Source organism: Meles meles, chromosome X (assembly GCF_922984935.1).
Source record: "Meles meles chromosome X, mMelMel3.1 paternal haplotype, whole genome shotgun sequence".
NCBI classification, from domain to species: Eukaryota; Metazoa; Chordata; class Mammalia; order Carnivora; family Mustelidae; genus Meles; species Meles meles.
Genome location: NC_060087.1, coordinates 101,728,736 through 101,799,263, shown reverse-complemented (window position 1 = coordinate 101,799,263; position 70,528 = coordinate 101,728,736). Strand labels below are relative to the sequence as shown.

Genomic DNA, 70,528 nt, shown 5'->3' with positions numbered 1-70,528 from the left:
GAAGCGTGCGGCCGCAGCGTGCAGAGGGGGCTTCTTCGGAGAGGTGGACTGGCGCAATATGGGCGGGGAACAGCCTGCGCGGAGGGCACCGCCCTCAGAGCCAGCCAGCGGCGGCGCGGCGGCGCGGGGGCGCGGGGGCGCGGGGGCGCGGGAGCGCAGGGGCGCAGGGGCGCGCCCTCTACAGGCAGCCGCGAGGAGGCGCCCGGAGCCCGGCGGCTCAGCTCGCAGTTGGTGTCGGGGGCTGCGCCGGGGGCTTCCTCGGCCCGCTTCTCTCATCCAGCCTGGCACTGCCAGGGGTTTTCAGTCGCCGCGAGGCCCACGACAGCCGTGTTGTCTCCCCAGAGCGCGCTCAGCCTTCCCCTCGGCCAGGTACTCGCCCTCAGTTCCTCCCGTGGCAGGCGGGGACGTTTCCCTCTGCCATTCCCCCATCGACAGCGGACACCACCGCGCAGCCAACACGCCGAGAGCGCCCCCTGCAAAGCTTCCCTGGAAAGAGCCGGCCTCCCCACGGAGGAGGCTGGCCTGTGTGCTGCGAGAGCCGGCAGGCCATCCCCGCTGGGGCGCGCATCCTGGGCCGTGCTCTGGCCCGCGCACCTCGCAGATACTGATTCACTTATTCCGTCCGCACTACGGCGCTGTTCTTGCCCCCCTTCCACAGCTGAGCAAGCCGAGGCGCCGAGAGCTTAGGGGCTTGCCCACGGTCTCGCCGCTGAAAAGAGGCAGAGTCATGCTCTTGATAAAGCGCTATACCGAGTGCCTCTCCTCGCGGCCGACGTTGGGTCAGTCCCCAAACAGGCCGATGGCTCCCAGACTGAAGCGGTCCCCTCCCTCAGCTCTCCCTGCTCCCCGGCCCTCTCTGACTGGCGGGGCCCCTGCTTTCAGCTGCAGGGGCTTTACGTGGCTTGCCATCTGCCTCAGTTTTCTCATCTGAGAAATGGTTATCCTAGCACTCACATCATAAAGCTGCCGAAAGCACTGAATGAGAGAATCCATACACAACTAGAACAGAGCGCCTGGCCCATCATACAACGCTCAAGACATGACAATGGGGGAGCAGCAATAGACCAAGGCCCTGGTCACCCTAAAGGGCTTCCCATCCGCCTGGGAGAGAGAGAGAGAAAGAGAGAGAGAGGGAGACAGAGACACAGAGACAGAGATGGAGGGAAAGAACAAACTCACTTGCTTGCAGAGCAGGTCAGAGAGGGTCACATTCAGTCTAGGGTTCTAACCGCTTTCAATGACCGCGCTGTCTTAGAAGCTGGGAACATCAGGCCCAGGCGCAGAAGTATGTCTGGTCTAATCAGCCCTAATAGGCCACGTGGGTGTGCAGTTGGTACAGCTCTAATGGCAGCGTCCTCAGGTGCCCCAATAACATGCCTGTTCTTCTCCCCTGGAGTGGCCTGAGTCATCTTGTGTGACAATCAGTGTTCAGCATTGTCACCATCGCAATCAGATACCCATCGAGTATTTTCCATACGAAGGGCTCTGTGTCAGGGGCTTGTGATCGAATGGGCAGCATGTGCTCACTGGATAGTAGGAGCAACTGCTTTGGACTAAGTCTCTAGCATGGACAATGTAAGAGTAGGACAGGATTTCCAAACCCCTGCTGTATCCAGATCCTCCCTGTAAGCCCAGGGGCTAGGCGATCAACAGATCCAAGTCTGGAAGGCCCTGGGTGATTAAGTACAGAATTGTCCCCAGGTAGCAAGAGGCTGGATCCAAATTCAATCAAGCCGATGGATAAGCAAAGGAACAAATTCCACGTGTCATTCCTTCCTTCCCTCATTTCTCTCTCCAGTGGACATTCACTTTGACTTAGGTTCTGTGCTCAGTGTTAGGAACATAAAGAGGAGCAAGACAGAACCCCAAATGGAAACAGACAAGGAAGCACAGGGCTACCAAAGCATGAAATAAACATTGTAATTCAATCACTCAGTGCTTATTTCTTGAATACCTACTATGTGCCAGGCACTGTTCTAGGCACAGGGGATACAGCCATGAATGAAACAGACAAAAATCACCGTGCTCATGGAGCTGATAGAAAAAGACCACTTTAGCAGTTCAAAGAAGGTGGCCACGAGCCTGGGCGGTGGAATCTGGGGAAGGAAGCCCCAAGGAGGACGACATGTGATTTCAGCTGAGTCTTGAAGGACTGTGTCCTGGCCAAGAGGCAGGCGGGGCGGGGTAATAAGAATATAACAAAGCCTGGAAACCTGAAAATGGATGGGCAGAGTGACTAGGAAATAACAAGTGGTTTGGTTTGGGGCTGCAGAGCATGCGCCGAAAAGAGTAGTAGCAATATCTCTCCAGGTAGGTGCAATCAGGTAAAACAGACCAAGGCCCAGTCAGGTCTCTGCATTTTTCTGAGACCCAACCCTGGTGAGAGGCGAAAGGGAGCCCGACACTATCTGGCCATGTGCTTGTGGTATTCGGTTTGGGCTAAGCCTACCCTAGGGCCCCATATGCCCAGCCTCTAGGCGTGCACCCTTACAGGGGCTCCGCATTCTCTGCCAAGAGCCTTCATTTAGAAGGAAGGTCTGTCCTGGAAAAGTTAAGGAAACTTGAATAAAATAAAATTTAACTCGAGAGCTTTAGGTTCTTGTGATTTTTTACAGCAATAATTCTTAAATTGGCTAAAAAGAAAAATAGGGGTGCCTGGGTGGCTCAGTTGGTTAAACATCTGCCTTCCGCTCAGGTCAGGATCTCAGGGTCCTGGGATCAAGCCCCATATCAGGCTCCCTGCTTAGTGGGGAGCCTGCTTCTCCTTCTCCCTCTGCTCCTCCTCCCGCACTCATGCACTCTCTCTCTCAAAAAAATAAATAAAATCTTAAAAAAAATAATAAAAATAACGAGAGAAAATAACCTGTCCTCTAAAAATGGATTCTGTAAACCATGCTTTGTTTATTACAATTTCTCTTCAATATTTGTCATGTGGATTCTGTCTTTTGCTATTGAAACTAGCAGGCTTTCATATTTTAATATGTTTCATGACCTGCAGTAAAAAGTTGGACAGGTTCACCTTGCCGTGCTCTTCGAAACCCCCGGCAAGTGAGACGGCTCAGAGTACATGCATTATCTTGCCTCTGCAAGCCTCAGTTTTGTCAGCTGTGAAATGGAATTAATTAGAATTCCTATCTCTCAGGCCTGTTGAAAGGATTGGGAGAGTTAATCTATGTCCTGTGAAGTGCTTCGCATGACATCAGGCACAGAAGAGGTCAACATAGCCGTGATCCTACCGTGATTCTGTGGTTTCTGAAAAGTCCCCAGTACCTGGTTGTATCACCTAATTTATTGCAAGAAACAGGCTTCACTTCATCCAATCTGTCTGGATCTAGAGATTCTGACAAGGGCCACAACAAGGAAAGTTGATTTCCAATCTTCCTGGTGGACAGACCAAGGCACTAACCCATGATGACCCAAGACACAGAGAAGCATGGGGCTACGTGGAAAGATGATGTCGGTTGGCCAAGTTTCAGCTTTCTCTCCTAACTGGCAAACGACATGCTTTTGTTTAGTGGCTCACACACCTGCCTTTACCCCGTGACCTTCCCTTCTAGAATAAATCCATCTCGTCTCAAGTTTTATAATAAAAGCACTCCTGAGCCGCGAGCTTAATGGCAAAAGTGAAAAGAGACCTCTTGCTTTCAAAGACCTTGGTATGTTTCCTCTTTTCTACGTCTTTTTTCCTGGGGAGTGAAGTCATAGGGTTGGGAAATCAGGCTGGGACCCCATGGATTCCCCAAAATTCTATACAAGCAAAGGCAGCTCTCATGGTCACACCGTGCCCAATGGGCCAGCAGTGAGTGGGGTCTGGGTGTGAGGCAGGAGGGAATTTTTCTTTTACCTTTGTTCTGTTTTATAATCATTATTGCGAAACGAGTGCTCTGAGTTAGAGCTCAGAATTTTCCTGTAAGCAATGTTCCTATTCGGTCCAGTTCAGCAGCGTCCTTTTCTTTCTTTATGATTTTCTCTGCGTGTGTGCGTGTGCCATTCCCTTTCTATAGCACGTGTGGCATTTTCTTGAGACTATTTTAGAAAATCTGGAGGGCAGGGATGGATCCCAGGAATAAAATGAAAAGAATGTAAAGTATTGTTCCAAGAGCTTTACACATATTAACCCTTTTAATCTATTCCTATGAGGTAGGGACTAGGGGTACCCACTATGCCAGCTGGGGAAACTGAGGTGCAAAGTAGTTGAGTTAGAGAGTTGTCACGTGAGAAAGTTGGATGTTTGAAAACGAGACCTCTAGCTCAAGAGACCCACAAGTGAGTCCCGAGTGGGAAAATGGGGAACAGCAGGGAGATCGGGTGATCTCCACCAGCAGGAGTCAGTACTTGTTTTGTGGGGACATCAGCTTATATAATTTTGGAACCTTCTTTAAAAAAAAAATACAAGCATATCTTACTTTTGAACATTCCACGAGACCATACAACCAAATCAAAACGTTGCCCTGGTGCCTTCTGGGGCTGGGAAGGGGTCCTGGGGGAGGGTGGCTCTGAAGCCTGGAAGTCATTAGCTTGGCCAGGCACCTGTCCCCTGGCCAGGAGATGGCTCCGCTCCCGGCCGAGCAGGGCACTGGAATATCCTTTTGATGGTAGGCTTTCCCTTTTCGCTCCCCGACACGAGGCCCTGCGGAATCCATCTGTCAACAGCAAAATACAGACTTTGCTCTCTGGTTATGGCTTTCCAGTCACGACCATCTTCAATTTGGGAGTGAAAGCGTTAGAGTCGGTGAAAGGGGTCCTGTGATCGCATTTGACACGTTCTCTTAAATCTCGAAGAGTGCTCCATTTCCTGCCTGCCTTGCAGAAGTTGCCAGGAAATGAAATCCCAGAATGAATGTTCACCATCAAAAACAGACCTCTCTCCCCCTGTCCCCCTCATTGACAGTCGTGAAAAAGGCATGGATTCATAGACTCTTTTAATTTAACTCAGTTTTTGTCTCTGAAGAGGGTCCAGTAAAAACAACCATTCAATCTGTCACTTGAACATTGTTTATATTTGTTGCCAGGATACCAAAGGCTCTGTTAAGCCTTTGGCTAAGAAGAGCACCATGCATCTGAACTTGTTCACCTGCACATGAAGCAAATAATGGCTGAAATGATGGAAAAGCTCCTCCAAACATTTTAAGTGGAACACAAGGCATTTTTTTGTGACCAGAAATCACCACATCCCAGTATTTGTTGTTCAAATAAATCTCCACCCGCATACCAAAGTGCACATTATACATAATAAGATCGGGCTTTGAAAAGACAGATATTAATTATTTGGAGGTAAATCAGCTCACCTTTGATCCAAACTCTGAGCTGTAATTTTGCTGCTCAGCTTCTTGGTCCCGAAATTAATGTGAATCTTTACGTTTGTAATTTCACTTGCCAACGCCAACCCACCCACACAGTCTGAGTCAGACACTATTCACTTACAACTGTGTTCGATATTTTAAAATGTTCTCTGGAAGGATTAAATCACCTAATCATAGTCTTTTCACTGATTTGGCTTTATGTGAAAATGATGGAGCCCGAGGACATCTAAAACTGGGTGGGGGGGACTTTACAGGACAAACCAAAGCTCTGATGTGAGACACGTCCTGTCCCCAGGTTGCTCAGCAACCACAGATAAAAAAGTAAAACCCAAAAGGAAAGTACTGGTTTGGGGTTTTTAATAATAAAGGGTCACCCTTAGAAATCAATCCTTGCTCCGAGTCCAGAAGCTACCCCTTCCCCAACGCTCCTGGCTCCGACAGCATCTGGGAGTCCTGGTAGACCCCACTGTCTGACGCTAGTCTGAAAGAATCATGCCATTTTGAAGCCAAGCAGTCAGAATATGATTCCGATAAAAGCAAATCAGCCGCTATTAACCATATGCGTCAGTTTTGGTGGGGAGAGATTTACCAGAAGCTGTTCATAATGGTTACTTTTGAGGAGGGGCACGGGGGGGGGGGGGCGGGAGAGGGAAGACAGATTTGCTTTTCGTCTTGTAGCTCTCCTTCACTATACGATTTTGATTACCGCGTACAGATACTAATGGTGTTAAAAATCTAAAAAAAAAAAAACACAAACAAACCCGCAAACGAGAACTACTATGCTCGCGAACTTCGCAGGAGAAATAAAATTCATTCCAGTAATACTGACACTTGAAAATCTGTTACCCGGTACAACAATACTTTTAAAAAAATTTCTACTAAAGGCTCTATAATGACAGAGGTGGATGAATAGGTTCCCCCGAGGGTCTGGGGACACTGCCAGCCCCGGGTCCTTGGTACGCAAGAACTCTCGTCACAGCGTATGTTTTTAAAACGCATTCAATTTGTGCAAGAGACTCGCTAACATATCTGCATCTCTTTTAATACAAAAATAATGGCTTAAATGACTTACCATCCACGAAAACTGGCCCTGTGGGGAGACACCCTTGGTTTCTTTCTCCCGCGGTCCAGCGCGCCCGCTGCACACCGCCTCCGGTGACTGAGTGAAGAGGCCCCAGGAATGGAAAGCGCGGCTGTGCGCAAGCTGACCTGTGTTCTCACCTGTAATCAAGCTTCACGGATTCTGTTATGCACTGGATAGTGACAAAACAACGGCATAAATTAGGGTGTTGCTAAGATTGTGTACCATCCATGTTTGCATGAACATAATGGACATAATGAATTCTATAGCACTATCCTGCACAGCTTGGAGAGATTAAAACCACTTTGTCTTTAAATTAAATTTCAAAAATCATTGAATAACAAGACTAGAAAGAACAACAACAAAAACCCCTCATCCATGTCAGCCACCCAATTGTACAACACACCACTTCTTGCTTTCTGGTCATTAATGCCTGGTCCCAGGTTTATTTTAATAGCTACCGGATCAGTGAGTACATATCTATCGTAATAGCCATAAAGGGGGTTGGGGTTCCCTTGTGTTGTCATTTGCGACCCTAAGCAGAGAGCCCCTTATCCCCTTCCAGGATCTAATCCATAGCTGAAAAAGACCTAAGCTGAAGTTTATTTGATATGAATTCTGCACGCTATAATGGGTCCAGTCTGTCACCAGACTGGATATTATATTATAATATTATGATATTATTAACTTTATTCCCTATGTGTTTCATCCTTGTGACTTACTTATTTTATAACCGGAAGTTAGTCTCTCTTAATTCTTTTCACCCATTTTGCCCATCCCCACACCTGACTCCCCTCTGGCAACCACCAGTTCTCTGTATTTGAGACTCTGTGTGTGTGTGTGTGTCCTTTGGCCTGTTTGGTTTTGTTTTTTACATTCTACATACAAATGAAATCATACGGTATTTGGCTTTCTTTGACTTCTCTCATTTTAGCATAGTACCTTCCGGGTCCATCCGTGTTGTCGCAAACAGCAAGATCTCATTCTTTTTTATGGCTGAGTACTATTCCATTACATGTACACACTACGTCTTTATCCATTCATCTATCAGCGGGCCCTTAGGTTACTTCCATATCTTGACTATTGTACCTAATGCTGCAATGAGCAGGAGGGCATATATGTTTTTGAATTGCTGTTTTCCCGTTCTTTATGTAAATGGCCAGCAGCGGAATTACTGGATCCTATTGGTATTTCTGTTTTGAAGTGTTTGAGAAACTTCCATTAGGGCTGCACCAATTTACATTCCTACCAACAGCACACGAGGCTTCCCTTTTCTCCACGTCCTCACCAATGCTTGTTTTCTCTTGTCTTTTTTTTTTTAAAGATTCCATTCATTTATTTGACCCAGAGAGAGAGATCACAAGTAGGCAGAGAGGTAGGCAGAGAGAGAAGGGGGGAAGCAGTCTCCCCGCCGAGCGGAAAGCCCGACGCGGGGCTCAATCCCAGGACCCCAAGACCATGACCTGAGCCCAAGGCAGAGGCTTAACCCTCTGAGCCACCCAGGCACCCCATTCTCTTGTCTTTTTGATGATAGCCATTCTAACAAGTGTGAGGTGATAGCTCATTGTGGTTTTAATTTGCATATCCCTGATGATGAGTGATGTTGAGCATCTTTTCATGTGTCTGTTGGCTGAATTCATTTTTTAAAAAGATTTTATCTTATTTATTTGATAGACAGAGATCACAAGTAGGCAGAGAGGCAGGCAGAGAGAGAGGAGGGGAAGCAGGCTCCCCACTGAGCAGAGAGTCTGATGTGGGGCTCGATCCCAGGACCCTGAGATCATGACCTGAGCCGAAGGCAGAGGCTTTACCCACTGAGCCACCCAGGCGCCCTGGCTGATTTCATTCTTAAGTAATGCTCTGCTTAGGCAAATCTTCATTGAACAAAATGGAGTGTAATTATGAAAAATCCACATTGGAGTGCTTATGCCAGATGTCATGCTCGTTCCAATGCTTTATGTTACTTGATCCTCACTCACAACACCCCTAGGAAATAGGGTTATCGCTGTTATATGCCCATTTTATGAATGAGGAAACTGAGACTCGGGAGACTAAGGGACTTGTTCAGGGTCATACAGCTAACTAAACAAGAGCCAGGATCCAAATTGAAGTACTTCTCTCTCTTTAGTTTTTTATTTTAATGTGTGTATGTATGTATGCACTTCTGTAAGCTCTGCACCCAAGGTTGGGCTTGAACTCAGAGCTCCGAGATCTAGAGTCACATGCTCGATCAACTGAGCCAGCCAGGTGCCCCCTCAAATCCGAGTACTTCTGATTCTGGGGCCCTGAAATCTTCACTGCCTCCTAACAGTGATCACAGTTACCACTTAGAGAGTGGTTATTATGTATGTTCTACAGGAGAGGCTTTGCATAAATTATTATTTTTTAAAGATTTTATTTATTTATTTGACAGAGATCACAAGTAGGCAGAGAGGCAGGCAGAGAGAGAGAGAGAGAGAGAGAGAGAGAGAGAGAGGAGGAAGCAGGCTCCCCGCGGAGCAGAGAGCCTGATGTGGGGCTCGATCCCAGGACCCTGGGACCATGACCTGAGCCGAAGGCAGAGGCCTTAACCCACTGAGCCACCCAGGCACCCCTGCATAAATTATTTAATCCCTGCAACAACCTTCTGAGGCAGGCATTATTATCCTCATTTTATAGGTGAAGAAAACCAAGGCTTAGGGCAATCAAGTAACTTGCCTAACAGCACAACCAAACAGCACGAGCCAGGCTTCTCTGAATATATGAATATATGAAATATATGAATTTTTCATATGGATATATGAAAACAGAGTTTTCAACTCTCCAAAAACTTTGAGATATTGGGGCACCTGGGCGGCTCAGTCATTTAAGTGTCTGCCTTCAGCTCAGGTCATGATCTCGGGGTCCCGGGATGGAGTCCCGCATTGGGCTCCCTGCTTGGCAGCGAAGTGTGCTTCTGCCTCTCCCTCTGTGCTGTCCCCCTGCTTGTGTGCTCTAATAAACTCACTCTTTTACAAAAAACAAAACCCAAAAGAACATTGAGGTATCTTTAGCATATAAAAATGGTGTAGATTTCAGATGTACGACTTGAGGCTTTGAGAGAGGTATACATTGTGGAGTATTCTGAACCAAGTCATGCTGAGATCCTGGTGCTTGGCGAGGGGGCATGTCACAAGCACCTCTAAGGTCCACTAGGCACTACTCCCCACCGTGCAGACCCTGACCTTGAGTTGCACTTCACCTTGCCAGGGCGTGTGCTGTTGCTCAGGAATAGGTTTTGCCCGTGTGCATGGGTCACCCATCACTTTCTACTTTCAGGGTTGCCATTTGACAGCCATGGCGCTTTATTCTTTTTTTTTTTTAATATTTTATTTATTTGACAGAGAGAAATCACAACTAGGCAGAGAGGCAGGCAGAGAGAGAGGAGGAAGCAGGCTCCCTGCGGAGCAGAGAGCCCGATGCGGGGCTCGATCCCAGGACCCTGAGATCATGACCTGAGCCAAAGGCAGAGGCTTTAACCCACTGAGCCACCCAGGCGCCCCGGCGCTTTATTCTTTATACAAATCTTGGGTTGCAGTCAAAATCCACTGAATTTCTGAGGCCTGGCCAGGAGCTACAGAAACTAAACAATTTTTTTAAAAAGATTTTATTTGAGAGAGAGTGCATGAGTGAGCATGAGCAGGGGTGCAGGGGGAGGGGCAGAGGGAGCAGCAGACTCCCCGTTGGGCAGGGAGCTGGATGCGGGCCTTTATCCCGACTCCAGGATCATGACATGACCCAAGCTGAAGGCAGACGCTTAAATGACTGAGACACCCAGGCACCCCTTAACCATTTCTCATGTGGATCCTGCTTAAGGGCTTATCCAAAAGAAACACGTGTCCTCCAAGGACCTGGCTTATTATTAGCATGTTTGACAGAAGGCAGCAGATGCCACATTTCCTTTCTTTTGAAATCAGTGTTGTGGCGGCAGTTCTTCTGCTCCCTCCGGTAATTGTGACCTGCACTGCCATCTCAGCCGCTAGTATCCCGGCCAGCCCTAATCCTGCTTTGAATGGGATTAGATAAAACGGCTTGGGCTGGGTCAAGATGGAGGACAGAAGGCAACTGGATGAACATTCACTTACTGCCTTGCATTTTAAGGGTTTCTCCTGTTTAAATTAGATGAGATTCATACAATTACCATTTTATTTTTTTTTAAAGATTTTATTTATTTGACAGAGATTACAAGTAGGCAGAGAGAAAGAGAGAGAGGAGGAAGCAGGCTCCCTGCTGCGCAGAGAGCCCCATGCGGGGCTCGATCCCAAGACCCTGAGATCATGACCTGAGCGGAAGGCAGAGGCTTAACCCACTGAGCCATCCAGGCGCCCCACAATTACCATTTTAAAGTGGACAACTCTTTCTATTTCTTGATTAGTAAGCACAGGACCAGGAAAGGTGGGTACATGGTCCTTTTAGGAGGAAGCTCATTCAGTTAGGACGATCCCCATTCAACAGACCTGTGGTTCTGGATATACCGGGCCTGAATACTGCTGTTATATTGGGAATATCGTTGGGTCACAGGACCAAGGTATTGTCTGATAAGTGAAGGGCTGGAGACTGGTTTGGAAGGAAAGCTCTCCCTCTCAGGAGCTACTGCAGCGCTTAAAGGACATGGAACAAACATCTACTCAAGTGTTGCCCTCACCACGTATGCAAATCAAGTCAAGGACAAAAACATATTTCAGATATTTTTTATTTCTTCAAATTTATCAGGAGTGACTGAAATAAAAAATATAATTGAGTCCCATCATCATGGAAATGGCTTTAAGAGAAAACTGCTCAGGTATTATTGCTTCCCGTTTAACCAGTGAAAGTTGCCATCGATAAACAGACAGCCAACAGTCTGTCAAGAATGCTCAGGATATGTTCTATCATACAACATGCCTGTTCCCGGGAGGGAGGGGAGAAGGCTCGGAAATAACTTATGTGAACTTCTTGATTTCATCATACAAGACCAGCACGAAAGCACCACCCATGCCGCGGAGAACATTGGACCACGCCCCCTTGAAAAACGCTTTGGCGCCTTCATCGCGTGCGATCTTCCTCCAGCAATCCACTGTGCCTGTGTACATGATGTCAGCTGCAAAGAATAAAGACACGGAGTCGGTGACCAAAGGCTGATGAGAGTCCTTCCCAGACTTACTGGACCAAACTGGAGCCCCGCCTCCAAGAGTGCGGACGGCAGTTCCAGGAAACTTGACATTGACACATTCGCCTGGGTGATACTGAACTACTGATGCTGTGAGCAGAGAACAGGGCTATGTAGACGACCCCTTGGCCTTAAGCTCTAACACCATTTAAGCACCCTCATTCACAGGCATCCAAAGGGCCTGCTCAAAGGCAGACACCATCAACCCCATCCCGCCATCAGGAACAGACCTCATTTTTAAAGCCAGGCACCGCTAGCTTGTGGCCCCAGCTTGTCCCCGGCCTGCGCGTCTTTTTATCATTTGCTCCAGCGAAACTTACTCCCTTTGCGCCCAGACTGCATCATCATTCGGCGGCGAACAGTGTCAAACGGATAGGAAGTCAACCCAGCAACCGCTGTGACAGACTGTGCGATCATCCAGCTGATGAAGATGTGAGTATTCTTGGGATCTGGAAGCATTCCTGGGAAGAGGGAAGAGACGCTTTTACTAGAAAGCAGAGTTTTAGGGGCCTGTTGTTTCCTACACCCCCGCCTCCCCCCCACCAACATCTCATCCCTGTGCAGAGTTTGCCCTGGATGACCACGGCTTCCTCTAGCAATTACAGCAGATCTCTGGCTCTGGAAAATCCGGCCGGCATTAACCACCTTTCTGATGAAAGGAACACAGCTTCAAAGTAGAGAGAGCAAACTTACCCTTAGCGGTGTCATAGATACCGAAGTAGGCAGCTCTGTAGATGATAATACCCTGCACAGACACATTGAAGCCTTGGTACAGGCCCCTAATGCCATCAGATTTGTAGATCTTAACCAGGCAGTCACCGAGGCCTCTGAATTCCCTTTCAGCTCCGGCTTTGCCCACATCAGCTGCTAGGCGGGTACGGGCAAAATCAAGAGGATACACAAAGCACAAGGACGTTGCCCCAGCTGCACCACCCGATGCCAGATTCCCGGCAAAGTAGCGCCAAAACTGGGTTCTCTTGTCCACGCCACCCAGGAAGATCTGCTTGTATTTATCTTTGAAGGCGAAGTTGAGAGCCTGGGTGGGGAAATACCTGATGACATTGGCCAGGTTACCGCGCCAGAAGGACAGGACTCCCTGCTCCTTGGGGATACGAACCACGCAGTCTATAATGCCCTTGTATTGCTTATCCGCAGTGATTTGCTTGCTCGCATGCTGCACCTGACAGACAAGAGGAGGGCCGACAGGGAGAGTTACAACCACGGAGAAGGAAGAGAGGAAGAGAATGTTATCCTCTGTATCACTGGCTGGGCTTTCAGGTTAGCTACTCCCCACAGCCAGTCTTCTAGATCATACAGGATGGACCCTCCCGACCCTCGGAGGCCAGTCCCCGTGGAAGGGGTGCTCTGCAACCTTAGAAGGCATGAAGCCTCCACCCCTTTGGGTGGGGGGCACCCTGGGTCGGACCCGTGACCTTTAGACCTGGGAGAAAGGTCATTACCTCAGACCCAGGTTCAGAGGCACCTGGGACTGTCCCGCCTAGGGCGCGGTCACCTTGGTGACCGTGGCCTCCGCCTCGGGGTTCCGTTCCGCCCCTGTTCCTCTCCCAGAGGTGACCCACAGGCCCCCAGCCCTGCGCCCATCCGGGGGCGCCCTCTAGGGCCGGAGCGGGGGAGCGCGGCGCTAGGCTGCCGGGACACGGCGGCGGCTGCGCGGGGGCGGACGCAGCCGGCACACGCGCTTCCCGGCGCCGGCTTCCGGCCCAGCGAGGTGAGAGCGCGTCCGCCGGCGGCGCGGCCCCCCGACCTGCCGCATGGCCTGCGCCGGGCTGTTATGTTATCTCCTTGCCGCGACCTTGAGGCCTTCGGCACGGCCAGGTGTCCCTCCCTCCAGCGCCGGCTTCCAGGCTTCGCCCTTGACCTCCAGGCCCCCGGGAGGCGGCCGCTGCCGGGCTGCCCACTCCGAGCTCGCCGCTGCCCCCCCACCCCCCGGGATGCCAAGGCCCGGGCCCGCCTCGCCTCCCTCCGCCCCGACCCGACCCCTTCCTGGCTCCAGAACTTCAGGTCACCAAAGCACCTCCCTCGAGCTGGCCCTTTGGTCCGCCTCTGCGGCCACCCCTGCCCACATCGGGCCGCTTCCCCCAACGGAACTGAAGAATTAACCCCCTCTTCTCCGGCCCCGGGGCCAGGCTTTCTGCGCGCCCCCTCCCCCACTTCCTGGTTCGACCCTCCCCCCCCTCATCCCCGGAGGTACCTGCAGCAGCAGCTTGACCCGCTCGATGGGCGCTACCGCCGTCTTGGAGATGGCCGCGGCCACTCCACCCGCCAGGAAGTCCTTGGCGAAGGACACAGCGGCATCTGTCATGTTGAAAGGAATGAGACGGACGACTGCGGGACTGCGGTAGGAACCGGCTGGGACTCCGGGACTCTGGGGCGGAGCGAAACAAATGGCCGATTTATATAGGGCGAGCCGGCGCCCCGGCGGCCGGCGGCCGGCGTCGGGGGCGGGCCTGGGCGGGCACCGAGCCCCAGCGCGCGGGCCCACGGGGTGGCTGAGTGGCTCAGCACGCGGGGGGCGGAGCCGCGGAGTCGGGCCCCGGGGCCGGCCTCCCGCACGGCGCGGCTCGCCCGGGACACCTGCCCCGGCCTGAGGACCCTGCGGCCCCGGGCTATACCTGGGCTACGGCCGCTGGACTCTGGGAGAGGCCTTCGAGTGGGGAGGCCGGGTGAGGTCACGGGTGTGCCTGCATAGAAACCTCTGCAGTATTGAAGGGGACGCAAAAAACAACAACAACAAACAAACAAACAAACAAAAAAAAAAAAACCAAAAACCAAAATCTCGGTAACTAAGATAAATAATAGTTAATGCAATGTTAAAAAAAAGAAAAAAATACTATGGGCAAATGACGGCCGGTCGCCGGTTTCTGTAAATAAAATTGAAATGGAGCCCCAGGGTTGGGATTAGGGTGAGCCATGTGAGGCAGTGTCCTGCAAGTGCGGGGTGCGATTCTGTCTTTATTTTAAATGGTGATAATTTATTCTTCATGGATTTTGGCCTTACTTTTGACTTTTCAAAAATGGTGCACTAAAAATCATTTGTTGTGACTACTGAGTTGTTTGGTGCCCCTTAAGTTTTGTGCTAGGGCGGGAGCCTCATTCTTTTCACCCCAAACCTGGCACTGTTCTGGAGCTTCCCCAGTGAAAGCAGGGGAAACTGGGGGGAATAGCAGGGTTGGGACACTATCAGCGTGCCTCAGACTCTTGGTTTGCAAAAAACGATTTAACAAAGATCTTCCCCAGAATTGGCAGAGGAGAGTCCCAAGGACTTGGCTGGGGGCGGGGACATTATTTTAGCCAGAAGTCAAATAAAGAGGTTGTAACAGGAAGGTTAAGAGGCTATGTGAACTAGGTTGGCATTTAGCTCCTTGGACGCAAAGTAAAGTGCTTGGATTGAGTAGATTCCTGAACTCCAGAGCTTTTAGAGGAATTAATAGAATTTGATTGACAGGCTTTGTGTCAATGGACAAGTGCTTACTGAGCCCCTTAATCCCTGCAGTGGGTAAGCATTTGCCAGACAAGTCCTTAAAAACCTACTTGCTAGCTCGAGTGCACTCTCTTAGGTTTGGAACAGAAGCAGAGAGTGTAATCACATATCATATGTCTAAGTAGTAACAACAGTGTTTGTAAAAATGGTGATACTGGTGCAAATTGCAACTGCCACCCAACCCGAGGTTGCCCAGCACAGTGAAGACACACACAGAAGGGTTTCCTTCACCTTCCTTTCCTGCCCTCTCCCACCTTCTCCAGATCTGCCCATTGAAGGGCCCAATTCTAGGGTTCCTCCAGGATGGTGAGGCCCTTCATTTAGTTATACTTTGCAATTTGGAAGTCTTCCCAGGAACTCCAGCAGTCTGAAGTGATGAGCACACACAGAGAGGGTTCAGAGAAGAGCAGTTTGGAATCCAGCTTTGTTGGTCCTGGGTAAAACCCTTGCCTGATGTTCATGGGAAGCTGCTCCATTTCCCATTAGTTGATTATAACGGTGATGCAGCTGGATACAAAAGTGATCTTGCCGGAGAGTTTCAGTGATGAAGTATATTCTCCGAAAGTGATAGTCCCTCCCCTTGCCTTTACTGGTGAGGGAATTAACAACTAAAACAAAAATCTGCAGAGCATTTTATTTAGATGGAGGTGGTTTGTAGAATGCATTTCAAAGTAGAATTGAAAACCTTTGCAGTTTGAACTCTTGACATTCTGGTTAATACACTTTTATTGAAGTGTTAATTACTCTATGATACCCCTTGCCTGTCACTTAGGTACCCCTTTATCTGTCTTTCACTGGCCACATCTGCTACTCCCTTTGAGCATGATGTCCCTACTGCTTTCTATTCCAAAACTCTTTTGCTGTCTCAAGCACTTTCATGTATTCTGTTGTGTCAGATTTCTATCTCACTGCAAAAAGATGATCAAATAATTACATAGAATTTGTCCCTTCTCGGTCTTTGGGTGCCTAAGTGTAGTTTTATTAAAGAGGAAATACAAGATGGGTCATTTCAAAGCAACTTCATGCCATGCTTTGCTATTTTGCTAAATCCACCATGGCGGGAGCTTTCTTAGTTGTTTATGATCAGGTATGTTTCAAGGAGTCAGATAGATGTTTTCAAAAGTGTCAAGGTCATAAAAGACAAAGAAGGACTGAGGAACTGTCACAAATTAAAGGAGACTAAGGAGAATGACATCTTAATGCAACATATGATCCTGGATTGGATCCTGGACCAGAAAAAGGGCATTGATGGTACTATTGCTGAAATTTGAGTATCTGTAGATTAGTTACTGGTAGTCCACCAATACTGGTCTTAGTTACAATGGTTGTGTAAGATGGTAACATTTGGAGAAGCTGAGTGAAGAAAATATAGAAATTCCTTTTTAAAAAAAAAAAAAGATTTTATTTGACAGAGAGAGAGGGAGCAGCAGAAGCAGAGGCAGAGGGAGAAGCAGACTCCCCACTGAGCAGAGAGTCTGCTGTGGGGCTCGATCCCAGGACTCCAGGATCATGACTAAAGGCAGCCTCTTAACTGACTGAACCACCCAGGCACCCCTAGGAATTCTTTATACTTTGTGTGTGTACGCAAAATTTTTATATCTGAAAGTTAAAAAAAAAATTTAAAAAGAAAAAAAAAAAAAAGAAGAAGAAACCAGGAGCAAGAGCCCAGGAAATATAGAGATTGACATTAATGATAATAATGATGATGTTGGTGGTGATATATGGCTGGTCAATTCATTAAAAACGAATTCCTCCAGTGAAGCATTAGTGGGGGATCTGTGTTAGTAACTATTATGTTTCTGGAAGCTTTTTAGACTGTAGGTATAATTAAGAAAGAGGAACTAAAGCTAAGGTAGGGCCTAGTAATTCTCAAGAAAAAACTAGGAAGAAGGTCAGAAATGATACTTGGGCCTCAGTTATCTATGTACCAACACACCCAGAATATAGGTAATAAAGTGAATGTAAAATGTTAATATAAGCAAGAAAACTCAATTTTATGGGTGTCGTGCAAACTTGGTAGAGTAGGACTTCTGTCTGGAAAAGGAAGGGGAAACCTGGAGGTTTCCATGGTAACCTCCATGGTTACCATGGAGGACAGCAGGGTAGTAACAATATACCAAGAAGGTATAGTCAGTTATTCTTTGACTGGAGGGGGACAAGCATTCAGTGAAAATGAAAGGGAGAAATGAAAGTGATTGTAGTCATGGAAGTATAAAAGGAACTGCCTGGTTAGATAACAGCTGTGAATAACACTTCATAAAACAGTCACATAGGCTAGAGATGGTGATCAGAGGCATAGACCATCTGAATCCTTGCTGTAAATCTCATTATTCTGATAGCAACCCATCGGATACATTCATAACTCTCTTGGTGATAATTACAGTTCTCAGAAGACTAAAGGATCAGTGAGGTCAATTGCTAAACTGGGCTTAATCCTGACAATAAATAAGGAAGATCTGGTTAGCAAAGTGAAAGTGACAAGAATCTTGGGGAAACTGACCATGCTGTGTGGGTCTGTTAAGTAGAATGCTGGGCATGGCCAGAGAGGTTAACTAGTGTGTGTGTGCGGCGGGGGGGGAGGGGGGGGAGGCTAGACTTCAAAAAGATGGGAGAAAAGATAAATAGATGGCCTGGCCAAATACCAAAAGAGAAAGATAGCTGAAGAGGGCAAGAGATTCCAAAGATAAAATTCAAACCTGTACAATTTAGGCAAATTCCAATGAGAAACTACAAAAGGAGAGGTAAATTTAAGTGTCCTTACACATTATTCTCTGAAGAGCTCGGATTTTAAAAGTACATATGTAGATGACAGGAGGGTTGGACTTCCAAGGACAAAGACCAAAGACTATCACAAACCTCTAGGAACTGAGTCAGAAGGGCTAAAGTCTAGAATAAACCCAGGCTTATAAAATGGGATGGACCACAATAAAGGGTTCTAATGTTTTATTTATTGCAGGACAGTTAAAGGATGAGGCTTTTAGAGCTTAATGGTAGCATGTATGATAAGTAACTGGGGGTCTTCGTTGACCGTGATTTGGCAATGCCAGGAATTGCTGATGAGTCTTGAGTTGGGCCAGGAGGATGGTGGTGAGCAGATCAAGGCCTCTGCTGGTCAGCCCAGAGAGATTTATGCTCACTTTTGGATGCCGTGTTTCACAGGACATCAACAAACTAGAACATATTCAAAAGAGGCATGAGGAAAGTTGAAGTACCTGTAAATCGTGTCATATGAGAAATGGCTGAATATTTGGATGAGAGATACTGGGAAAGAGCTTTGGGTCAAGGAGGGACATCGTAACTGTGTTCATGGGGCGCCTGACTGGCTCAGTGAGAGAAGCATGCAACTCTTGATCTCGGCGTTGTGAGTTTGAGCCCCAAGTTGGGTGTAGAGATTACTTAAATACTTAAATAAACTTAAAAAAAAAACACCTGTGTTCAGAATTGAAGGATTGCCAGAAGACAATTAGACATTCTATATGAATAGTCAGCACCTGCTGGTATCATGAAGATAGACTTCAGCTGAACAAGAAGTGACTTTCTAAAATACAAGCTGCTTAAAGGTGGGATGGGTTGCTTTATGAAGTGGGGGAACGTCTCATCGCTGGAGATGTTAAGAGTTGAGGCAGAAGGACCACTCGTTAGGGACACCGTAGAGGAGATCATTGCATTGACTGGGAAGAGTTCTGCACCTTCCTATTCTACGATTCTGTGTATCTTATTCTTACTCTTTAGAAATCTGTGCATCTTATGTATTCTTTGTATCTCTATAAATAGCATCTGAATTTGGGAATCTGGGGCCAAATAGGAAGAGAGAGGTTATTTAGCCCAGTGGTCAAGACGGTGGGCTCTGGAGACACACTGCGGGAGTTCAAATCCTGGCTCTACCACTTGCTGTCAGGCCTTGGGTAAGTTGCTTAAACCCTCCAAACTTCATTTCTTCCAGTGTAAAATGGTAATGATAATAATACCTATGATTCCAAGTGTTCCAGGATTTCGTTTCCTTTGGTGCCTGCAGTTCTTGCTTATACCGCTTGGAAGAATGAATAGGTAGACCAGATGAAGAGTGGTGGGCAGCAAAGCCAAGTTTATTGAGTGATAGAGTACAAAGCTCCCTAAGAGGAAGGGGACCCGAGAGGATTGCCACCAGAGTTTCTAAGTCGAGGGTTTTTTTTTGCTGGGGGTGGGGGGAGTGGGGGGGCTTGCAGATGGGCTGTTTTAATCTGATTAACTCTCCTGCACCTGTCACCCAATCAGGTTTTTGTCACCTGCCTATCACGTGGGAAAGGGTGGCAGGCTCCTTCCAGGGTGGTGTAAAGTCCTTTTAAGGGTGGTTTCCTTTTGGGGCGGGGCCCCTTGTCCCTGCCTGCCTTTTAGGGACAATTAAGTGAGATAATGTATGCATAAACAGTCTGGTACATAGTGAGTGTTCCATACACGTTAGATTTTATTAATACTAAATTAACACTGGGGTGCCTGGCTGACTCAGTCTGAAAAGCATGTGATTCTTGATCTCTGGTTTGGGAGTTCAAGCCCCACAGTGGGCATAGAGCTCACTTTGAAAAAATAATAATAATAAAAGGTTAAAATAGTATGAAGAAAAATACTAACTTAGGTTGACCTACTCTGAGTTTTAATGGACAAATCACTCCAACCTTGCTTGAGTAGGGCAGTAAGCCGGTTCTCAGTCCCAGGCAAGGACCCTACCTATAATCTGGTAACCAGACCAGAGACCATTTAAGCAGGATTTGAGTGTCTAAGAGGTACCCAGAAAAAGCACTGTTGGTTTTGTGACCTGGCTCGCATTTATGGTATGGAAGACTGGTGTTTGCTGCGAGGTCACTGAAGAGAAAACAATGCTTATCGTTTGTTGGCCAATCTTCTTGTATCTAGTCTCTTGTTACTACTTCAGCTTCTGGAACAGTCTTGCTCACATCCAGCTTTTTTTCCCCCTTAAGATTATTTATTTGAGAGAGAGAGAGAGCAGAGCAAGTGAGAATACAAATTGTGGGGAGGGGCAGAGGCAGAGAGAGAAGCAGGCTCCTCCCTGAGCAGGGAGCCTGATGCAGGAATTGATCTCAGGACCCTGAGATCATGACCTGAGCCAAAGGCAGATGCTTAACTGACTGAGCCACCTAGGGACCCCGAAGACATCATTTCTTACTTGGACTTTGTAAGTCTCTTCTATCTGGTCTTCCCATTCACAGCCTTTCTTCCTTCTGATCTATTATCCACACAGCAACCAGAGGGATATTTTTAAGTGAAAATCAGATTATATTGCTTTTGTACATAAAAACCTTCAATGCCTCCTGACTGCATTTAGAATAAAATCTAACTTTTTTTTTTTGAAAAAATGATTTTATTTATTTATTTATTTGAAAGAGAGAGAGAGCGTGCGCTCATGAGAGATAATGAGAGGGAGCATGAGTGGTGGGGACAGGGGCAGCGGGAGAGGGAGAAGCAGGCTCCCCACTGAGCAGAGAGTCCAATGCAGGGCTCCATCCCAGGACCCCGGCATCATGACCTGAGCCAAAGGCAGATGCTTGACCCACTGAGTCACCCAGGTGCCCCCAAATCTAACTTCTTATTATGGTCTTGACAGCCACGTATGATCTTGCCCTCTGTCCAGCCTCATCTCACATACCCTCTCCCTCGTGTGCCACACTACCAGTCTTTCCCACTACCCGTAGCCCTTTTGCACCGTCTGTTCCCTCTGCTGGAATGCTCTTCTCCCCAGCTCTTTGCACAGTTGGTTCATTGTCATCTTTCACGTCTCATCTTCGATGTCACCATTCAGAGCAGCTTTCCCTGACTCCCTGACTTAAAATATTTTCCTCACTCCCACATAATCCTCTGATAAACTGCTCTCTTTGTTTCTCTCATAACATTACAATCTATAATTACCTGACTCGCAGGTTACTTTACTAACTGTCATCCTTCTAGAATATAAGCTCTACGAGGGCAAGGAACTAATATCCCTTCTTTTCCTTCAAAACTTAGGTCAAGACTCATCACTAGCTCCTCTCGCCTATGATGATTTTTTTTTCCTTTATTTTTTAAGTAGGCTTCACATCCATTGTGGAGCCCAGCATGGGGCTTGAACCCACGACCCTGAGATCAAGACCTGAGCTGAGATCAGGAGTTGGACGCTCAACCGACTGAGCCACCCAGGCCCCCTTTGATGATCCCTTTAATCACTGATTCGGTAGGGAGCCCCTTGTTAGTGTTATAGACAGTTGCTACCGCATTATCATGTCTTTGCTTGTATTTGCTTTGTAATCAGACTCATTTCTTCTATGTAGGGATGTTCTGTCATTAAGACTGCGCTTCTCCTGGGTAATGTTGCATCATGCTTCTGAATCCTCCTCAAGTACTTAGTCCAGCTTGGTGTACAGTGTTAGCCACAAAAGCAGAAAAGCAGAAGACTCCCTTCACACCCCTGAGAAAATGAAAATAAGCTGGAAGTTTATTTTTGGGACAAAACTAGAGGTTTTTTTAAAGTGAATTATTTATTTATTTATGTCATCTCGACACCCAACATGGGCCTCGAACTCATGACCCTAAGATCAAGAGTCGCACACTCTTCCGACTGAGCCAGCCAGGAGCCCCCCTCCCCCCAAAACCCAGAGTTTTAAGAGCTGTCCTGAAATTAGAAAAATGAGGCATTCCTGTTCCTCACTTAACTTTATTGAAAAAGCCAAAACTACAGCTCAGAAAACATTCCTGTGTGTCACAGTAGCAAGAGTGTGGCTAGCCATCTCATAATATGGGCAGAAGAATACACAAAGATATTAACATGATGTAAGTAACCTGAGGCTAGGATTTTAGATTTAGTTAAAAAATATGTATATATAGCAGATTTCAGAACTTTAAAAAAATTGTTCACCTCAAGGAAGATGAAGAGTTCATAAACAGGACTATTCATGGTTGGTAAAGAATTCGCCGCCCTCCCCACTGTAACAGCTTGGGCTACAGATGAGACCTTCCTCTGTGTGTTAACTGCTATTCCTTTGCTAGAACTCACCTTAGTAACAAATGACCAAACAACCGTTTTCTTTGGAAAACAAATTTAACAGGGAAAAATACTTGGAGCATCCTGAAAACCCGTGTGTGTATGTGTAAATGAACGATTTAATATTACTGTGTTTTAATGCACAGATAGGCACTATTTGAAAGTGAGGTTGTGTAAATTTGCCATGGAGTTCTCAAGGTGGAACAATCCAAAATTTGATTTTTTAAAAGAGTAGAGATGATTAGCCTGAAGTGTTTTTGTTCAGTTCCATTTCTCTTTTGGATATGCATGTCAGATGTTCTATTTGATCCTTTTCTAGGCAACTGGGACATCTTGTGAGAATAACTTAAGTTGACTAAATAATTTATTTTCAGGGTAGGCTTGCAAAGCAAGTTAGGCAGAGAATTCAGGCCACTTCAACTGTACGTGACTTCAATTGGAAGGAGGTCTTTTGGGGTCATTAATTAAGTGGTCACAGTAACAACTGCCTTGAAAAAAGATTCCTGAAATTTGTAAGCTTGAGATGCTTCAGGTTTAAAGCATCTCAAATTTACAGCATCTTCAGATTTAAAGAAGGATGGTTCCACCACGAGAGAGTGAGGACTTTTAAATGTTAAAGGTTTTAATTTAGTTTCTTTTTTAAACAAGATTTATTTATTTATTTGAGAGAGGGAGAGCACACACAGAGGGAGCAGGAGAAGCAGGCTCCCTGCTCCTACGCAGGGCTCGATCCCAGGACCCTGAGATCATGACCTGAGCTGAGGGCTGCCACTTAACTGACTGCGCCACCCAGGTGCCCCTTTAGTTTAGTTTCCGATAAGGCATAATTTACACTACAGCGTGCACACTCAGAAGTCAGCAAACATTAGGAGTTTCAGAACAAGTGTGCTGGGAAGACTTGGGTGGAATGGAGCAGCGCGAGGCCAGTGTGGGTCAGTGGAAGCTGCGACTGTGTGGCTGAGCTCCTGATGTGCTATTTGCTCAGTCGCTTCAATGACGTTTCACTTGGAGGTCATGGCCATTGCCTTTCTTTGGTGTTGTGGAAGTTGCCTGTTTACGGAGTGTAAATTGCATGTTTTGTTAATGCTGGGTTCTGTGGAGCTATCTGGTGGAGTGCCACCATGCAACGGTCGTGCTGGGAAGCTTTCCCATAGCACAGGTGGTCACCAGGACGTGAGTTTGGAGCTTGGAGCTGGTATGTGGCGAAATCTTTGCATTTCCAAGAGCGGCAGATGGGAGTTTCCTCTGGTCACTCCGCACATGCACAGTTAGAAGGTTTTTATGATTGTAACACGCCTTCGGTCAGTGCACTTCTTGTTCTGGTCAGTTTTAGAGAGTTGGTTTTTTAGACTTCAGCTGTCCGGTTTTGAAGAACTTTTTAAATTCCCGCAATTCCTGGGGCTTCAAACTCTGATCCACCCCAGGGGTTAATTTATAACTCAGAGGAGACACAATGTAACCATTTTGGTAAAGACAGATCCTCTTGCAGAACTCGAAGGTGCCAAACATAACTCCAAAATACGGAACTATCTGTTTAAAAAGAAATGAAGATCATGTTAAAATCTTAAATAAGGTCAGTGCATCTGCAGTCAGCCTGGACTGGGGTAAACTGAGGTAAAGACTGGGAACAACACAACATCATTCTTTTTGGAATCGGGGAAGACGGCAGAATGAAGGCTGGCATGGTTTGGGTCAGGGAAGAGGAACAGTAGCGGTTAAAGGGAATGCACTGCGGAAGCATGGCACGATTGATATGCCGTAGACAAGCTGACATTTGTGCAAGATTAGCCCAGGGTTCTTAACCTTTTGTGGGGAGGGGCATGAAATTCCCTGGGAATATGATGAAAACTATGGCTCCTCCCCCAGAGAGATGCACACATGCCCATATCTACATGTTTTTTGCATACAGTGTTAGGCTGGGAGATTATGTTCCCCTTAGGGGTCCATGAACCCCCATGTCAGGAGCCGCTACACTAAATACTCAGCTCCTCTGGGATGGGGTGTCTGGTGCCCCACCACTGCACAGGGGTCCCTCTCTCTCAGGGGTGGCCACCAGCCTGCGCTCATGGGTGTTGTGCGACTGTCAGTGCTAGATGGCGAGGTGGGCGGGGCTTTCCCCAGGCGGCCTGCAAGGGAGCGGCAGGGGAAAGGGCTAGAAGTGGAGGAGGCAGGGAAGCAAGGGACTGATGGCCCCTCTCACCTTCAGCAAGTTGGCCGTCAGTCCATTCCAGAGCGCCAGGACCCCCTGGGCTTTGACTATCTGCCGGAAGCAGTCCGCCGCTCCTGAGAAACACACATCTACTCCTCCACGGTGGGGAAGGTGTGGACTCTGAGCCTGGCAGGAAATACAGAAGACGGGACGTGGTGATTGCATCACCAGGAAAGAAATGTTCTAGTCGGGGAAGCCCAGGTCTCAAGCCTGGGCGCTAGTTGCTATGCTCCCAGCAGAGATGCCCACCAAGAATGGCTGACACAGGGCCCTTGCTCAATGGGCTCAGAATGAAGAGTAATGCACAGCCAAGTCAGGACAATGGGGGTGTCACCCTATTTAGGGCTCACCCTATTCGGGGCTTATTTTGCCTGGAAGGACCATTTAGGACCGTCACTTCCCCACCTATGCCCTCTGGACATGATAAACGTTCTCCTGTGCCCTTAACCTTTTTTAAGGTTAAGGTTAAGTCCCTCCGCTCGTCTCCTTATCTTAGCTGACGGCCCCTCCATGAAGCTGTCACGCGTGAGCTGCTCATTTCCCCACATCCCAGATGTCCCAGTGTGATGAGCAGAGTGATGGCAGCATTCTTCTAGCTCCCTCTTACTGTCCCCCGACCCCAATTACTTCCCTGTCATGCCCGAAGTTCCCGGCTGGGGCTCCCGTCCCTGACCACACTCTTGTTGCTGCTCTCCTCTCTTGACCTCCTGAAAGTCCTCTGTTCATCTGAGACCTCACCTCCTGGTGGCTCCCCTTCTTCCAGAGCCACCATCGTCTTAGGGAACTGGCATCTATAAGACAACCCATCCCACACCCAGTTTCTGGACCTCAACCTCAGTGACCCTTACTTTTACGCCTCTTTGGCCACCCACAACTTTGGCCACTTCACGGACTTCATCATGACTCACATAACTATCCTGACCAATCGCCAACATGCTCCATCTCTGAAAGGAACATTTTTGTCCTTTGGTAGAAACCAGTTTTGGGATCAGATGAAAGCACTTTTCAGTAGACCATCTCTATATAAAACTGACACCTGTTGCCCAGGGGGAGGGGGAGAGCCCCTCAGAGCTGGCTTTGAGGAATGGTGTCAGGGTCACACAAAGCCTCGCATATACTTTGGTTTGTTTCTGAAATGTCTGCTTGAGACTACCACAGCATTCTAGGGAAATGGAATCAAAATGTTCCACGTGGGAGGGGCGCCTGGCTGGCTCAGTCAGAATCTTGATCTCGGGGTCGTGAGTTCGAGCCCCAGGTTGGGTGTAGCAATTACTTAAAGAAACAGCAACAACAACACCACCATCTTGCACGTGGGAGAGGCAGTTTCGTCTAGCAGTCCAAAAAGCAGAACCTCTGGAGTCAGATAAGTCAGAGTTTAGCTCTGGCCATTTCATGTATGCAGCATGGGACCCTGGGCACTTACCTAACCCTCCTGAACCTCAGTTTACTCACAGTACCGCGTCCTGGGGCTGCTGTGAGAATTAAATGAGATATGCATGTAAAGCAATCAGCCGTGGCAGGCACATGGTAAGGGTCAGTAGGTATGAGCTAGCATTGCTATTACTATTACATAGAAAGTATGCTAAATAGGGGCGCCTGGGTGGCTCAGTCGGTAAGCGTCTGCCTTCGGCTCAGGTCGTGATCCCTGGGTCCTAGGATTGAGGCCCACATCAGGCTCCCGGCTCAGCAGGGAGCTTGCTTCTTCCTCTCCCTCTGCCCTTCCCCCTGCTTGTGCACACTCCCTCTCAAATAAATAAAATCTTTAAAAAAAATAAAGCATGCTAAATAGCAACATAGCCCCTTACCTAATGTTGCTAGTCCTCCATGCCCACCTTTGAAATGCTAAACTCTGGCACCACGGTGTCCTTACCCACCGGCACCCCCCCCACACTGGTTCCTATCACTGTTAGATCATTAAGGCCCTGGGCACTTGCCCCCTCCTGTCTCCCCCAGGCCGCTTGTTCCCAGCTGGCTTCAGTGGCTTCCTTTTCTAATCCCTGCCAAGGTTTTTGTGCTCCTACTCTCAAAATCCTTGCCCCTTGTCCTTCAGCCCCTCACACCCACACATCCCTTCTCTGCCCCAAGCCACTGAAGACAAATCCGCAAAGGGGCAGATCGGTACCACCAAAGCTTCGAGGTTGCCAGCCTCTGCTGGGCCTTCGTACTGTGAACCGAGTTTTCAAAGCATCCTTGCCTGTTCCTCAAGGCGGCTGTGCCAAACCTTCCCACAGCCCTTGACGCCTGGCACCCTGCACCTAGTCCTCAATTCTAGGTACGTCACCTGCTCTCCTGGTTCATAGAGAAAACAGACTGTACGGGGCCTCAACTTTTGCTTCTTCACATAAACATCTTTTCTTCCTACTAGTGCCCTGGATCTCATACCTTTGAACTCCTCCTGGGCACCCTTCCCAAGAGACCTGACTTTCCTCCTTAGCAAATGAATAAACTCAAGTCCCTCTTGTGTCTTCAAAACAACTTCTTGCGCTGATCTTGACTTTGCCCTTCAGATATAGTCCAGCCTCTTATTCCCAAATTAATATACAGTAAAATTACCAGGTTTCGGGGTCAAGGACTAGGAGTTTCAACAGATGTATTCATTTGTCTGACCACCACCACAATCAGGACACAGATCTCCTCCTTCTGCCACCACCATTCTCATGAGCTGCCCCTTTGCAACCAAGGTCCTCCATTCCCAGCCCTGGGCAGCCACTGGTCTTCTCTCTGTTTTGCCTTTTGAGAATGTCATACAGATGGAAGCCAACAGCACAAAACCTTTTGAGACTGGCTTCTGAAATATTTTTTGCAAGTTTTATTTATTTATCTCTACACCCCATGGGGGGCTCGAACTCATGACCCTGAGATCAAGAGTTGCATGCTCTCCCAACTGAGCCAGCCAGGCACCTGAGACTAGCTTCTTTCTTTTTTTCTTTTTAAAGATTTATTTATTTATTTGACACAGAGAGAGAGAGAGAGAGAGAGAGAGAGAGAGAGATAGCAAGAGAGGGAACACAAGCAGGGGGCAGAGAGAGAGGGAGAAGCAAGCTCCCTGCTGAGCAGGGAGCCCGATGTGAGGCTTAATCCCAGGACCCTGGGACCATGATCTGAGCCGAAAGCAGAGGCTTAACAACTGAGCCACCCAGGCGCCCCGAGACTGGCTTCTTTCACTTGGCGTGATGCTTCCAAGATTCATCATGTTGTTGTGTTCGTCAATAGTTTCTTCCTGTTTATTGCTGAGTACTATTCCATTGTTTGGATGTACCACTGTGTGTTTATCCACTCGTCTGTTAATGGACACCCCCTTCCCTTTTCGCTTGCACTTACTGAAACAGGCTGGAAACTTACTGGACTCTGGCTGATTCCACTTCCTCTCTCCCCATCACTGTTCTCCTCACTGCAGTCTAGATCTGTGTCCGTTACTTTGCTTGCTGACTCTGGCTAGGCCTACCTTGGATCCCCAACTTTCTTTTTTTAAAATTTTTAAGAATTTCTTTTATTTTCAGAGCACTCATGGCCTTTTATGACTTGGTATGATTCACTTATTTCTTATTTGTCTACTCCTCCCAACTAGAACTGTGGCTCTGTGGGAGAGGGGATTTTTTTTACCTGTTTGGTTCACTACTGTATCTTCAGTATCCTCAACAGGTAGTGGATGTTCAAGAAATATTTGAATAAATGAAATATATTCGCTTAGGGCCTCCTACCTGGCAAATCCAGTAGATGGGGTTTTTTGGGGGGGGATATTTTTCTTATTGGATTTTTGGGGCAGTGTTTGGCACTGATAACCAGCGACTTTTTGCCCTCCTCAATTTATACAACTTCTCTAGGAAATTCTACCATCACATGGCTTTAAACACCATCTACAGGTAGATGACTTCTAAATCTTTCTCTTTGTCCCTGACCTCCCAGCCTGAGCCCCAGAATCAAGCATCCAGGTGCCTACCAGATATCTCCACCCAGAGAGCACACAGGTTCCCCAAATTGACACACCTAGAACCGAGTGTTGCCTTCCACCTTGACCACATCAAATTTATTCTCTCTTCTGTATTTCTAGCTAGCGATACAGCTTGCTCCACACCCAGCCTGGAGCCCAACGTGGGACTTGAACTCATGTCTGTGAGATCAATCCCTGAGCTGAGATCAAGAGTCAGACACTGAATGGACCGAGCCACCCAGGCACCCCTCTTCTGAATTTAGCTCGGTAAATGGCACCACCATTCAAACCTGCTGGCCCAAGCCAGGAACCCGGGATTCCTTCATTCGCTCACTCTTACTGCCCTAGCCAATCAGTCAGCAAGTACAACAACCAATTTGATCTTCTAAATACTGCACTTCTCAGATCCATCCCCTTTCTGTGTTCTTAACTGCTCCTCTCTTGGTTCACGCTACCACCACCTCAAGCATGGGTCACTGCAACAGTCTCTTACTGGCCTCCTTGACCCATTCCTGTCCTTGCCAGTGCATTCGGGATGCATCTCCAACATTTCAGTGCAGACCACTGACTCCTTCACAGACTTTCTACCACCTATAGGATGAAATCCAAGCTCCTTGGAATGATACCCAAGGCCCTAAACGATAATTTTCCTAGCATTAAAAGCACTGTTCACCCCTTGCACACCTTAGCAATATTTCTCCACTTCTGTTAGCTCCCATTTTCCCCTCTGAAGACTTTTCATTCATGCAAATGTTTACTGAGTACCTAATATATGCCAGGCCCTGAGGATATAGCAGTGAACCAAACAGAAAAAAAGCCCTTGTTCCCACAGAGCTGAAATTCTAGTTGTGGAGAAGGAACAGGCAAAAGAAATACTTATACCAAATACTAAAAGGCAGTGACTGCTCTGAAGAAAATCAAGGCAGGGCCAAGATACAGGGAGTGCCTGGAGGGTGCTGATGTTTTTAGTAGACTCACCAAGAAGATGGCCTTTGAGTGAAGATCTGAAGGGAAGTGGATGGTGTTACCTGCAAGGGCCCTGGGGCAGAAGCTGGCCTGGGGTGTTAGACAATAAGGAGGCCAGTATGGTGGGAATGGAATGAACAAAAGAGAGACTGACTGGACAAGGCATCAGGAAAGTAGACCACGCATGACTGGACCCTGTAAGGCTGGTAGGCCACTGTATTTTGACTTGAATTACTGAGTGAGAATGGGAGATGCTGCTGGGTTCTCAATAGAAGAGTGAAGGAGCCTAGTTTATGTTTTAATAAGACCACTCTGGCTGCTGTGTGGAGAAGACCGAAGGCCGGAGGAAAGGGTAGAGGGACTGAGGGAGACTGGTTAGGAGATTATAAGGAGGAAGTGAGACAAGAAGGCATGGTAGCTTGGACTGGGATGCTAGTCATGGGGGTCAATGACTCCAACGTTTCTGGCCCGAGCAACTGGGTAGACAGAAGTGCTGCTAACCAAATGGGAAAAACCACGGGAGAAGTAGGGGGTTTTTTGGAGGGTGGGTGGAGGAGACTTCAGGAGTTCAAGTGTATGACACCCCTTTGACATCTCAATGGCAATGGGAAGTTGGCTACACAAGTCTGCAGCCCAGGAGAGAGGGTTAGGGCTGGGGATCTAATTTGACAATCCTCAACACCGAGATGGTATTGAAACCCAGGAGACTAGATGAGATCACTTAGGGCTCGAGCCCAGGGATACCCCAATATTTAAAAGTCAAGGCAAAGAGGAGGACTGGCAAAGAAGCCAAGTGCTGGGCAGTCAATGTATCACAGGAAGTGGTGAGCTCCTGATGGCCAAGGAAATGAGAACTGAGTCCCGACCATTGCATTTAGAGACAGGGAGGTCACGGCTTCTCTTAGGAAGAGAAGTTTCTGTTGAGTGGTGGGGGCGAAAGTCTGACTGAAATGATTCAAGGGAGATGAGAAGAGAAAGACTGGAGATAGTGAATATGGACAGCCTTTTGCAGGAGGCCCCTTTTGCACTGTAATGTAACCAGGCCTGACTCACATGTCTGTTTCTCCCAGGGGGCTGTGTGCTCTGTAAGGACTGGTCTTGTTCACTTCCGGATCTCTGGTGCCTTCCCCAGCAGCCCAGTGCTCGGCGAATGGTTTGCTGAATAAATGCCTGAAATGCTCAGTACAGGAGTGGTCTGGAATTTTAAAAGCATTCTGACATAACGCTGGCATGAATTATAAAAACAGTGGGTCAAAACCTATATGATATGATATAGACTCTTTTCAGAAAACAAGGATCAAACTTTGCATGATTTCTTCTCTCTTTGCCACGACAGTGTGTAGATAGTTCGATCTGACCAAGAAGTGATGGCATCTGAGCACAAAATAGCCACAATAATGTTGCTACTGCCTCTTTACACTTAGATGTTTATTGACTGCTTGTATGCCTGGTCCAGGTGAGGAGACTGAGGCTTGGGGACCGGCTAAGTGATTTGATCAAGGTCATCTGGCTCGGAAATAACACATTTTATTCTGTTTCATCTGAATTAGTTGTTTCATGTTCTTTCCTCCAGGAGACTGTGATCCCTGGTAGCTGGGACCATGTCTTACTCAGCTTCTCTTCTCTCCAGCCTCCATAAAACTCTGTAGAACGTATGAACACATCGCAACCAGAGAAGTAGCGCGAAAACTCAATGTTAATCACTGAAACACACTACCGGGAAGGTCAGGCCTTGTAGATTATAGATTTTTGTTGTCTCTGTGAAGCCTGGCCCTTTCTTGCTCTCGTTCTGGTCCTGGCTCTCATGACTCCAGGCCCCGACAACCCTGAGTCCCCAAACCACAGATTCAGATCTGAGAGGGAACTTAAGATATTCCGGTCCAATGGGTGCAGCCGGCTGGCTCAGTTGGTGGAGCACACGACTCTTGATCTCTTGGTCATGAGTTTGAGTCCCGTGCTGGGGGTAGAGGTTACTTAAAAATAAAATCCTTGGGGCACCTGGGTGGCTCAGTGGGTTAAGCCTCTGCCTTCAGCTCAGGTCATGATCTCAGGGTCCTGGGATCGAGCCCAGTATCGGGCTCTCTGCTCAGCAGGGAGTCTGCTTCCTCCTCTTTCTCTGCCTGCCTCTCTGCCTACTTGTGATCTCTCTCTCTCTCTGTCAAAAAAATAAATAAAATCTTTATAAAAAAATCCTTAAAAAAAGATATTCCAATCCAGTGACTTCATTTACAGATAGAAACCCAAGATCTTGAGAGGAAGAGTGGCCAGGAGGGACAAAAGCCAGGTGCTCTGCCCTCCGGGACCCTGCCTCCCAGTGACTCCCTGACCTTGGCCTCTAGGTTCAAAGACATAAAATGACAATATGTGCCGCACCTGACACCTACCTAGCTTGTGTCCTCGCAGGACACCCCATCCTGCCACCTGTTGCTGGTGAAAGGATAGTCGTCCTCTTCCTTATCAGACTCTAGCCTCTCCCGTGAACCCTCACCATAAGGGCATCTGATAAACAATACAGAAAAATGTCAGTAATTCCAACATGTATGTATGTGTCTGGGGGGAGACTAGTTTAAATTAGTGAAGCCTAGCTTATGAAGTCTTGGGAGGATATTCCATTTTATTATATATGACTGAAACTGGGTTAATGACAGGCAGCGGAGTAGAGAGACTTTCCGGGCCCTATGTTCTCATCTAGCTGAGCAATTTGTGAAAGCCTGTGTGGAGCACAAGGTCATGTGCATGGGTTTTACCATAACACAGACCTGGATTTGAACCAACCTCATCTCCTCCACTCACTAGCTCTGTGATAGAAAGCAAGTTCCTTAACTTCTCTGAACTTCCATGTCCTCATTTCAAAAATGGGGGGGGGGGGATAATGTCTTCTGCTGTTTGTATCATTCATTTCCTTACTGAATCTTTGTTATTTGTTATTATAATTTTATAATTATAATAATTTAGTATATAATTTTTATTATATTATATTAAATTAATAAATTATATTTAATTAATTATAGTAAAATTTATTATATAATTTTAAAATTATAATAATTTGTTATTATAATTTTAGTGCCAGGCAAATTAATAAAGTTCCACAGTTCTTCATTTTATATGAAAGATCGTTGTATCTTTCATCATTTAATCCAGCTCGAAGGATCAACATTCTTTTTGAAAGATTTTATTTATTTTTTTTTAGATTTTATTTGAGAGAGAGAGAGAGAGAGAAAGCATACATGCAGGAAGGGGCAGAGGGAGAAGCAGACTCCCCGATGAGCAGGGAGCCCCATCTCAGGACCCTGAGATGATGACCTGAGCCGAAAGGAGGCACTAAACCAACTGAGCCATCCAGGCACCCCTAAAGATTTTATTTTTAAGTAATCTCTACGCACAATGTGGGGCTTGAACTCACAGCCCTGAGATCAAGATCACACGGCTCTTCTGACTGAGGCAGCCAGGTGCCCTGTTGAATGATCAACATTCTATGCTTTAACCATATACAGTCCTATGTCAAGGTGAAGGGTGAACCTCTGGGTTAGCCCTTCCCTTTGGGATATAGTAACAGTCAAGTACAGACCAGAGTATGAAAAATAAAACATGAATGGACAAGCTGAGTCTCCCAACCTGGAGTTTCAGGAGCCAAAATGGCCAGGGGTCTTTGGTGAATGTCTTACTTTAAAATGTTTACCCGGACACTATTGAGACCTGGCTTCCTTTCCTTCTTACCCTGTCGATGAAGAACCATTGCCAAACAGATATTAAAAGCTTCCTTTCCCCTTAGAAAGAATCTGCCTAATCATAAGACCTGAAGTTCCTCCTGCTACTATAAGACTGACATATTGAAAAGAGATTATATTCATGCAGGAAATAAACTTTCTTATTCTGTTATAAGATCATATGATTGATTTATCTTCAGTAAAACTACGAAAAAGTCCCGAGTCATGGGTCAAGCTAATTATTTTGTAATGCGGTGCCCGCGCCCCAAAACTAGAACAGAAATATACTAAGCAAATGACATGAGTTAACAGAGCAATTATAATCAACTTGTGATGAATCTAGGGTCAGCTATGTTCAACCTTAGGACCTCAACCATCTTCCAAATGTCTCTGCTTCACTCTACCTTCACTGCCAAGCCACCATCATTGCCGACATGGACCATTATTCAGCTCCCTTTTGGTCTCCTTGGGACAGAGAGGGTTTGAGACTCCTTGCCTGGCCCCTTTATAGTCCATTCTCTTTTTTAAAGAAGTTGCCGGAGAAATTAAAAAAAAAAATCAGATCTTTTTACTCATCTGCTTAAAATACTTTAATGGTCTTATAGAACACTTAGAATAAAATCTACATTTCTTACTGTTACCTGTAAGCTGTGATGGTAATGTAGTGGTAAATATTTAACAACTGATTCTCTGGGGAGAAAAAAGCCCGGAGTGGTCGCATTTGCCAATTTCAGTGATGTCAGTACTGCCACATGCTTGATTTCAAGCTACCATCTGTGAGGCCCGCCGGCTCCTGGATTGACTGCAACTTAACAATCAGCTCTCCTATGCCCACAGGAGCTGGCTCGAGCACACCACTGGAAGGTTATAAACCCTACACAATCTGCCCCTGCATACCTCTTCAATGTGAGCAAGAAATCGACACGATTGCCTTACCCATCCGCACACCTCCAGTCTCTGCCCTCTCCAGCCCACCTTCCACACAGCAGCCGGCTGCTGTTCCAAACTCACTAGTTGCTGTCACGGCTTTGCTAAGAAACCTTTACCAACTCCCAGTTTTCTAAGAAAAGTTTTCCAAAGAGAAAACCTAACCGAATTCAAAACCCTCTATAGTTTGGTGCCCATCAGTCTTCCCAGTATTATTTTCCACTATCAGCCCATGATGGTTTGTTTCATGTGTCAAGTTGGCTAGACCGTGGTACCCAGATATTTGGTCAAGCACCAGTCTAGCTGTTGCTGTAAAGGTATTTTTAAGATGAGATTAACATTTTTAATATTTTTTTTTTACTGGGGAACCTGGGTGGCTCAGTGGGTTAAAGCCTCTGCCTTCCGCTCAGGTCATGATCCCAGGGTCCTGGGATCGAGCCCCACATCGGGCTCTCTGCTCAGCGGGTAGCCTGCTTCCCTTTCTCTCTCTCTGCCTGCCTCTCTGCCTACTTGTGATCTCTGTCTGCCAAATAAATAAAATCTTTAAAAAATATATATTTTTTTACTTTAAGTTCTTATTTTAATTCCAGTATAGTTAACATACAGTGTAATATTAGTCTCAGGTGCACAATATGGTGATTCAGCACTTCTCTGCATTACTCAGTGCTCATCCCAAGTTCCCGCCTTCATCCCCATCACTTGTACCCCCTCCTGCCCCCCTCCTCCCCCTTTCCCCCCTTCCTCCCCTCTGGCAACCATCAGATTGTTCTCTAGAATTAAGATGCTGTTTCTTGCTTTGACTCTTTTTTCTCTTTGCTTGTTTGTTTTCTTAAGTTCCATGTAGGAGTGAAATCATACGGTATTTGAGTTATTTTGCTTAGCATCATACTCTCTAGCTCCATCCACGTTATTGCAAATGGCAAGAGTTCATTTTTTTTAAAAGATTTTATTTATTTATTTATTTGACAGACAGAGATCACAAGTAGGCAGAGAGGCAGGCAGAGAGGCAGGCAGAGAGAGAGGGAGAAGCAGGTCCCTGCTGAGCAGAGAGCCTGATGCGGGGCTCAATCTCAGGACCCTGGGATCATGACCTGAGCCGAAGGCAGAGGCTTCACCCCACTGAGCCACCCAGGCGCCCCGAGTTTATTCTTTCTTTTTTTTTTTTTTTAAAGATTTTATTTATTTATTTGACACAGAGAGAGATCACAAGTAGGCAGAGAGGCAGGCAGAGAGAGAGGAGGAAGCAGGCTCCCCGCGGAGCAGAGAGCCCGATGCGGGACTTGATCCCAGGACCCTGAGATCATGACCCGAGCCGAAGGCAGTGGCTTAATCCACTGAGCCACCCAGGCGCCCCCGAGTTTATTCTTTCTGATGGTGGAATAATATTCCACTGTAAATCTATACTACCTCTTCTTTATCCACTCATTCATCAATGGACACTTGGGCAGCTTCTGTAGTTTGGCTACTGTAAATGCTGCAATAAACACAGGTGTGCATGTATCCCTTTGAATTAGTGTTTTTGTATTTTTAGGGTAAATACTCAGTAATGCAATTGCTGGATTGTAGAGTAACTCTATTTTTAGCTTTTTGAGGCACCTCCATACTGTCTTCCACAGTGGCTGCCTCAGTTTGCATTCCCACCCACAGTGCATGAGGCTTCCCTTTCTCCACGTCCTCGCCAACACCTGTTGTTTCTTGTGTTGTTGATTTTAGCCATTCTGAAAGTTGTGAGGTGATATCACATTGTAGTTTTAAAAATTTTTTTTAATTTAAAAAGTTTTATTTTTTAAAAGATTTTATTTATTAGAGAGATGGAGAGAGAGCACAAGCAGTTGGAGCGGCAGGCAGAGGGAGTGGGGAAGCAGGCTCCCTGCTGAGCAGAGAGCCCGAAGTGGGGCTCGATCCCAGGACCCCGGGATCATGACCTGAGCCGAAAGCAGAAGCTTAAATGACTGAGCCACCCAGGCTTTAAGATTTTATTTTTAAGTAATCTTGACCCCCAATGTGGGGCTCAGACTTACAACCGTCAGATTAAGAGTTGCATGCTCTACCCACTGAGCCAGCCAGGTGCCCCTCATTATAGTTTTGATTTGCATTTCCCTGATGGTAAGTGAAAATGAGCATCTTTTCATGTGTCTGTTGGTCAGATGAGTTAACATTTAAGTCACTAGAGTTTAGGGGCACCTGGCTGGCTCAGTCATTAAGCATCTGCCTTCGGCTCAGGTCATGATCTTGGCGTCCTGGGATTGAGCCCCACGTAGGGCTCCTTGCCTGGTGGGAAATCTGCTTCTTCCTCTCCCAGTTCCCCTGCTTGTGTTCCCTCTCTCTGTGTCAAATAAGTACATAAAACCTTTAAAAAAAAAAAGTCACTAGAGTTTAAGCAAATTACCTTTCATAACGTGGGTGGGCCTCATCTAATTCATTGAGGGCCTAAAGAGAAAATTTTAAGACTGGGGTCCCCCCAGGAAGAGAGAATTCTGCCAGTAGTCAGCTTCTGGACTTGAACCGTGCACAGTTGTGTGTGGCAATTCCTTACGAGAAATCTTTTTCTCTTTCTACATATATACATATGCTATGGGCTCTGTTTTTCTAGAGAACCACAACTAACATCTCCCCTCACCCCAGGAGACCTAAATCCAGTCACACTTGTTATTTCCTGAACGACGTTTTCAGCTGTGCAAAATCCTAGTTACCCAGGGTCGGGTCAGCTGCCACCTCATCTTGAAACTTCTTTGGATTTTGATTGGAACTACCTGTTTCCCTGCTTCTTCTTCCTCTCTTTTGCCTTCCTTCTGTCAATCTCTCTTTTTCAAAAATGATTTTTTAATGTTTGTTTGTTTACTTATTTATTTATTTAAGTAAACTCTACACCCAGCATGGGGCTTGAACTCACAACCCTGAGATCAAGAGTGGCATGCTCCACTGACAGCCAGCCAGGTGCCCCTCTCTCTCTCTCTCTCTCTTTTTTTAAAAAATATTTTATTTATTTGACAGGCAGAGATCACAAGCAGGCAGAGAGGCAGGCAGAGAGAGAGAAGGAAGCAGGCTCCCCGCGGAGCAAAGAGCCCAACGCGGGGCTCGATCCCTGGACCCTGGGATCATGACCTGAGTTGAAGGCAGAGGCTTTAACCCACTGAGCCACCCAGGTGCCCCCCTCTCTCTCTTTTTGAGAGGTGGGAAGGGATAGAGGGAGAAGAGAGAAAATCTTTAATTTTTAAAATTTTTTAATATTTTATTTATTTGACAGAAATCACAACTAGGCAGAGAGGCAGGCAGAGAGAGAGGAGGAAGCAGGCTCCCTGCGGAGCAGAGAGCCGGATGTGGGGCTCGATCCCAGGACCCTGGGATCATGACCTGAGCCGAAGGCAGAGGCTTTAACCTGCTGAGCCACCCAGGCGCCCCTAATTTTTAAACTTTTTAATAGTTTTATATATATATATATATATAGAGAGAGAGAGAGACAGAGAAAGAGAGAGAGAGAGAGAATGCTTGCGCATGTGTGAGCAGGGTCAGGGGGCAGAGAGAGAGGGAGAGAAAAAATCCCAAGCAGGCTCCATGCCTAGTGTGGAGCCAGACATGGGGCTCGATCTCACGATCCTGAGATCGTGGCCTGAGCCGAAATCAAGAGTCAGACACTCAGCCAACTGAGCCATCCCCATGGCCCCCTTACCTCTCATTTAAAAAAAGACTTCATTGTAGGGGAGCCTGGCTGGCTTCGTCAGTGGAGCTTGTGACTGTTGATTTCAGAGACAGGAGTTTAAGCCCCACATTGGGCCTAGAGTTTACTTAAAAACAAACAAACAGCTTTTTATTGTAGAACATTTCAAATGTATACAGAAAGGGTGAAATGAACACCCAAGTTCCCTCACCCAGCTTCAACAATCAGCAACTCATGGCCAATCTCTTTTCATCTCTACCCCTATGAGACATCATTTCAGTTCATCTGTAGATATTTAATTGTGTTTCTCTAAAATATAATGGCTTCTTCTCTAAAATATAAATATATATAATCACACCATTATTGCACCTAAAAAATTACAATGCCTTAAAATCATGTATCCAATCAGTGTTCCCATTTCCTTCAGTGCCTTGTAATTATTTTGTAACTTCTTTATTTGAGTTGAGGTTCTTTCCCTCTCTTGTGCTCTCTTTGCTATTTGTTTGGACCTCTGCTTTGGTACAGTCGACCTAGTGTGAGTTATATGAGTACAAATCTGGGCCGGGGGCCCACCGGCCTGTGGGATCAGGCACTAGGCCTTCCTTCTGTCCTGCTCTTCAGGGTCTAACACCCTTCATCTCACATATCAGGCGCTTGTCAAACGTCAAATCAAATTCCCCTCAGTGTCAGTGTCACCAGCAGCTTTTCCCAAACACAGCTGTTTGCTTGTGATCAGGCTCAAACTAGCCACATAGACGGTAATGAAGCAAAAAAATGAGTAATGTTTCCCAAGAGCTCAGGGTCAGGCATTATACTGAGCACGTGCCACCTACTGTCTCATTTAATCCTCACAAAAGCCTCGTGAAATAGGTAGTAGGATCCTCGCAGCCCTATTTTATAGATGACAAAATAGAGTCTGCGAAAGGATGACTCTCCCCAAATCACAGAACATGAGACAAAGCATCAACTTGAACTTGGGTCTCTCAGACTCAGAATCAAGCTCTATTCCTCTGAGCTCCACTGTCTTCTGTTGCCCAGGACTGAGAAGGCTCTTAGCCCTTGACACACTTGCCGACGACAATCAGCACTGAATGTGGCTACCACAGCGTGGACCCTGAATGAATTCTCTAGGCTAAGACCAGAACTCCTGGTATTTTTTTTAAGATAGAAAAAAAAAATGTTCTAAGTAGTCCCTACACCCAACGTGGGGCTTGAACCCACAACCCTGAGATCAAGAGTCATGCACTTCACCGACTGAGCCAGCCAGGTGCTCCGGAACTCATGGTATTTTTGAATTAATACCTCTGCTGGTGTCAGACGAAATGACTATAAAGGCAAGCACGGATTCCTGGCTGCCCCCCGCTATGGACAATGTTTGCGGGCCCCCAACATTCATTATGTTGAAATCCCCATGTGATGGTACATGGCTGTGGGGCCTTTGGGAGGTGACTGGGTCGTGAGGATGGAGGCTTCATGAATGGGGTTGGCGCGCTTATGAGGGGAGACCCCAGAGAGATGATCCCTCTCACCCACACCGTGTGAAGCCACGGCAAGAAGGTGGCTGTCCGCAGGCCAGGAAAGGGGTTCTCACCAGACACGCAGTCTGCCGGCACTTTGATCTTGGACTTCCCCAGCCTCCAGAACCGGGAGCAGTGTCTGTTGTTCAAGCCACTGGTGTGTGGTATTCTGTGATTGCTGCCCAGATGAAGCCAGCCCCACAGGAAGAAGGAATGCTAATGATTGGTGCTTCTCAACCTTCAGCTGTGTGTGAGGCTTTTCAAACGGGGAAGCTTTTCGAAACCATCATGATGGGGACCCACCCCCAGAGCCTGTGCTTTCTGGTGTGCAGACCTGGCTCCATCAGTCCACTGCTGACACGGACGGCACACGGGCCGCTCGCCAGCGCTGCAACCTGGAGCCCACGCCTTGACCATTCTGAGCCCCAGTTTCCTCATCTGTAAAATGGGGATAATAAGAATATCGACCTTATTGTTGTCCAGATTAAATGAAATACATGTAAAGTGCCTGGAACAGCATTCGACGTACAGCAAGTGCTACAAAAGCGACCATCATGATGAATTTCACTGTTACTATCTGAACTTGGAGAAGAGACAAGGGTGCCGAAGACCAAACCAACCCACTAGACGGGCACACGAGACTTGCCCAAACTGTATCTTACTAGTAAAGAGAAACGAAACATGTCAGGCTGCTGGTCACAAGGACCTGAGCTTACATCTTCCCTCCACACAAGCCCAAGCAACTGACCTCCCCGCCGATCTAGTCCAGGATGAGCATGCAGCCACGGCACTGCCTGGAAAGACCCAGAGAAGCCAGCTTTTTGGTTTGGCTCTGCCCCTTTCTGGACGACCTTGCTCAGCTCCCAAAGTTCTTTGAACCTTGGTTTTCTCACGTGTCAAGTGAGAAGAGTGGAACCATATGCCCCGAGGGCTTTTCTTGCGCCTCTGATCCATGCTTCTGGTCCTCCAAGGTCCTTCCTGCCTCTAGGACTTCCAGCCTGCCCCTTCCTCTGCCCACCTAAGTCTCTCTTAGTGATCAGAACGCGCAGTGCTGGACGCCTGGGTGGCTCAGTCGGTTAAGCATCTGCCTTTGGCTCAGGTCATGATCCTGGGGTCCTGGGATCACAGTCCCACATCGGGAACCCTGCTCAGCGGGAAGCCTGCTTCTCCCTCTCCTTCTGCCCCTCCTTGTTCCCCTTGTGCTCTCTCTCTCAAATAAAGTATTTTTAAAAAAGAGAATACATACCCCTTCCTCAGTGACAGCTTCTCAGAGTACCCCCCAACCCAGACTAAGTCAGGAGTCTGATAAACACTTTTGGCCCCCCTGTGCTTCCCCATCATGGCACGTGACACAGTTTCTCATGATTTAGTGGATAACTATTTCTGCCACGTGTATTCCCCCAACCCTCCCTCCAGGAGGGCAATGATCGCGTCTGTCATATTTGTGGCTTTATCCTAAAGCCCACCAACACGCCTGGCACTCAGCATGTGCTTAATAGATATTGAACGGAAGAGGAAACAGATCTGCAGTGCATGAAAATGAAAGGTAAATATTTCAAAGCAAAGAACTTGATTATTTCTCCGAGAAAGTCCGCAGAGGCCTTCCGAAAGAGGTAACATTTTAGGTTTTTCGTTCTTCCCACAAGCCCTGACATAAGGCAACGGTGTTTCTCAAGATGTAAAATTCAAATGCCCTTTGACCAAAGCAATCAGATTCTAGGAATTTATTCTACAGAAACATTCGTTCACGTGGGAAAGAATGTTTGTGTTACAAGGATTTATGTTGTGGCACTGTTAGTAACGGCAGAAAACTGCAATTAATCTGAATGTCCACCAACAGGGGGCTAGTTAAAGAAAGAGCTCATGGTACCGTGGAACACTCTGTCACCATTTAAAAATATGTGGCATCTCCAGCTGACTGATTCAGTGCCATCTCCGAGATACATTGGGAGGTGAAAAAAAAATGGCCTGGAAGAGTCTATGTCACTGATGACTAAAAACAGAACACGAATGCGCATGCGTATGTATGTCTGTCTTTGCATAGGCCATCGTTGGAAAGATTTAGCCGAGATACTGGGAAGCACTGTCTGCAGAGAACTGAGAGGCCAGGGGACAAAGGTCCGGGAAACCTTCCTTTCCAACGTACACTCTTCGCACCTTATGGATTTTCTACCATATGCCTATGTGACCTATGCAGAAGGTAGAATAATTTAATTTTAAAAGAAAATGCGAAGACGAGCCACAGACTGGGAGAACATTATCTGTAGAAGACGCATCTGATAAAGGACCATTATTCAAAATATACAAAGAGCTCTTAAAACTCAATAATAAGAAAACAAACAACCCGATTAAAAAATGGGCCTAAGGCCTGGACACCTCACCAGAGAAGACCTACGGGTGGTAAATGAGCATAGGAAAAGATGCCCTCCTTATACTCTGTCATCACAGAGATGCAAGTTAAAGGAGTGATGAGATACTACTACACACCTATTAGAATGGCCAATATCCGGAACACTGACGCCACCGAGCGCTGCTGACGTGTGGAGCGATCGGAACTTTCATTCACTGCTGGTGGCAATGCCAAATGCCACAGCCACTTTGGAAGACAGTTTGGTGGTTTCGTTTAAAACTGAACATATCCTTACACATGGCCTAGTGGCTGCACTGACTAAATCCGATCTTGGGATTTGCCTAAAGGAGTTGAAAACTTAAGTCCACACAAAAGCCTGCACGTGGATTTTTCAAGAAGCTTCATTCATGGGGCGCCTGGGTGGCTCAGTGGATTAAGCCGCTGCCTTCGGCTCAGGTCATGATCTCAGGGTCCTGGGATCGAGCCCCACATCGGGCTCTCTGCTCTGCAGGGAGCCTGCTTCCTCCTCTCTCTCTGCCTGCCTCTCTGCCTACTTGTGACGTCTCTCTCTGTCAAATAAATAAATAAAATCTTTAAAAAAAAAAAAAAGAAGCTTCATTCATAATTGCTAATGCTTGGAAGCAACAAGAGGTCCTTTGTCAGTATGGGAATGCAGACATAAGCCATATCCCGACAATGAAATATTATTTAGCATGAAAAAGAAATAAGGCATTGAGCCATGAGAAGACATGGAGGAACCTTAAATGCATCTTCCCATGTGGAAGAAGCACGTCTGGAAAGTCTGGATACTGAGGGGACGCCTGGCTGCCTCGGTCGGGAGTGCATGCGACTCTTGATCTCAGGATCGTGAGTTCAAGTCCCACACTGGGGTAGAATTTACTTAAAAAAAAAAACAACAAACGGAAAAAAGTCTATATACCATAGGATTCCAACTATATGACATTCTGGAAAAGGCAAAACTATGGAGACAGCAAAAAGATCAGTGCTTTAAGGGGCTTGCGGGGTGGTCAACGAGGCAGAGAAATTCTCTGTCCACTAGAATGGTGGGTATACATCATTATACATTTGTCCAAACCCAGAGAGTGTCCGACCCCACGAGTGAGCCCCCAGGTAAAGCGTGGTCTTGGGGGGATGACGATGTGTCAGTGTGCACTCGTCAGTTGTGACAGACAGACCCCTATGGTGGGGGGGGTGTTGATAATGGGGAGACTGTGTGTGTGGTGGGGCAGGGTGTGTGTGGGAAATCTCCGTACTTTTCTCTCAATTTTGCTCTGAACCTAAAACTGGTCAAAAAATCAAGTCTTGGTTTAAAAAAGAGCATTTAAAAGGTGAGGCAAGAAGAAAGAAAGGGGGTGGGGCAGGAATCTTCCAGCTGGAGCCAACAGGCGCTCCCACAACCTCTCGTTTGTTATTGGAAACAACTTTTATCCTCCATGGACGAGTCAGACACAGCCTGAGGACCAAGCTGTCCACGTCCCACACTGTCTGAGAGTGTATATGCTGAAGGCAGTTGTGCGGGAAGCTTTCATCTTTTGGCCCATCCCCAGTAATCAAACAACAACGGGCCAATCATATGGCAGTAAAAGGACCTTCCTTCCTTTGATTTTGTCAGAGAGAGAGCAAAAGTGGGGGGAACATCAGGCAGAGGGAGAAGCAGACTCCCTGCTGAGCAGGGAGCCTGACATGGGACTCGATCCCAAGACCCTGAGATCATGACCTGAGCCAAAGGCAGACGCGTAACCCACTGAGCCCCCCAGGCGCCCCGTAAAAGGACGTTTCTGTCCTGGGAACCATGTGGCCCAAGTTTCTCTTGGCAGAGCCAGACCCCCAGGAGTTGTCCTCGCATAGCTGGGAAGCGCCCCCGGCTCTGTGGTGGGGGTGTCTGCACAGGTGGGCGTGGGTGGTGGTCCCCAGCATGGGCCACCTGCCAGCCGGCTACTCCACCCCTGCAGCCGCGTGCGCCTCCCCTCTCAGCAGACCAGGGGACCAACTCAATGCCCAGAAAGACCGCGGTAGCAGTAACGTTGGGGAGGCGAGCAAAGGGCCCACAGGTTAGAGCTATGCTTGGGGCGAGCAAGGAGAGAGAGCCAGGTGGGGTGTGTGTGTGCGTGTGCACGTGCCGGGTTGGGGGGGCGCAGCTGGGCCAGACCGGAGGAAGCCATTGGGAGGCGAGTGGAGCTGCCCAGGCTGAGGTCATGGGAGCAGTAGTGGCCCCGAAGAGCCCACTAGCGTCACCCTGGTGGAGGGGGAAGCGGTTGATGGCTGAGGGAAGAGACCGGAAGAGCGTTTTCAGGAGGCTGGGAACGTAGAGCTCTGCGTGGCGCTTGCACATCAGGCCTCCAGGTAAATGCCTGCCTGCCCAGGGTGCCACACGGATGAGTGATGAACTCTCCTGCCATCCTCAGCTCCATCTAGAGAGTTCGAGGGTCCTTTGAGGTTTTGTGAGGCTGGCTAGCCTCTTGTGTGTTTCCAGCAATCAGAGAGACAGAAGCACACCTGGGCTGGCTTTTATGGTGCTCATCAGATTCTGAAGAGATGCTTCCGCAACAATAAAGCTAGCACCTCGGCCTCATCAAGTGTGGGTCATGTGCTCAGCTCTTATCTGCGTGAACCCACTCTTGCGCTCTCTCCTGTGTATTAGTCAGGCGTGACACTTGTCCCCATGGTTTTCAGATGAGGAGGATGAGGCCCTGAGAGGCCAGGCAGCTCACCTGGGGTCATGGCAGGGGGGGGCGGGGCGGGGAGGAGGAGGGCCACGGCCAACATCCAACGCCCATGCCCTTGACCGCTGAGCCGGTCTGCCCACTGGAGCCTTCAGAGGAGCCCAGCTGTCAGAACCAAACAGGCAACAGCTTCATGGGGGAAAGGAGGGGACGACTGGGGCTGCCTGTGTTTCTGAGCTGGCTTGAAGCCAGCTTGGTGGTGGTGGTGGTGGTGGTGGGGTCCCTCAGCGGGAACTGCCGTCTCTCCTGGTTGACAGGAGGCCTTTTGTGGGACCCTCCTTTCCCTTTCCCCTACCTCCTCCCCCCTCAACCATTGCGGAGGGGGGATGGGTGAGGGGGAGTCATCTCCCATCACCGCTGCTCTTACTGTTTCACTGGAGCTCGGAGAAGCCTGCTTAGCCCGGGGCGGCCACTCTGCTTCCCAGACTTGATCTTGTGAAAGGAGTAAGCCAGCTCAGATCAGGAGAGAAGGGCAGAGTAATTTTACAAGAGTGTTATTAGGCAGGCTCCTCCCTCCTCGCCTGTGCTCTGGGAACAGTCCTGTTTCTATGATCAACAACTGCGGTCCCTCAAGTATTTAGGGCGCTCTCCACCTTTTGGAAAAACAAGGGGGAGAGGTCTCCTTTCCCCACAGCCAAACAACAATGCTCAGACAGAGCCGCCTCGCCTAAGGGATGTCCTGCCCGACAACTACCTGACTGAGACACAGGGTAGTGCCCAGAGGGGCCAGACCCCAAATTAAGCCGGGAGACAGCAAGGAGTTGACAAGGCAATGAGGCAGAGGTAACGTCCCCATCCTCTCCCGCGCCCCCGAGGGGTTAGAACGCCAGTGTTCGTACTTGGGGCCAGGTGAGGCGGCTCGGCTGGGGAAATGGAGCTCTGTTCCCTCCTGAGAATAGATGTTATGTCAACCAAGAAATGTTGAGCTAGGCAGAAAACCTGAAACCTGTTAGCACTTCCTAGGACCTGTGATGGTAATTTACTTTCCCCTCCCGGGACTTTGTGCCTGCTCCCTCAGGGGCTCAGAGAGCCAGTGCGTCTTTCTTCCCAGTGCCAGCCAGAAGGCCATGGCTGCAGAATGATCTACGCTCCAAATTCCCATCTGGTGGCTTCAAGCCTTCCATTGTCAGGCTGCCAGGGACTAAAAGCGGGGCCCTGGGCAGCTCTGGTTTTCTGAAGACTTCCCCCCCACCCTAACTTGAGTTAACCATTTCCTGACCAAAGCCAGGCTCTTGCCTATTTCTGAGCTTGTACATCACTGTTGGTTTTTTTTTTTTTCCCAACCCCTCTTGCACTGAGCCTGTGGGCTCCCAATTGCTAAGGTCAGGTCTCCTTCTCTCTACTCCTTCTACTCCTGTGCCCAGGCCGAGGAATGAACAGATTACCTAGCATCTAGGAGCAAGCCCCTGGTCTTCCTTCCTGGAGGGTAAAGCATGGGCTGGAGGAAGGAGAGACAGGCGTTCAATCCCAGCTCTACTGCTTGCTGGCTGTGGGGCTATTGGGCAAGTAACTAACACTCTCTGTGCTTCATTTCCTCATCTAGAAGATAGGAATCATACCAGCACTTATTCCACAGGGTCAGTAGAGGATGAAATGGGATAATAAACTGCCTTGTGCATATTAAATGAGCAGTAAATGGTACTCTGAGGTCCTTATAATTTCTCAATCCAAAGGAAGGCTTTCCTTTCATTTCCTCCGCCAGACATATTTTGTCCCTACCCTTACTCGTAACGAAAGCATCCCCATTGCAAGAGAGCACAGATTTAGACCCCATTCATTTACCTCTGGTCCCCTTTGCTGAAATCAACAAACAAACAAATACAAGTTCTATGAGGCTGTGATGTGTCATGCACTTCCAGGCACCGTACAAGGCAGCGGGAGGTTGCTGTGAAGAGGGACATCAGAACGGTGTCAGAATGGTTTTCCTTTGTGCCTATCTGCCCATGTTGAAATGCGCACAGCTGTTTGGGCTGCGGGACGCAGAGCCTGACTGCTAAGGTAGGCGATTGAAGATCGCGCGGTGTCAGAGCGAGGGTGAGAGAGGTTTACCTAGGGCAGCAGGCCAGTGAAGGGGAAAGCTCTTCTCACCTCCAGCATGGCTAGGAACAGCACCTGACTTGGAGCTCGCCCCGAGGCAGCTAAGGTTCAATTCTGCGCTCACAGTGAGCTCTCCTAAGCCAGTCTTGAACTTCATTCATTTTTTAACCAGTATCAAGTGCCTGCCACACGAGCCAGCGTGCTGCGGGGATACACAAAGGGGTAAGCCATGCTTCCCAAAGGTGAAGAGCTTGCAGCGTCGAGGGAATCACGGCACCGAGGACTGTGACAGCAGGAAGCATGTGACATGAGCCAGAAGAGAGCCACAGTGCGACTGAGCTACAGGCATTCAGAAGCCGGCGGCGCTGACAGGGTGAGACAATGGTGTGGACAAGGGAGAAGGTGGGGCACGTGGGGAAAGGCTAAGGAAATTCAACCGGCTGGCTCAGAGGGCACTTGTAGACGGGCATCATTTAAGAGGGATTACTCACCCACAAAACTCTTGGAACAAAATAACTATACCCTGGGCGGGGTGGGGGTATGTGTGAAAACCAAGCATCCACAGTTGTTAGAGCACACTCTGAGTTAACTGGGCTTCTCCGGGCCCCCAGTCCCCTCCTCCTGGAATGCCCCCACTGTGGTTCTGCAAGGGCGAGACACCTGCCTTCATCCATCAAGACAGGAAAGTTGTTTGGAGGTGGGGAAAAAGCCGATTCATTTACCACACAAAACCAACAGATACGTGCTACCCTCCGTCAGAAGAGCCGGGCACCACTGAGGCAAATCTCAGGGGAGCCTTTAAGATGAAGACAGATGCTCCAGGCGGAGGTGACAGGGATGTGAAATACACTCATTTATTCTTTAGGGCGCTGGGGGGAAGGGACCAAGATCACTTTGGCAGAACTGGAGGCTTGAATAGAGAAGGGTTTATAAAAACGCGTGTTTTAGTTAGCCCACGTGCGATTCGACAATTTGTATCTGCCAACACTTGAGAAATTGGGAGATTTTACAGAAAAATTGGGATTTTCATCTCCCTAGAAAAACTGGGCCCACATTTCAAAATGGCATAAAACCCTTGGAGAAGAGGCGCTGGTCTTGGCCTCCAAGGCCCGGCTTTATTCCTTCCCGCTATCGGTATTTAGATGCTAATCACATTTTGCCAGCACAGAGCAAGTTAGCTCTCCAGAATGCTTTGCAAGCTGAAAGCCTGTGATGACTGAGAACGCCTTTGAAAGCTGTCTTTGGTGGGTGAGTGCATGTCATCTGGGTTTCCCTGCTTTTTAATTTTTTCTTCGCGTTACTGCCAAGTTCTTGTTGGCATTTGACTTTGCAACTCCTAATACGGGACCCCCGTGCAATGAGGGTGGCAAAGTGGGTAAGGGCCACATGCGAGGCCAAGGGGCTCGGCCTCAGCATTTACTCTCTTGGGGCGATAAGGAAGGACAGAACACAGGCAGATCTTAAGAGACCGGGTCTGGCAGGAGCCATGGGCCGGCGCTGGAGGGACTGAAGTGAGTGCCAGCCTTGGAGAGAAGCTACCTGGTCTTAAATCTCGGCTCAGTTACTGGGCGGGTGGACTTGGGCAGGCTACACACCTTTTCAGTGCCTCTGTTTCCTCATCTGCAAAATGGGCCTGATACGAATGGTACCTGCCTTGTAGGGCTGTTTTAAGGAGTCAGTAAGATGATGATAAGATAATGGACGTATTTCTTTAGCGCTCCATGCTTAAGGTCATTTTTAGAATTAAACCTGGAGACCAATGAGAGGATTGCTGCCATAGCCCGGTCAGGAGTTGACAAGGTCCTAGATTAGGGCAGGGACAAAGCCAAAAAGAAAGACCAGTGTGGGAGGACTAGGCACCAGGAACCAACTGGGCTCGAGGATACCTGGGGGAGGGGCAAGTCAAAGAGTCAAAGACAACTTTGGACTCCAGCCTGTGTGACTCGGTGGCGGGGCGATGGCACTGCAAAGGAAAACGCTGGGCAGCAAGTTTTGGGGGAAGAAGAGTTCAGTTCGACACACATTAAGTCAGAGGTGATAGCGTGGAGGCACCGTGCAGCCGGCCTTGAGAAGCGTGGGTCGGGGCTGAGGACAGGGACTTGATCATGAGAAACCAGGAGGGCGCCCAGTTTGGTGCGGGCAGCCTGAGGTGTTAGGCATCTCGGGCAGGTTCAGCATCTCTGTTTGAACAGAGCTGGGGCCTCTCTTTGCTCGGGGACCGTGTGTGTTCTGCTCGGTCAGCTGTGCCACCTGGATGCTACCTTTGTCCTTCAGTTTATGTACTTTCAGTTGCAGTGCTGACCTGGCCTAATCCTGCTCGCCTTGTGAGCCTTGATGGGGTCAAAGTCCCCTGGGGTAGCGAGCAATAGGAGGACACTTGGTTTTATATTTGATGAAACAGAGACACCTAACATGGGCTGTAGGGGAGGGGGACAGAGTTGCCAGGGGGCGGTGGGGAGAGTGGACCAGGCTTGTGCCTGGTGCCTCCCACCCGATCGTCCGAGGGCCCACCGGGGGCTCCAAGGCTCCCATGTTCTCCGCTGCTCCCTGGAGTTTCAGGGCCGCTTTTCTCCCTCTCTCTTCCACGTATGCCTGTCCAGAGAACCCTTTGCTCAGGACGCCCTGATCCTTAGTTGGGGCCCGCAGATTAATCAGACAAATTAAGCTCCATCAACGTTTTACCCTTCCTGCTTTTCTCTCAATACAGTAGGTGCTGCCAGCCATTTCAGGCCCACACTCCGGGCCAGGAGTGGGAGATAATGAGTATGAACAGGTCAGGTCATACCCAAAAGAGCTTGAGCCACGAGGCCCCGAAGTGCAGTGAAGGCGATTTTCAGGCAGGGTGAAAAGCACACTGGGTTGGGGGGGGCACCTCATTCCCTTTGTGCAGGGCTGACCTACCCCCCCATTTCCCACCCGAAACTGTTGCATCAAAACGTGCACATACATAATTTATTCACCTCCCCATTCTCTAGCATGCCAGTCAGGAGCCAGTGCAAGAAAAAGAGAAAGGGATAAAGTGAGTGGAAGCAAGGTGAAGGAAGGGCTCAGCTGGTTCAGGAAGACTTATGATTATTGTCGTTAATGTTCAAGAGAGTTCCAACCTGATGCGGCACTAAACGGGCAGACTGATTGTGTGTGCATGTGTGTCTGTGCCTGGACAAAAGCATATTAGGAGAAAGAGACATTCAGACAAAATGGACAGTCGGTGCGAGAGCTGGGAAAAATTCCCTGGTTATCTAACAGATTTCTAACAGCTGGTTATCTAACAGACACCTGACGTTGGTTTGCTTCCTGAAGGGCAGTGCAAGGAGGAAAGCCAGGGGAATGCAAATATTACCATAAAGTGTGCTCAGTTCGGAGCAGCTTGGCTGCCCTACACAGTTCCCTCCTTATAAATTCCGCTGTTAGACCTTGCCGGCTCCCGTTGCGGGGAGACTGCTACTGAAGCTCTCTCGGAGAAGCTGCATCGTGTGCTTTGCAGGGGAAAAAAAACCCCACAGCAGATTTTGGGTTAGTTTGTTGTTTCCAGGCTACTCGTCCTCCAAACTGAAGGTGTTATTTCGAGAAGGGATTAGGAGGTTGTTAGCTGGACAGAGTTCATTGGCCGCAAGGCTAATATCCCGAGCGCTCCAAAACGCTTCATTTACTGCAGCGACATCTAATGGCCAGAGGAAGCACTGCACGTTCTCATTGAAAATGCAGCCTGTGGTTCTATCTAGTGAGTTACTTTTATTTTTTATTTTTTTAAAGATCTTATTTATTTATTTGACAGAGAGAGATCACAAGTAGGCAGAGCAGCAGGCGGAGGGAGAGGGAAAAGCAGGCTCTCCGTTGAGCAGGGAGCCTGATGCGGGACTTGATCCCAGGACCCTGGGATCATGACCTGAGCTGAAGGCAGCCACTTAACTGACTGAGCCACCCAGGCACCTGAGTTACTTTTTTTTTTTAAGTAGGGTGGACAAGGTATTATTATATTTATTAACGCCTGTAAAATCACACTTGGCCGCCACCCTAAGAATTCACTTCCTATCACCCTTTGGATGATATTTATGATGTTATTCATAATTGGATGCTGATCATATTTTATGGAAACCATGTAATTAGCTCTTTGGGATTCTTAAAAAAAGATTTTATTTATTTACTTGACCGAGAGGGACACAGTGAGAGAGGGAACAGAAGCAGGGGGAGTGGGAAAGGGAGAAGCAGGCTCCCTGCCGAGCAGGGAGCCCAATTCGGTGCTCGATCCCAGGATCATGACCTGAGCTGAAGGCAGACGCTTAATGACTGTGCCACCCAGATGCCCCGGGATTTTTTTTTTTAATAACCATCATGACTTTGCATTTATTTTAAAGCTTGTTGTTGAAGGTATGAGTATCTATTGCAAGAAGGTTTCCATACCAGGGAAGAGATGATCAAGTTTACTCCCAAATACTCTAGGGTATCTTACTCCAGTTTATAGTAGAATGTTGTGGTTAAAAAAAAATTGAAAAGTGATATTAATCATTGCTGATGATTGCTGAGGAGATGAACCACTCCATCACAGATGGTGCAAGTGTAAACTCACAGCCTTTCTGGGGTGCACAGTTCATTGAGAACCTCAGAATTATATTTATCTTTTTTAAAATTTATTTTAAGTGGGCTCCATGCTGGGCGAACTCATACCCTGATATCAAGACCTGAGCTGGGATCAAGAGTCAGATGCTTCGGGGAGCCTGGGTGGCTCAGTCGGTTAAGGGGCTGCCTTCAGGGGCACCTGGGTGGCTCAGTGGGTTAAAGCCTCTGCCTTCGGCTCAGGTCATGATCCCAGGGTCCTGGGATCGAGCCCCGCATCGGGCTCTCTGCTCAGCGGGGAGCCTGCTTCCTCCTCTCTCTCTGCCTGCCTCTCTGCCTACTTGTGATCTCTGTCTGTCAAATAAATAAAATCTTTAAAAAAAAAGGGGGGCTGCCTTCGGCTCGGGTCATGATCCTGGAGTCCCAGATTGAGCCCCGCATTGGGCTGCTTCTCCCTGTGACCTTCCCCGCTCTTGTGCTCTCTCACACACTCTCTCTCTCAAATAAATAAATAAAGTCTTAAAAAAAAAAGTCAGATGCTTAACCGACTGAATCATCTAGGTGTCCCAGAAGTCTTTTTATCTTGTGACCTCTAAGTCCATTTGTAGGAATAGAGCTGAAGGATGCCATCACAGATGTGAAAAAAAAAACAAAACACAAGGGTTTTCACTGCAATGTTATCATACTGATGAATTAGAAATAGCCTAAATATTTAAAAACTGAAAAATTGTTATTTATGGCACAGTGGAGGCAGAGATGGATGTTACGCAGCCACAAACCGAGGAATGCTTAGGGCAACTAGAAGCTAGCCAAGACAAGGAAGCAACCTCCCCTACAGACTTCAAATGGGGCACGGCCCTGCCGACACCCCCGTGTTAAAATTCAAGCCAGCAGCACTTTGTGAGAAGAAATCATTGTTTTTTAAAAAAAATACCCATGGGACATCCATGCTGCGGACTATTACGTGAAAATCTAAAAAGGTATTCTCAATACTTGATGGCCTGGGGCAATAGTGGAAATAAATAGGATACTAATTTTTATACACGGTGGGAACACAACTTTGAAAACAACAAACCCTTCCATAGACATGTATCTCACATATTCGTGCACATACCTGTGTACCTGTTCACACACACAGGCATGCAGAGAAGCATTAATCATTGTGCTTGGTTGTTGGGTTTATAAGTAATTTTTTTAAAGATGTTTCATTTATTTACTTGACAGACAGAGATCACAAGTAGGCAGAGAAGCAGGCAGAGAGAGAAAGAGGAGGAAGCAGGCTCCCTGCTGAGCAGAGAGCCCGACTGGGAGCTTGATCCCAGGACTCTGAGATCATGACCCAAGCCGAAGGCAGAGGCTTTAACCCACTGAGCCACCCAGGTGCCCCAATTATTTTCTTTTTTATACCTTTCTGTGTGTCCCAAATTTTCTATAATCTATGTGTATTACTTCTTTTTATTGTGGTAAAACATTCATACTGCACTTGATATTAGCCAAAAGGCCCAGAAGTGATTGTGGTAAAACATTTGTAACATAAAACTGACCATTTTAAGGGTAAGCACATTACTTTTAAAATTAGGAATAATGGGGGTGCCTGGGTGCCTCAGTCCGTTAAGTGTCTGCCTCTGTGGTGCTCAGGTCATGATCCCAGGGTCCTGGGATGGAACCCCACATGGGACTCTGCTCAGTGGGTAGCCTGCTTCTCCCTCTCCCTCTGCCCCTCCCCCCCATCATGCTGTCTCACAGTATCTCTCTCTCTCTCAAATAAATAAACTCTTTAAAAATTGGGAATAATGGTTTTTGTGAATAGATGTGCACTAAGCAGGCACTAAACTTACATCTACATTATAATTACAGTAATGTGACCATTGTTTGTTTGGACCAAGGACAGGAAACGAATACAACCTGGAGAGATGAAGTGAGATGGACAGGGGCGGCGGGGGGGGGGGGGGGGGGGGGGCACGCAGGACACTTGGGGGGTCATTGTGATGTGTTAATTATTCTGAAGGCAGTTTTTCTATAGGTTGAGATCAGCCCTTTCGGACTTTTCAGTGCTGAGGAAGGTGAGGCCCAAGTCTAGTCGAGAAAGCTGCAAGGAGAAACCTGGGGTAACGGAGCCAGCAGAGAGACAAGTTAGAGAGTTAGAGTCTCTTTCACTGAGACAGCTTTAAGGAAGAGAGGAAAGAAAAGTGGGCTTCATCTGGAGGCTTCATCAAAGACCTAAAAAAGCAGAGTATGGGCTCGAGCCAGCAGCCTCGAGTTTAGAAGCAGAAATGCCAATGGAGTGTGTGTGTGTGTGTGTGTGTGTGTGTGTGTGTGTGTGTGTTGGGGGGGGTTGCGTCGTATTTGTGTGAGTCTTCATGAGCTCCCTGGAAACCTGGCATCACCCAGGGTCACTGTACTTTGCAGCCGCTACCGCCCCCAAGCACAGCAAGGCATCCCTCCTACCTGATGTCCCCTGCTCCCCCAAATAACTCCTCACCTGCATCTTTCTCTTCACTGTGTCGAAAGGAAAGGAGAGCGTCTGGGTTACGGCAGCGGCCAGGCAGACATTGACGAAGTTCTGGAGGGGTGAGAACCGATCTCGGGGTCCATTCCAGAGTTTCTCCAGGTTCATGTAAACTAGAAGGGAGCCAGCAGAGAAGGGCAGAGCACCTGCAAAAAGAAGGCCAGGAAGAGGCTGCTGCTGTCTCCAGCGCTGCTGGCTTGAGAGCACAAACGCCTGTGGGGAATCCCAGGCAAGTAAACAGGACTGGCTCCCGGCTCCTTAAAAGCACTCCAGCCAGAGCTGCTCAAAGCAACTTTTCTTCGGTGACAGTAATGTGCTCCCTTTAGATAGGGGGTGTGTTATCTGTTAAAATGCATCAAACAGTTCACTCAAGGTTGGTGCACTTTGCTGAATGCAAATTTTACTTTACAAAGAACCGCAAACAAATATGGAACTCTAGTTCGGGAGACACGTGTTGAACGGTGGAGGGGTGGAGGGCATTGATGTCGGCAAATTACATGGAAGCCATCCAGAAATATGTAAGATGGACCGATGAATGGCCAGAGGGATGGACACATACATGATAAAGCCATGTGTTAATTGGAGCGTCCAGATGGTGGGCATATGGGTGTTTTTGATTCTTGTAACTTTTCTGAGTGTAGTGTCAGAAATTTTTTTAAAAAATAAAATCTTGGGCGGGGAGAGATCACTCTCATAGAGGAAACAGGGAGTAGTGGCACTTCACCAGGTTTCCAAGGCTAGGAGGGACTGGTCTCTGGCTGAGGAGGAGACAGTCTGAACTAGAAAGCGAGACTGTCCTGGTGAGCGAGGGCACTTGACCTTGCTTTGGGGAATGATGTGGCCATATCAGGGTCCAGGAAAAGATGTCAAGTAGGTAGTGCAGTTTTCAAGAAACTTCCAGAAACTCTGGGAGCTATCTTAAGTTTATAGAGGAGCTAAATTTCTCTGTCGAAATAAGATTTAAAAGAGAGGCTAGCATCAGAGGCTAGCATCAGCTAACTTTAACTTGAGGAAAAGGCAGTATCTATTTAATAAACACATTACAAATGAAGTACCAACCCCCCTGTTTAACCTTCATTCAGAAAACATTTGTGGAGTTTATGTGATGTGCGAGGCCCTATGCTGGGTGCTGGGAATACAAAGAGGCATAGGCTGATTCCTGAAGGAGACAGACAGCTGACGTGTGTGCTAACTGGCCAGGGTGGGGTGGCGGTACAAAGTGCTTTAAGCACACAAGGACCAGAGGGATTAATTTTACCTAGGGCATCAGGAAGGACTTCACAGAAGAGAAAACTTGCCCACTGGATCTTGAGGATTGAGCAGGAGTTCACCAGACACTGGGAGAGCGGACAGGCAGTCCAGGTAGAGGGAACAGCTGGTGCAAAGGGAGCGGTGTTTCCAGGAAATTGCAAGTGTTTCTGGATGGCTGGGGCATGAGTGCGGTGGAGGGACGGCAGGAGGTGAGGGGGGCGGGGCCGACCGGGGCCAGGTATGAAGGATCTGATGGTGTGTCATAAGGAATTGGGCCTTTCCCTGTATCTCAGGAGTCAGGGAGGGCTGGAACAGAGGACAGAGGAATGAGGGTGGTGAAATGACCGCCTTTGGTTTCAGAAGGCCAGGCCCTGGCAGCAGTGCCTGGGACTGGGACCCTGTAGAAACCTCTTGTAAGTGTCTGTGGGAAGCATGAGGATGAGGGCAGAGGGAGGTGGGGAAGGAGGAGGGCGACAGATGGAGAGTGGAGAGGTCAAACTGACAGTACTTGGTGCCGGAAGCCGGAAGCCGGAAGCCACAGCGGAGAGAGGAGAGGAGCTGAAGCAGTTCTAGGTTTCTTCCGGCTTGGGCCACTGGGTGAAAGGCAGGTGGTCGCGTTCTTTAGGGAACCCAGGAGGAGCAGGTGTGAGCCTAATGAGGACGTCGGGTTTAGTCTCGAGCTGGATGTGCCCCGGGAGCAGCAGGTGAAGGTGTTCAATAGCAGGTACTCGTCCTGCCATTGGGAATTGGTAGCAGTCAGTGGTTAAGACAGAGGGCTCTGGGGTTACACCGCTAGGTTCTTCTGCTTCCTACCTATGTGATCTCGGGCAAGTCCTTCAGTTTCCCTGAGCGTCTATTTCCTTGTCTGTAAGCTGAGGCTTCAGTGAGAAACTGTACGCCAGGCGTTCAGCATGGTGCGGGGCACAAAGGGAGCACCAGTAAATGGTAGTCACTGTTGTTACAGAGGTCGGGAGTCCTTAGAGTATCATGATGCTTGGTTAAGCCACGAGCTTAGCTGAGGCCACCTGGAGTGGGGATGGAGGGTGAAAAGAAAGCCAAGGAAGGAGCCCCGAGGGAACAGTGACACGTGGGGGGGGCTAGCAGCATCAGATGAGCCGGCTAAGACAAAGCTGCCGGAGAGCTGGGAAAGACATCCAGGAGTTGGTGGGCTCCTAGAAGCCAGGCTTCCAGGAGAAGGGGTGGTCAGTCTCATTAGATGCTGCAACAAAGGTCCGATATCAGGTGAGAGTCTGCCGGGTTTGGCAACTGGGGGACTCTGGTGACTTGTGCATGTGTGGTTTTGGCAAAGGTTCCAAAGACCACGGAAGGTATGCTTGCTACCTGGTTGTATGCAGGCCGAGTCTCTTTCCCGCAGTCAGATGGGGTGTGTGGGATTATCTTCCTATCAGTTTAGGCTGAGCCACCTTCACTTTCCCTTCCTCCCCTCCCTGGGATGTGACTGGCCAAAGTTAGGAGCGGGGTATATGGCTAAGGAATAGAATGAAGCTAATTGGCTCCACATGGATTGAATCCACAGGACCTTGACCTTAAAAAACCGCATTTTACTGGTTACAAACAAAGGTATACAATATTCATCTATACCAAAGAACACAACCTTTCCTTGGGCAAGGTGAAAAGTTCCATCTTACCTAGAACAGTAAGGGAAACCCCTCGATACAGGGCTAGGAACCCTTCCTGTTGATAAACAGTAGAAAAAGCATGGAGGATCCCTCTGTAAGATGGTTCCAGCAAGTTCTGCACAATCAACCGGGTTTTGATGAGGTCTGTGGGGTACGTCACAATGGTGGAAACCATGCCTGCAAGACTCCCAGCCATGATGGAGCTCCACTGGGAAATATGACCCAGGTCATCCGTGAAGAGTATGACAAACCTAGGAGAAAAAAGGAGGAAAAACCCAAGAGAATCAGCTCTGGATTGTGCCTGAGTGTTCTATACCACTTCTTACAATATCTCCCAGCATTTGGAAATGTTTTACAAAGTGAAAATTACTATATTAACGTATTAGGATTCACGAATACCACATTCAATTCTACTATCTTAATAGAATTTCATGAGCTATAAGGAGATGCCTGACTTTGTTCTTTATGTCTACCTTAAGTTCTTCCCACTTCATTTTGAGCATTTCCCCCTTTATCTGTGTAACTGTCAATCTGGCTTGCTGGTGGGGTATAAATGAATAGGAGTACTTGATAAATACTGAACTAGAATGTGCTCCTTTGGTTCTCTTGAAACTTGAAAGAAATGAAACTGCATGAAATGATGACTTTGAGCATCCTCAGTAACTAAAGTTTCTTTTTGTTTGTTTTAAAACCTCTATGTCCAACGTGGGGCTTGAACTCATGACCCTGAGACCAAGAGTCTCATGCTCTACTGACTGAGCCAGCCAGGCATCATGCCCCTCCCTTCCCTCCCAGTAATTGAGTTTATTTATTTTTATCTTTTTTTTTTAAGATTTTATTTACTTATTTGACAGATAGATCACAAGCAGGCAGAGAAGCAGACAGACAGAGAGGAGGAAGCAGGCTCCCTGCCTAGCAGAGAGCCTGATGTGGGGCTCGACCCCAGGACCCTGAGATCATGACCTGAGCCGAAGGCAGAGGCTTAACCCACTGAGCCACCCAGGTGCCCCTTATTTTTATCTTTTAAGATTTTATTTATTTATTTGATAGAGAGAGCACGAGATGGGAGAGGTCAGAGGGAGGAGACTCCCCACGGAGCAGGGAGCCCAATGTGGGGCTCGATCCCAGGACTCCGGGAACATGACCCGAGCTGAAGGCAGACGCTCAACCAACTGAGCCACCTAGCTGCCCTCCCCCACCCCCCGCCCCAGTAACTGGGTTTAAAAAATGTCTTGGTTTGGACGCCTGGGTGGCTCAGTCAGTTAAGCATTGGATTTCGGTTCAGGTCATGATCCCACGGTCCCAATGAGCCTGTCTAGGAGTCCCCGCTCAGCAAAGAGTCTGCTTCTCCCTCTCCTCCTTGCTCTGCGCCTCCCCCTGCTTGTGCTCTCTCTCTCTCAAATAAATAAATAAATAACATCTTTAAAAATATGGACTGGTTTAACAGTTATAAGGGAAGACGCGGCACCTCTGCTAGTTCCCTGGGAAATGACCAGTACAAACAAGATACCACTTCTCACCCAGCAGACTGGTAAAGATGAAACAGTCTGACAGTATCAAGTGATGGGCAGGACACGTGGAGATGGGAGTGTTCCCATCTCCACTGGCAGAAATGTCAATTGGTCCAGCCCCTTTGTAGTATCTAGCACAACTGAAAGAATGCCTCCTTTCACCCCAGCGATTCCATTTCTAGGTACACATCCTAGAGGAGCCCTTGCCACGCACACGTGCAGACAATACAACGTTCGTCCATTCGTAGGGGAATGGGTAAATTAGAGCGATCGTACAACTACAGCTGCAATGAGCTTGAGGCTAGGTATTCACTGTATCGTTCCAATTTTAGTATATGTGCTGCCGAAGCGAGCACAGAGGCTAGGTATTCATACGGATAATCCTAAAAGCATAAAGCTGAGCGAAAACAGCAAGTTGCAGGGTGACCTACAGTGTATGACAGCCATCTATTTAAATGAAGAAACATACCCACAAAAGCATACCTTGTATTATTCATGGATGGATATAGCTACGTATTTTTAAAAAGTGTCAACAGGGACGCCTGGGTGGCTCAGTCGGTGAAGTGTCTACCTTTGGCTCAGATCGTGGTCTCAGGGTCCTGGGATCGAGCCCCTCGGCGGGCTCCCTGCTCAGCGGGGAGTCTGCTTCTCCTTCTGCCTCTCACCCTGTTCTTGTGCTCTCTCAAATAAATAAATAAAATCTTAAAAAAATAGAAAAGTATTAAATAGGCCCCTGGAAGGTGGAGGGGGGAAGGGAATCGGAATGAATGGGACTTCTTTCTCTGGAAACTTTTATTTCTTTGTATTAAAAAAAGATACTTGAGGGGCGCCCGGGTGGCTCAATGGGTTAAAGCCTCTGCCTTCAGCTCGGGTCATGATCCCAGGGTCATGGGATGGAGCCCCGCATCGGGCTCTCTGCTCAGCAGGGAGCCTGCTTCCTCTTCTCTCTCTGCCTGCCTCTCTGCCTACTTGTGATCTCTGTCTGTCAAATAAATAAATAAAATCTTTTTAAAAATTGTTTAAGAAAAAGATACTTAAAGTATCTTTTATGCTGTCTTTCATGCTGTTACTTCAGGATGGTGGGTACATGGGCACTCTTCTTTGTGCTTCTTTACAGCATTATAATGTGGCCAAAAACGGCTTCGGGTGGACTTTTCCAAACGCAAGCCAGGAAGACTGTTGCGGTCCCTCTTTTTGGAAGCAGTCAAGACCAATCTCGGCAGAAATTGTTCGAAGGGCACTTTTACATGGTACACATTCCCTGCACAGGAGGCAAAGGAATTTTACTCCTTGCTGATGAGGACAAAATCAAGAAGGGCTTGGAAACCAGGAAAAATAGTATTTTCTGGGGCGCCTGGGTGGCTCAGTGGGTTAAGCCGCTGCCTTCGGCTCAGGTCATGATCTCGGGGTCCTGGGATCGAGTCCCGCGTCGGGCTCTCTGCTCAGCAGGGAGCCTGCTTCCCTCTCTCTCTCTCTGCCTGCCTCTCTATCTACTTGTGATCTCTGTCTGTCAAATAAATAAATAAAATCTTTAAAAAAAAAGTATTTTCTACTAGAGAATGGGATAGGGGAGAGGGAGAGGAATAGTGGGGGTTTGAGTAAAAGGAAAATGAACAGGGCTAGGCTAAAAAAAAGTATTATATCTTTTGCAAGATTTTATTTATTTGAGAGAGCAGGAGAGCACACATAAGTTGGGGGAGAAGGGTAGAGGGAGAGAGAGAAGCAGACTCCCCGCTGAACAGGGAGCCGGATGTGGGGCTCCATCCCAGGACCCTGGGCTCATGATCTGAGTCAAAGGCAGAAACTTAACGACTGAGTCACCCAGGCACGCTGTATCTTTTCAGACCATCCCCAGTTCTCTGGTTTTCAAGTCTCCCATAAGGAGGCGCATGTCCTGTTCCTTCAGCCTGGCAGCAAGCTGGGGCCCTCTGTGTGATAAATAAGACAAGTGGGTATTCAGGTGAAATCATTTAAGGAGTCCTAGGACCATCCCTTTGCTCCCAAGTAAACACTCAACGATCACAAGCATCTCTTTCAAGGGGTACCTGGGCGGCTCAGTTAAGCGTCTGCCTTCGGCTCAGTTAAGCGTCTGCCTTCAGCTCAGGTCATGATCCCAGGGTCCTGGAATCAAGCCCCGCGTCAGGTTCCCCACTCAGCAGGGAGTCTACTTCTCCCTCTCCCTCTGCCACTGCCCCTGCCCGTTCACTCTCTCTCTCTCCAATAACTAAAGTTTAAAAAAAAAAAAAAGATAAAAGCGTCTCTTTCAAGCAATAGGAAAGTCTTCATTTTGTCAAACTATTGTTGACTACTGTTAACTGCACTAATTGAAGCAGTCATAAAAGAAAAAAAAACAGTCATGAGTTAAACAGCTACTTCTGAAAGATGCAGGTCGCTAAAGCTGGCCCTCGCCAATGGGCCATTGGCCTGTCTCACCGCCTGCACACTTCCTTGTTCCTGCCTTTTCTCTCCCCCGGGGCCAGTCGAGTTGGAGGGGAGCCTGAGGGGGCAGGGGAGACAGAGGAAATGGACATGCTTGACCGGCCGGATGGTCTGCAGCCAGTTGGAACAATCCAGATGACGGTGGGAGTCTGAAATGCCAAAGAAACACCGTTCCTTCTCATTGCCTCGCTCTCTTCCCTATCCCGCTTGGCTACTTCCAGACTCATTTATCGAACTTCTACTATGCACTATGCACCAGACAACTGTGCTTGCACTCAGCAGAGGTCCTAACGGAGCTCTACAGTCCTGCGAAAGCAGCTGGTGGAGAGGGGCAATGGGAGAGGAACTAAGACCTAGGTTCTCGAACAACTTGATGGACGAGAGAATAGGAACCCTGTCTCACGGCAGGTTGGTTTATAAGGTCGGGTCTTACTATCAAACAGACAAAATTCCAAAGAACCAAAGCAAGCCCTTTCTTCTCAGACTCTTAGCCGGTAGAGACAGGGACCACCAGCCCTTCCCCTGGGAACCACAGAGTCAAGGCAGGTGTCCCTAATAGGCCTCAGTGATGTCATCCTGCCCGGCCCCGCCCTTTCAGCTCTTGTCTGATTGGCTGGGGCAGCAGTGTTCCCTTTTCTGCTCTTCCCCGCCCCCCTCCCCCACATGCACAGCTTTTCCCAAAAAGACTGGCTTAGCTGGTGAACAGCAGTAACCCCTTCCTTTCAGCCACAGGCTATCACACACACCCCGCCCCGCCCCCACCCCGGGTATCCAGAGTTAGAACTGCCACCCAGCGGAACACGAGCTCCTGGAGTGGTTATACAATAAGAAAGTGGGGCTGGTTCCGAACTATTCCAGAGCTGCAGGGACACCAACCAATGTTCATACAGCTCGACAAGCAGTTGTTCAGTAAAGCTGGAGGAAGGTCTACTGGTCGATGGATCTGACAGCCAGCCGCTGTGTTCCGCACTATTTATTGCCAGGGCCCAGGTCCTAATAGTCTCTACCCAGTGGACTTTTGATCATAAATCCAAGGGAGCAGACATATCAGCATCACAATGGTGGGCAGAGCCCTGGACTAAGAAGCCAGAAGACCCGTTTCCAGTTCCAGCTCTGCCATTAATTCTCTTTGGGGACAAGTCAATTAATCACTCCATTTCCTGAACATTCTCCATGTTTACGCTTTGTTCAAACCCCCGATCCTAGGCTGTATACCATTACCCTCAGCCAACTGTTTCTGCAAACTCACAGCCAGGAAAGAGTAGAGATGAGTCAGTGTAAGGATGGACCAAATGTATCATCTCTGAGTAGGAAGGCTAGCACCATGATTAGTCAACCACTTTGCTTTCTATGCCTAGCCATTCACTGAAATACTCCCTTTTAGTTTCCAGGAGGAGAATAATCTCACAGGAAACATTATTTGCAAACTTAGACCTGGGAACTCTCTCTTTCTTCCTCTCCCGGTCACCAGCCACCAGTCTGTGTCAGGTGCCCGCAGCTGCCACATGGACCAGTGCAACAGGTTCCTAACTGGCCCAGCCACCCTGGTCTTCCTCCTCTCTAGTCATCGTACCCTGCCACCAAGTGACGGTAATTCCTGTTGAGTTGCTCTAATTATCACCTCCCCACCACCACCACCTCCTCAAAAATCTCCCACAGCTAACATTGGCCACACTGAACGAAGTCCAAAGTCCTTAACCCGGCCCTCTGAGATCAAATTCCAACCCGCTTTTCTGGCTGGACTTCCTAATGCTGCTGTAGACACACCCTGTGTTCCAGTCCTGCCGCATGCCTGCCCACCTCTGTGCCTTGGCTCATGACGTTACCTATAATCTTTCTATCTTTTTCTCCATCTGTGCCCAGCAAACTCCTACGCATTCTCCCCAGACTAAACCCAGGTGGTTTTTCTCCTCTGTGAGGTCCTCACATCTTCTCTTCCTCATCAGAAGCGTGAATCTGTTTTCTTTTAAAGATTTCATTTCTGGGGCACCTAGGTGGCTCAAGTTGGTTGGGCATCTGCCTTTCAGCTCAGGCCATGATGCTGGAGTACCAGGACTGAGCATGGCATCAGGCTCCCCACTCAGTGGGGAGTCTCCTTCTCCCTCTGCCTCTCACCCCACTTGTGTTCTCTCTCTCCCTCTCTCAAATAAATGAATCAAATCTTTAAAAAAAAATAAAGATTTCATTTTTAAGTAATCTCTACACCTAATGTGGGGCTCGAACTCACAACCCCGAGATCAAGAGCTGCATGCTGTACTGATTGAGCCAGCCAGGCGTGCCAGAAACATGGATTTCTGTAGCACTCAGCCACAGGCTACAGACACAATAATCATCCATTCTTCTGTTCCACTGTAAGCCCTGTGGCCCCGGGAACACGTCCCTTTCGTCCCAGCAGGTACTTAAGGAGGCCTGGCTGAACACAGAGAGAGACGCAGCAGGGTGTAATAGAGTTATGGATTTGGAGGCAGAAGGTCAGCTGATGGGGCTCTCAGCCCTAGCACTGAGGAATGGTGGGGCCAGTCTGAGCCCAATTCTGTATCTGGAAAATGGGCATGATACTTCCCACCTGATGGACCTTACAGAAATCCAATGATGTGCACACACCTACTCAAGGGTAACTAAGCAGTGATGGCTACACTGATCAACTTGATTGCGGTGATCATTTCACCATGTATATGCACATCAAAACATCAAGTTTTACCCCTTAAATATATACTTTTTTTATAGGTCAAGGATATCTCAATTAGGCTGTTAACAAAGCCGAATGATGTCTATATACTAGGTAGTGTCGGGGCCAAGGGCAGGCCTCCCCATGATGGGCAACAATAGTGTGGTGGAGATTATCTTGAGCAGAAAACAATCAAGGCCCAAGACTCGGGCAGAAACTCTGACCTCCCCCCCAACAGCTTGAAAAGCCTTTAGAGGACCGGCTCCAGGAAGACAACGATGACCATCAATAAGGCAAGAATTAGGGGTGGTAGGGAGGAGTTTAGCAAAGAAGGTTAAAATTCCTCTGTGTTCCCTGTTTCTGAGTGGCCCAGCCACCACTTACCAAACATTTGCTCTCTTTCATCCTGCTGTGATTTGCATTCCTTCCCTTTGAAGTCCCAGACCCCTACCTCCTCCTTCTTCGCTCAGGACACCTATACCTCCTTTTGCCTGTCTTGGGAAACTCATGGGTGTGTGGATTGCCCACGCGGAGGAAATGAAGTTTGATTTTCTCCCGGGAGCCTGTCTCACGTCCATTGAATTCTTCGTCCGACTTGAAGAAGAACCTTGGACAGAGGAAAAGGTCCTCCTCTCAGGCGGTGATTACCCGACCAGCCATAATACTGAAACCTGCCTGTAAAGTTTGGCCTCCTAATCCTCGGCCTACATTCCAAAGGCAGATTTCCATACCACCTTGTGGAGAGAACTGTTTACAGACATCAAGCCAGCTGTTGCTGAGGAGGAAAGAGCCTGGAGACAAAGGTAGGATCTCCCTACCTTTCCTCCTCAGGGGCAGAGAAGGGAACTCCTCCCCAGCCTAGGTGAAATGTGGGCTGGCCAGGAGGACTCAAGTGAGAAGGAAAATTACATCCAGCTTGTCAGCTGCCTGGTGAGCCTTCCAGCACCAATGGTGAGAATCCTGACCGAGCCTCCAAGGGTTCAACTAGGTGGTGAAGACTGAGCTGTTTGTCTAATTCAAAGCCAAGGCCAGTCCTCAGAGTTGGCACTGTACCCACGGAATGAGGCACACAGGGACTCTCCCCTCAAGTCAGAAACATCCTCTCTTCCTGAAGCTCTGTCAGTACCATTTCATTCTTCTAGGCTTGTTTCAGTGAAAATGCAAATATCTCTGAGCTCTGAGGGACCTTTGAAGACTCATCTGGCATTTGCATGTTTAGATAGCTTTGGAAGAAGCAGCTGTTATTGGGAGAAGGTGAAAAATGCACAAAGAATGAGGCCAGTGGGCAGAGGGTAGGGTGAGGCAGTAAGGTGGGGGACCTCTGTTGGGCCCTAAAGGCCAAGCTTCATTGGTGGGGGGAGGGGGCTGAAAGCTGTGGCCTTTTGTGGCCATGGGTTGCCCCCCCCCGCCAAGCACTTTCCTCTGAGGCTTTGCCGACGAAGGCGCAACTGCACACACACACATCTTCCGAATGGTCTCTCTCCTGAGGCAGCCAAGGCAACATTTCCAAGTTAGTGGAGGGTGGGAATAGGCAGGAAGCCGTCCCTCCTGAGAGGTCTTCATTCCTTCCCTCCCCCAATCTCCTTTTGCCCCATTCCTCCTCCTCGCCCGTCCAACTCCGGGGAGCCTCTCCGCGCCTGGGGCTGTGCTCCGCAAAACGGCACCTGGCGGGCCAGGGAGCTCCGCAGTGCACCCCAGGGCCTGCGCAGGTGCCGCGTCCTGGCCCGACTGCCCCGAGGCCGAGCCCGGGAAGCAGGGCAGTGTCGCCCCCTCCCTTTGGCGTCCCCCCCCCCCCCCCCCCGCACCAGGGCCCGCCCGGCTCTTACTTGCGGTAGGCGGCGAGCTGCACGGCGCTGCAGGGGAAGAGGCGCAGGCACGCCACCGCGTTCCCCTTCCACAGGGCCCGGGGCCCCTCGGCGCGCCATACCCGGAGCCCCGCGGCCCACGGCCCCCGGGCCTGGCCCCGCGCGGCGCCGACCTGGGCCAGCACCGTGGCGAGCTCGAGCGGCGCGGTGAGGCTGAGGCTGAGCGCCCCCGCCACGCCCGCACACAGCAGCCGCTGGCCGCCCGTCAGCCGGCCGTCCCGCCGCCACGTCGCCATCGCGCCCCGGCCGCCCGGGCCCGGCACCCCCCCTCCCCACCCCGACCCCGGGGGACCGCGTGGCTCGGGACTGAGGCTCTCGGCGGGCTCCCGGCGGACGGCCCTGCCCGGCCCGGCCCGGCCCGGCGCGGCGCGCGGCTCGGGGCCCCGCCCGGCGTGGGGCGGGCCGCGGCGGGATCGGGAAGCCGGCTACTCGGCCGCGCGCGGGCTTCGGGGTTGGGGCTGGTGCTGGGGAGGCCGCCCCGGGGCCGAGGCCGCGCCCTTCCCCTGGGCTCTGCGGCGGGCGGCGTTCTGTGTGCCCTGGAGAATTCTAGGCCCCGCAGACTCTGCTTCTGGCTTCCAGTGTCTTCCGCCCTCCCCGACCCCCCCCCCCCGCCGCCTCCCCTCTCTTGTTTACCACCCCCCCTTCTCTCCTTCCACATTCCACCCCTGGCCTGGGCTCTCCTCCCTCCGATCTGTTATGTTCTGCCCCAAGAAGCAGCCCAGCCGTGCCAAGTGCGCAGGACAGGAGGGGAGAAGAAACCTCTCACGCCGCGGCACCGATCACACTTGTCCAGCGTTGGGCTTCCCGTGCGTGATCTCACTGAATCCTCAAGAGGGCCCTTAATGGGCAGTAGTCCTCAGCTCCTGCCCTCGTTTGGAGAGGCTCTGGCGGTGGTCTGGACCCTGGAATGTGCCTTGGCATCTTGGCAGCTCACCAGCTGTGTGACCTTGGGGGAGGTCACTCCAACCCCTCTCTGTGCCTCAGTTGCTTCATCTATAGTTTCTTCCTCTAGGGGTTGTTGTGAGGATTAAATGACCAGTGACACAGGTCAGCCCCAGCAAGAATTTCCAGTCCCCTTACAGGGCCTTCTAGACTGATTAAGAATCAGATTGACAGGAGGCAGATGAACAGGAGAAAATCAAATGGAATTTTATACATACGGGGAATCCACACAGACAGTGGACATTTCAAAGACAGGCCCGAACTAAAGGACAGGTGGGGAGGGGTTTGGGACTTCACAGAGGAATGCGCTTCCCGGAACAATGAAAAGAAGAGCAGATATCTGGGGCTGAGATGTGTGCCCTGCCAGACAGATGTGTCATTCAGATAAAATTGATCTCTGGTCATAACCCTTATTCTGGAAAAGACCCCCAGGGTAGATTCTTCTGTGCAGTTAAGGGAGGGTCAAACCCATCTTGGGGCAGCCAGCCCGTGGCCCCTTCAGCACTATGTCCGTAGCTCTGATTAGAACTATTTTGCAGAAGAGGAAGGCAAGACAGAGAGCTTGGCTTACCCTAGGTCACAGCTGCAAGGGGCAGTCGAGATTCAAATCTAGGTTGATTTTACACCAACCAGCGTCTGCACTACACATCCCTTATGACTGCAGAATGTAACTCAAGCAGGGAACTTCTCAGTGGCCCTGTCAGCTTAAGAGGACAATGGAGGCAAAGAAGGGCTGAGAGTGATTTGGCCAGAGTCCAAGAAGAATTTTGTTAAGTGAAACAGAATTCCAAGTGTCTCCCTGTCTCTGTTTTTGAAAAACCACCTTGATAGTAACAGTGCAAGGGAAAGGGGCCGTGAACAGTCTGTGAGGGCGAGACACCCCAGGCGCACCGTTGCTTTGAGGCTTATCTGGTTATTTCCTCCAACTGACTAACACACAGGATGATGATAAAGGAACCTTCTCTAGAAGGCGTCCCAGGGCCCAGATTCACAGGACTGGTTCTGACTCTGGATGCTTTGCTCTGCTTTCAAACATTGGAGAATGCTGACTTTTCATACTTCGTGACTTCTATCCTGCTGTCAGCGGACTTCCCAGCTGAGGGAGGTTGGAGAAAGGAGGCTTGTGACTGTGGACTTGAAGAGGCCTTGAACTGGAACCTGGAGCCAACAATAACAGGACCTTCAGGTAGCACTTTGTCCTAAAGCTCCTCTCGCCCTAAGAATGGAAAAGTTGATGCAGCCACCCCATTGTATGGAGACTGGCTCAAGTCCCTTGTTTTCCTTTTGTTGCAAGGCAGCCTGTGTGAGGGGGTTAACTGCCCCCATCCTGGGGACCGGGTATGGACATGCTTTTCCTTAGCAATGCTATTCTTTGCTGTTCCGCATGAATAAGATTGTTCCGGTGAACCAGACGCAAGAACCATTTTTACTTTTCATAGCTGTGGGCCAGGAGAAATCAGAAGCTGGTGGTTTAAAGTAAAAATGTATATATTTGTTTTGCTATAGGTTCAACAGTTAAAATGAGTAACAGGGAAGTGTATAGTTGTTGCCTTCTGTCTTTTCCTAGTAGGGCGCTAATGGAATGAGGTGTGTTCCTATTCTCAGCGAGAGCCTTATTTATTTGCTAACCATAGAGAACATTATGTATATTCATCTTAAACATAAATCACTTCCTGAGCATGTCCCGTATTTAGACGATGCCTTGGGGACTCAGGCTAACTTTAACTGCTTGTTTTGCACACTTGGTGAAAAGTCGGTGAAGAAACACAGCAGGTTAAGGATCCACAACTTTGAAAAAGGTACAAGATGTGAAACTGGGGTACTCTGTTAAAAATAAATGTATGAGGGGCTCATGGGTGGCTCAGTCATTTAACTGTCTGCCTTCGGCTCAGGTCATGATCCCAGAGTCCTGGGATCAGGTTCCATGTCAGGCTCCCTGCTCAGTGGGGAGTCTGCTTCTCCCTCTCCCTCTGCCCCCCACTCGGGCTCTCTCTCTCAAATAAATAACATCTTAAAAAAATAAATGTGTGGGGGGCTTGGGTGGCTCAGTGGGTTAAAGCCTCTGCCTTCGGCTCAGGTCATGATCCCAGGGTCCTGGGATCGAGCCCCACATCGGGCTCTCTGCTCCGCAGGGAGCCTGCTTCCTCCTCTCTCTCTGCCTACCTCTCTGCCTAGTTGTGATTTCTCTCTGTCAAATAAATAAAAATATTAAAAAAAATAAATAAATGTGTGATTACTTTAAGAAAAGGATGCAGGGGCTCCTGGGTGGCTCAGATGGTTAAGCCTCTGCCTTCAGCTCAGGTCATGACCTTGGGGTCCTGGGCTCGAGCCCCCACATTGGGTTTCCTGCTCAGCGGGAAGCCTGCTTCTCCCTCTCCCACTCTCCCTGCTTGTGTTCTTTCTCTCGCTGTCTCTCTCTCTCTGTCAAATAAATAAATAAAATCTTTAAAAAAATAAATTAATTTATTAAAAAAAGATGTGGAGGGTACCTTCTTAGTTGGTGGAGCACTAACTCCTGATGGGGGTGGGGGGTGGGAGGTTGTTAAGTTCGAGCCCCATGTTGGGTGTAGAGATTACTTTAAAATAAAAATTTTAAAAGGAGGCAGTTAATAAAACAAACAAGCTGAGTAGTAATTCAACAGAAGGAGAAAGGTGGCTGGCTGACTGAAGGCACTAGGCCGTCTCCTGTCACCCTGGTCCCGCCTTGGGAGATGCTAATAGTTTTAAATTCAACTGTCATTCTTCACTTTCTCTTCTAAGTGATATCCTTTCTCCACTGTACTGTTAAAAAAAAATTCAACCAAATAATCTTGAAGATCTAATTGGCTTTCTTTCTTTTCTTTTTTTGGGGGAGGGGGAGAGAACATGCGTGACAGCGTGAGCAGCAAGCAGAGGGAGAGAGAGAGAATCTTAAGCAGGCTCCACGCCTGAGACCCCTGAGATCATGACCTGAGCTGAAATTAAGAGTTGGACACTTAACCCACGGAGCCACCCAGGTGCCCCCAAGTGATTCTTCTTTCTTAAGTGATTCTTTTTTAAAAGATTTATTTATTTATTTAACAGAGATCACAAGTAGGCAGAGAGGCAGGCAGAGGGGAGTGGGGGAAGCAGGCTCCCCGCTGAGCAGAGAGCCTGATGCGGGGCTCGATTCCAGGACCCTGGGATCATGACCTGAGCCGAAGGCAGAGGCTTTAACCCACTGAGCCACCCAGGTGCCCCTCTTAAGTGATTCTTAAAAAAGCATTGATTTATTTGAGAGAGAGGGTGTGCACCAGCAGGGGGTTGGGACAGAGGGAGAAACAGGCTCCCCGCCAAGCCAAGAGCCTGACCCGGGGATCCTGACCTGAGCTGAAGGCAACGATGCTTAACTGACTGAGCCACCCAGGCACCTCTCTTAGGCGATTCTGGAATAGCGTTACACTCCCTGTGGCAAGTAGAGAGGCTCATAGGAACTCTATGGAAGTAGAAGGTAGTTCTGGGCAGGAGGGTGGTGTGGCAAAAAGTTATTAGCAAAAGAAAAGAAAGGATCAGTTTAGGCTGGGACAGCTGCTTTTGGCTGGAAGGGAATGGTGGGGTGTTTATCATGCAGATTACATTACTAGTGCTGATAAGGACTTTCCAGATTGTTAAAAAAGTCACATTCCTGGGAGAGGTGGAAACATTAAATTTTGGTGGGCCAAAAAAAAAAATTAGGCGGGCCATCCTGGGGTTGGGGGGGGACTCCAATTTGCACTTGCTTTTCTTTTCATTTCCTTTTTCTTTTTAAACAATACATTGGCTTAGTTCGACTTGCTGATGTTCCTCAGGTTTTAGTTTATCTTGCTATAATTATACCAATGTTGGTGGATTCCTGCTTTTTAAATTTGTCTTTTATTCTTCGGCCTTATGGAATTTTGCAAATTACAAAAGGACTAAATAGCTGTCGACACCAAGACAGATGGTACAGAAGTGTGTTCGAGAGAGTTAGGTGCCCCTGCACGTGCTATGGGGTGACCAGTGGTTAGGACTTGGCGGGCCATTTTCTTCCTGTTCAAATACTCGTTTATATGGGGGTTTCCCCTCCCTCCCTCCCTTCGTTCCTTCCTTCTCTTAAAAATGGAGTCACTTATGCTAAACCACACCAGAACCTGGAACCTAATCTCACTGCAGTTTCCCCGATTCTCCCAGAAATGTGATCTTTAGCCAGACAGCCTGAAATTTTTCTGGTCAGCTGCATTAGGGAGTAATCTGCCGCCCATGGACCCTTCCATCCCCCTTAGGAGGGCTGCCTTGCCTAAAACAATGCATTCTTATTAATACCGCCCTACTGGGGCACCTGCGTGGCTCAGTGGGTTAAGCCGCTGCCTTTGGCTCAGGTCATGATCTCAGGGTCCTGGGATCGAGTCCCGCAACGGGCTCTCTGCTCAGCAGGGAGCATGCGTCCCTCTCTCTCTCTCTCTGCCTGCCTCTCTGCCTACTTGTGATTGCTCTCTGTCAAATAAATAAATAAAATCTTTTAAAAAATAATACCACCCTACTCACCTCTGCCTTGAAAACCCTTTTCTTTTTCTTTTTTTTTAAATTATTTATTTATTTGTCTGACAGACAGAGATCACAAGCCGGCAGAGAGAGAGGAGGAAGCAGGCTCCCCGCCGAGCAGAGAGCCTGATGTGGGGCTCCATCCCAGGACCCTGGGATCATGACCTGAGTGGAAGGCAGAGGCCTTAACCCACTGAGCCACCCAGGCGCCCTGAAAACCCTTTTCTTTTCGGCAGCTCAGTGGAGCTCCTTACTAGTTGCCAGATGGGATGCTGCCCAGTTTGGGAATCACTGGATAAAGCCAATTTGATCTTTAAATTTACTCTGCTGAATTTTTATTATTGAATCTTCCCTCCTTTTATCATTGAAGCTTCTCTCCTTCTCTCCTTCCCTTCCCCTCCCCTCCCTCCCTCCCTTTCTTTCTTTCTTTCTTTCTTTTAAACAAAAATGAGATAATACCTGTTATCTCTAGAAAAGGAGACTGGGAGACCTAGGAACAGAGGTCTGAGGGAGATTGCCTTTT

General features: G+C 48.5%; 2 protein-coding genes across 3 annotated transcripts; both read right to left on the bottom strand.

The window, feature by feature from the left end:
• Window positions 1-11,079: 11,079 nt before the first annotated feature.
• On the bottom strand, window positions 11,080-13,960 carry SLC25A5 (solute carrier family 25 member 5). Its single transcript, XM_045996259.1, has 4 exons — window positions 13,764-13,960; window positions 12,245-12,731; window positions 11,872-12,012; window positions 11,080-11,482 (listed from the first exon to the last, which is right to left on the bottom strand). Exons 1-4 carry the CDS (start codon window positions 13,872-13,874, stop codon window positions 11,325-11,327), a joined length of 897 nt encoding a protein of 298 aa, XP_045852215.1. The 5' UTR covers window positions 13,875-13,960; the 3' UTR covers window positions 11,080-11,324.
• A 7,759-nt stretch (window positions 13,961-21,719) lies between these two features.
• SLC25A43 (solute carrier family 25 member 43) lies at window positions 21,720-64,872 on the bottom strand. 2 transcript variants are annotated; one of them, XM_045995862.1, is made up of 6 exons: window positions 64,507-64,872; window positions 56,072-56,313; window positions 53,145-53,317; window positions 45,854-45,956; window positions 24,263-24,397; window positions 21,720-23,592 (listed from the first exon to the last, which is right to left on the bottom strand). In XM_045995862.1, exons 1-6 carry the CDS (start codon window positions 64,779-64,781, stop codon window positions 23,495-23,497), a joined length of 1,026 nt encoding a protein of 341 aa, XP_045851818.1. In that variant the 5' UTR covers window positions 64,782-64,872; the 3' UTR covers window positions 21,720-23,494. The 2 variants fall into 2 exon arrangements, with proteins under 2 accessions (XP_045851818.1, XP_045851817.1); XM_045995861.1 differs by lacking the exon at window positions 45,854-45,956 and having other exon boundaries at window positions 64,507-64,870.
• Window positions 64,873-70,528: the final 5,656 nt, after the last annotated feature.

Coding starts and splice junctions, on each gene's coding strand:
- SLC25A5 (XM_045996259.1), bottom strand. CDS start 13,874: ATGACAGATGCCGCTGTGTCCTTCGCCAAGGACTTCCTGGCGGGTGGA. Junction 12,732..13,763: donor GGGTCAAGCTGCTGCTGCAG/GTACCTCCGGGG, acceptor CTTGTCTGTCAG/GTGCAGCATGCGAGCAAGCA. Junction 12,013..12,244: donor TATCTATGACACCGCTAAGG/GTAAGTTTGCTC, acceptor CCCTCTTCCCAG/GAATGCTTCCAGATCCCAAG.
- SLC25A43 (XM_045995862.1), bottom strand. CDS start 64,781: ATGGCGACGTGGCGGCGGGACGGCCGGCTGACGGGCGGCCAGCGGCTG. Junction 56,314..64,506: donor CAGCTCGCCGCCTACCGCAA/GTAAGAGCCGGG, acceptor TTTTTCTCCTAG/GTTTGTCATACTCTTCACGG. Junction 45,957..53,144: donor CAGTGAAGAGAAAGATGCAG/GTGAGGAGTTAT, acceptor CCCTCTTCACAG/CAACCTCCCGCTGCCTTGTA.